General features: G+C 44.2%; 1 protein-coding gene across 1 annotated transcript; it reads right to left on the reverse strand.

The window, feature by feature from the left end:
- Positions 1-19,444: 19,444 nt before the first annotated feature.
- SIAH3 (siah E3 ubiquitin protein ligase family member 3) lies at positions 19,445-60,560 on the reverse strand. The gene is made up of 2 exons (XM_085059647.1): positions 59,550-60,560; positions 19,445-20,254 (listed from the first exon to the last, which is right to left on the reverse strand). Exons 1-2 carry the CDS (start codon positions 59,682-59,684, stop codon positions 19,661-19,663), a joined length of 729 nt encoding a protein of 242 aa, XP_084915773.1. The 5' UTR covers positions 59,685-60,560; the 3' UTR covers positions 19,445-19,660.
- Between the last annotated feature and the right edge of the window lie 11,529 nt (positions 60,561-72,089).

The following is a 72,089-nucleotide window of genomic DNA, read 5'->3' on the forward strand; positions in this document are numbered from 1 at the left end:
GAAGTTTTGAGCTCAGTGTCAGAGTACTGAGTGAAATCAAATGGACCTTAATTTTGTCAAGGAACTCATACTAGGCGATTAGTTCCTTCCTTTCCTAAAAATTTGTTGATTTTAGACCATCAGTGGCTGGTACCAGGAGTTTTAAGCCTTTGTCACAGGGAGTTTCTTTCCTGGCCAATTAGTATGATCCAGCTCTTTATGGGGGACCAGAGACAATATGCCTTATAGAAGAAGTTACCTCTCTGTAATTACTGCAGAACTGGGGAAGGGTGAGTGGATATTCCAGATGTCAGACTCCAGGAATGGCACTAAGTGTCTCTTTGAGGTTATGTCCTTTAAGATGCACACAGATTTAACCATACTACTCACATACATTTTCTCAAACATCCAGGGTTAGTGAGATGTGTTCCAAGCAGAGGATCATGGTGATGCTGTCTCTGTGGCACAAGGGACACATTTTCCTGCCTGATCCTCTGTACCTCCAGGGTGTTATAAGGCAGGCTCAAGCAACCTAACTTGGAACTGTAGGATAGAAACCATCATGATCTGTCCCTAATCTTGCTCTTTCCTTGGGTCCCTGGGCATTTCTGTTGTCATCAGTAGAGAGGACTTGTGTAGGTGTATACACTGGCTTCACCAGGGGAGGCACTTGGGAGGACTGACCAAGTCTGTTTGGATCAAGCAAGAAGTTTGCTGTGGAGGTTTCAAACTCAGATATGATCTGTGCTATCTCCAGTGAAGGCAAATAGGCACCTTCAAGGTGCAAGACCTCTCCTAGCCCAGAGGCCCAGAAACAGTCAGGTGGGACAGATGCTAAATGCACCTGTTTCTCCCTACAGACAGTTAAAGTGGGCTGAGAGAGATGACAGCTCTGTTGGCACCCCAAGCTAGGTGAAACAAATCCCTGGCCCTTCTAGCCCAATTAGCATCATGCAATCCCTCCAGATCGGCTTCACTGATGGACAGCTGTGATGTTAGCTAGCCCCAGAGCAGGGTGAAAGCACTGGTCACTTCCTAGCAAAGAGAAAACCTCTGTAAGGTGGGCACTAGTATGTGTGTGTGTATATAGTAATAAAATCCTGTGTATTACTGGGTTTATACTGAGAGCCTAATTAGGAGCACATGCTCCTGGAGGGCAGGGTGCCCTAGCTATGCCAAGAGCCTCAGCTCCAGAGGAGGAGGAGGAGGGTAGGTGACTCCAAATATTGAAAGGTTTGAGTTGTGATATGATGTCACTAGCAGCCAATGGGTAAAGCATGTCTGAGAGCCCTCCCTCGCCCTTTGATGGAAAGGGGCAGTCAGGCTCTAGCCTTTCATCCAGGCAGACAATCTTTTGTACATCAAACCATGTTTCTTTCCCAGGACAGTGAGAGCTGTAGCCTGTAATGCATCATTCACTGCCTTCATATGCACACCTTGCAAATGCATCCCACCAAAGACAAAGCTATTCAGGCTACTCAAATCAAGGAAATTATCATTACCTGTAAAATTACTGCAAGCTGATTTTCTCATTAAAATTTCATTAATGCCTTTGATTTTTTTCCCTGACTGTGCTAAATCCCATACTTTAAAAAGCATCTCATTCCATTATATTTCCATTAACACTAGCCACCATATTAATAGCCTGAAAATACAGGTTGGTACGTTTGTGCTGCTAATGAGCATTGCCCTCCCCTTCTCAAAACACAGTTATGCTGTGAAAAATAAATATTACTGCTAATGCTTTGTATTCCTCCCATGGACATATTTTAAAGACATCAGCAGGGTTTCCAGTTGATCTCAAAGGTCTCATCTGTGTTTGGTTTGGAAACCAAGCCACAGAGACTTATTATTGTCTCCATTTGAGCACAGTCACAGCTGGGCTAACAAAAAGGAAGTGTCACATCAATGCAGGCTGCTACTTTGTCATCTTCTCCAGGCTTTGTAAAGGGTTTTTCCACAGGCAGAGACTCATTCTGGTGCTCCTCAGCAGGTCTTGCTGACCCTTACAGTGGCAATGAGTCCCCTGCCCTGTGGTGACTGCACTTCTCCAGGGGGAGTTCTCTGCTCCGCCTTATTCTCCAAACCTGGCCTTATCCTGCTGAAAGCTAGGAGCCCCATGTGGGGGCACTGGTGAGCACAGTGGCCTGAAAAACGGGGTGAAGGAGGCATTGACACCAGTGGGAGCTGGAAGAGGCCCCTCTGTCCTGTACAGTCCTTCCCTCTTGGTTGCCTTGCACACCTGCCTCTGTTCTTGCGAAGGTGTCAGCGGGGGAGGCTGCACAGGGCTCTCACTGGACCCAAGGATGGTGGAGGACACCAGAGAGGGGAGTGTTTCACCACATACCAACATTGAACCTCATCTGAATGCTTGCCCCACCAGCTGCCAGCTGTGTTGTGGGGCTGCCTCTGTCCCTGTCCCCACAAGACATTGGCCATTTCAGTCTCTGCCATGGGCTGTGAGCTCCTTATTACAGAACATCCTTTCAGAGTGCTGCTGAGAAAGATGCCTTCACAGCCTGTGCCGCTGACATTAAAGGCAGCTTCTAGGGATGCTAAGATTTGGCTGGATCGGGAGCCTCAGAGACATCAGGATCACCCTGGTGTATGCAGATCATGCAGAATATAATCCCATTAAAAAAATTGCTCCTAATGTCTGCAGAACCAAGAAGGCAGAGGGACTGAAATGCCCTGGCATGCTGGCATTCTCCCTGACAGCATGCCTGCTTGCTGAGGATTCGCACCTGTCTACACGGAAGCAAAAGTCTATGGATTGCTTCAGTGTCTTGCAAAACACCACATAGCCCCCAAGGGCTGGAAAAGGACCCCTGTGGTTGGCCTCCCCTGCAGTGTGGGTAGCCCTAGCGTGCTAATAAAGCAATCAGAGAGCACAGAGCTCTGCTATGCCAGTCACTATGCAAGCAGCACTGTTTACTTTCTTATGGTTTTCTAATTAGGGGGAGAGAAAAAGCAATATCCATGCCCGCCGTCTCCTGAGAGGAGATTGAATTTTAACACGTAAGTTACGGAAAAGATAGAGTTATCTTTTGTCGGGACCCAGACTAATCTCCCCTTTCCACAGGGAAGGATTAGGGTTAGGGTGGTAGGATTTGCAGTTTTAATCAGAAGAGGCTTGACAACTTTCATTGTCTGCTCCAGATTACTCTGGCGTCTCCATATCCTCCCATCCCTTTGAATAATGAGGAGCCGTGGACTGAATCCTATCTTAGTGATACTGCTGGACTTTTATGGCTTTGTGAAAATTGGCAGTAACTTAGGCTGCTGCCTCTTCTTTCAGAGAAAAATGAAGGTTTTGTAGGCATTGAGCTCTTGCCCTGCTCCCTCCAGTGACCCAAACAGTCTGGAGAACTTAATAAACATTTTTCTGCTGGTGGTGAGAACAGCAGGTCCAGTCCTGCCTGACTGGATGGATGATTGATAGATGGAGAGGAGAGGAGAGGAGAGGAGAGGAGAGGAGAGGAGAGGAGAGGAGAGGAGAGGAGAGGAGAGGAGAGGAGCTCTCAGCTGTGGAGTCTGTCTCTCTGACCTCACAATGGGTTTAAACCCTCAATCTCAGGAAGCCCAAAGGAAAAATAATATTAGTATTCTTCGGGACTGGATAGTTCAAGAAATTGATTAATTATTATAAATGATTTATTTTGTTTAATGTGCAATGGTAATGCCATTAGCAAAGGCCAATGTATTTTGGCAAATTGCTATTTATTTACACAAGATGAAAAGGAAATCCCATTGCCCTTAATGAAGCAGAAACAAACGTACTTGGCATTTTCCTGCCCTAGAAATCCATTCTGCTGAGTTCTGTGATCAAACCCAATCTCACCTCTGTCTTTGCATGGCCAGTCTGCCCCTGATCCACTGACTGTATTGCTGCCAGTGCCCTCACAGGGCAAATCCAAGGGATCAGCTCTTGCTTGTGCAATCAGAAAACACAATGACCTGCATTACCCAGCAATGACCAGACCCTGAGATGAAGATAATTGTCTTGGTTGAGAAGCTAATGTAGTGTCCGACTACCTGACAGAAAGAAGCTTAATTTTTCTTTCAGCTGGGATGGCTTGGAAAATAGATTTAGGCTAGTGGCAGAGATGTTTTTGTTTTTAATAAAGAAAAAATATTTTTATTAGCTTCTATTTTTTTTTCTTGAAGAAGATATTTTGTGATCATGTATTGATTTTGACTGTGTTTTCCCATTCTGTTTTAGTGAAGTTTGAAGTGGACTGTCTGGTTAAATCCTTGAGGAAGGGAAACAAAGGGGGAGAAATACAGGAAGACCTGAAAACCCTGACCTTTTCAATCTTCCAAGGGACCTTTTCAACCTGCCTTGACATAATCCTCTGCTGTGAAAACCGTCAGAAGCTATGTGATTTCTTCTAACGGTGAAATTAAAGCAGATTTCAGAACTTCAAAAGTTATCGTGACTCCAAAGTGCATTGCCACCCTCCAGCTGCCCCTTTTGCCTTGCCCAGCCAGGTGCTTTAACCTGACCTACAGCTGCCCTTGAGCCTTAACTCACCTGCTGGCCACCACTTTGCCCCCTCATTCTGATGAGTGCTTCAACTTATGTGTGGCAAGTCTGTCCCAAAGATGCCAAAAAAGCATCCCCAGATTAGGGGTGGAGAGAGGAGGATGTAGAGAATGCTTCTGTGTGGGAAGTAGAGTGTGTGTGGGAAAGAGCCTGGCTTTAGTCTCCTCGGGGCAAGACGTGTGCAGCAGCTGAGCAAACTCATGGCTCCAGTTATCTAGATTGAGGTATCATGAATAAAAGACCCTTTCACTCTGAGCTGGGTGTGAGGGCATCTGATGTACCACATGAAGACTTCCTACTTGTTAGGCAAAATAGCCCTGAAAGATTTCTCAGGAGCAGCAGTGATCCAGAAAGGGAGAAACCACGTGCATAGTAAAAAGGAAATAATTGCTCCCTCAGCATTGGTGTATTTATACGGATTACACACAGATGTGCTTATGTTTGAGGTTGGATACTCTCAGCCTAGGCTGAGAATCTCCATCTGCTGGTGCATGGGGGCTGCTCTGTATTCCCTGAAGTGTCCTCATACAGCCAAAAATGGCCCTGAATCTGGAATTGTACTTGCTGTGAGCAAGCACCAAAATTTGCACAAGAATCTCTTGTAATTGTTTTGAATTAATCTCAGTCATGTCAGTGATCCTGCTGGCATGATAACTGACCTTTTTCCTATTTAATGTCTACTGCTTGATGTAGAACTGATCAGCTTTCAGCCAAAGCTGGTATTTTTATAAATAAATCTGGAAGCAAATTGAGTTTGCATTCAGTCTCTTTGTCTATAATGTAGTTTTCATTGATGCAATAAGTTTGCAGAATTAATTTCTTCTTAGAGTCTTTATTTGTTAACAAGAGCAAGTCTATTCCAGTGAAGCATTTCTACTATAATATTTTAAATACAGAGATGTTTTAATCTCTCAGATACTCTCATTAAACTTAGTGGCTTAAAACACATGACTCTGTCTGGACAGTTGCAGGCATAAAGAATTTATCATTTGTTAAAAACCACTCATATCCTTCCTGAATCCACCCTTGGTTTGCCTGTATCCCTGGGAAAACCAATTTTTTTTTTTTTTTACAGATGTCTGCAGCCTCCTGCATTACCCTGTCACTTCCAGAAAATAGGATTTCTCACCTACAGATGGTGAGGAGAGAGGAGGATAGCCGTGAACATTAGGTTGAAATTACTTGTCAAGTTTGATCAATTCACAGAAAGACAAAAATCCCTTTTGAAAAGGCACAGTTGATTTTTGAAGATTAGTGGCGCTGTCCTCGCAGCTCCTTTGTTTGGGTAAATTATACAAGGGTGCAGTTTATTACCTAAATGAAGGATACATTTGCATGTAGATGGTACATAAATTATTTAATTCTGCACTGGACGGTGCAATATACAACTCCTCTCCTGCACACAGGCACACACAAATACGCACACACATTCACCTGCCCAGGACTTATGGTACAGGGGGTGGTTCTTTACTTTGTGTTTTCTTTTCCCTTTTATTGCCTTGTAAGTATTATTATTTGACAAAGCACTAGGGATGGAGAACATGAATCTATTAAAGATAACAAAGCTCCATTGTGACACGAAACTCATGAAAGCAGACAAATAAATCTTTCATAATGCAGAATAGCTGGTCCCTAGCTCTTCAAGGAAAGAAGAAGCAGTTGATCTTGAAATGAACAATAATCTGAATCCTGCTGTTCTTGGGGTGACTTCTTGTTCCAGCAATTTCTCCTTACAATTTAGTCATGCCATGAAGCATTAATTACCATCTGTGTGCTCTGTTTAATGGGAGCATTAGGAGACAATACCTGTTTTGTTCCCTCCCAGAGTAGCAATTATTCCTATAAATAAGGAAGATGAGTGAATGTGTGAGATGAGTGTGCCTGTGCCAGAAAACACAGAAAACAGTTCCTGGTCTGCTGCATGCTTTTATGGTCCACCAGCATAGACTGCTAACAGGCAGGTAGTTGGCTCTCTCTGACAGGAAAGGAAAAGAAAGATATGTTTCATGAGCACTTAGCTTCCTGCTCTGATCTTCAGCCTGGTTTCCTTCAGAGATGTAGTTTACACAGGCTTGCATCATTCAGTGTCCTTATCATGCCCAAACTATTGGGGAATTTTGCCTGGGTGCACCAGAGATGGGGATGGCTCATCCTCACCACCAGCAGCTGCATCCCAGCCTGGATTTGGGTTCTGCTGTACCCATGTTCCTCACAGATGACAGCAAGTCCTTCCCTCTATCTTGTCTCTCTTCCAGGGTGGTGGGATGTTTCGTCCCCAGGGAAAGTCTGTGTGTGAGCCAAATGGACAGACAAGGAATTGGTGGTGTCTCAGTCTAACCTGGAACTGCCATATGAGTTTTGGGAGTAGAGGTGACCAAGCTGAAGGCTGGGAACTCCCAGTGGTGCAAGCAACAGAGGCAACAAACTGGGGGAAAAAAATCAAAGTCCTTCTGTGTAAAAAATATCCTGAACCCCCATCTTGGGCTGTGTGGAAATCCACCTGATGTGTTATGAAAGCCTGCTCTGACCCACTTTGTTTGCTGATCATGTGTAAGCAGCCTCAAGAAAAAGAAAACAACTCTTATTTCTAGTTGTTTTCTTCTTTGTCCATTACAATTTCATTTTCCTAAGATTAAGGAGAAAAAATTGAAGACCCAAACAGCCTCGTGTTTCTGAACATTTTGCGGCAGCAGAAAGAAACAAAATGAAAAAACCCCTTAAATTATTGCATTTTCAAAAAGAATCATCATCTCATTGTGCAGATGGTGTGCGCCAGGCCCTCATTAGCATCCTGCTCTATTTTTAGCCCCTCTTCTTGCTGCACATGAAATCTGGCTGTATTAAAGACGTTACCACAATACCTTTCCCAAACATCATTTTGGTCCACAAAAGGCACTCTGCTCCTTCCTGCCTCGGGTTTTAAGGCACAACTGCCTTCTCTGCAAACCAGTGACTGCTCTGCAAACACCAGCGTATTTGCTCAAGGGTAAGTGGAGGAAAATCACCTGTCACATCTCCTTCCTCCATCATCAGCAATTTTTTGTGTGTCTGCTGTGAAGAAAGTTGTTAATCCTGAAAGCAGGGAGCTCTCCTCTTTAGACCTTGGTTAAAGAAAGGTTAGGATTGCTCTGTCAGGCCAGAGAAATGAGGACAATGGAAATCAAATTCTCTGTTTGCTGCTGAACTAGAGAGCAGTGCTAACCCAGCTCAGGATGCTCCTCTGGTAACCTTTTTTTATTGCCAGCTGGTAAATGAATGGTCTTCCTTGGCAATTTTAACACATGGAAGAGTGCAATCACAAGGTACCTTTTGCTCCTAGCCTGTGGTGTTTGGGATATGTTTCAGTCTGGTTTTCCTGGAGATTTGAGCCCCCCAAAAAGTGGTAGTTGATGTGTGTAATGTAAGGATTCTTTTCCTTGCCTCCTGAAGCTGATGTCTAAATACCTGAAATGGATCACATCCTCAAAGTGCCCTCCCTCCACCCTCCACAGGAGAAACTCTAGGTGACCTGTGCAAATGCAGGCACTTATCTTCCACATGTCTAAATTCAAAGGGGGTTTACACCCATTCTTCATGTCCAAGGGGAGAGGCTGGTTCTTGCAGTCCCTTCAAGTCCACTTCCATTTGCAGATACGGCACGGAATTTCAGGTGTCTCCATCTGGATCAGATAAAGTTCTTTTTCACTTTTTTCTGAATAATTTAACATGATCTTGATGTCCCTCGCAGCTAAGTTCCAGAGGAGCGAATGGTAATGAGGCAGTAATTTGTATGAGAGACAACAGGTCAGCTGAAGGTATCCTGCTCTGAGAACAGGGTAGAGGTTGCTTCAGTAAACCATGAATATTCATCTTGCACGTCTGGTCAGTTTTGATCACTCAGCTCTTTTCAAGGCAATTCCTATCAAGCTTCATGAGTGCCTGAAACAGGTTTTGGCAATAAGAAAGCCAAGAAAAAACATTGATGCTAAGAGGAATTGACAGGCAAAAAGGTTAGAGATCCTGCCCAAATCTGATCTTCCAAATAACCAACCTGAAATCAAGTAATTAATCTGTGAAGGTCCTTGATAACTTAAGTGGTAATGCTAAACTATATTCCCTGTAAATTGTCCAGAAGAAAAAGCCTAACAGATAAAAATCAATGCCCAAAGCCTGCAAGAAATGAGCAGCAGACTCATGTTGTTTCCATTTAATGAAATGACAAAAATATTAGAAAATAACGAGAGCCCCTTTCTTTGTTTCCCCACAGGACCAGCTTTGCCTAGACACAGGTCTAAAACTCTGATTCTTATGTGGATTTTCAAGCTCCTGCCACAAAGTTCAGACAGTGCTGAATCCAGCTCATGAGGGCATCTGGGGACAGTCCAAAGTGAGATTACTGGGACCTGTGTTTTGCCTTTGGTGATGGTGACACTTCTCTCTTCAAACTGATTGTGGCTGTAGAAGATTAAAGGTAGGCAATAACAAACTGTAAGACAAGTTTTAGCAGGCAGTGCACTTTGCAATTGTTCTTCCTAATATTTCATTTCTACTGTCTCATGGTGCACTACCCTCTTCATAAAAGTAGCCCTCCAATGCAAGCAGGTGATACAAGCTGAGAATGTCAAATAGGATTTGCATGGCACACATTGTGAAATGTTTTACAGATACCAATAGAAAGGTTTATTGCTGCTCTTTCATGTAATATATCATCATAAGGATTTCTAGAAGATTATACACATTGGTTCTGATTAAGAAATTCTCTCTGAAGTACCATTGCATGTTAAATTAGAGCGCTTCATGCAATGTAATATATTAAGTCAAAGTTAAATATTTAGGGGGACAGTGGAATATGAACGAAAACAAATTCAAATATATGTCAAAATATGTGTGGAGAAAAACACTGCTTAGGATTTGTACAGTAAATAACCTGTTCCTATGCTACTTTCTTTACTTCAATTCCAATCTGGCATACCTCACTTGAGTTCAGGCAGGTTATTTGTGCTTGTCTTCAAGCCTGTGCTAGACCAATGGCATCCTGGCCTGTATCAGCAATAGTGTGGCCATCAGGACTAGGGCAGGGGTTGTCCCCTGTACTCAGCACTGGTGAGTACACCTCAAATCCTGTGGTCAGTTTTGGGCCCCTCACTACAAGGACATTGAGGAGCTGGAGTGAGTACAGAGAAGGGCAATGGAGCTGGGAAAGATTTTGAAGCACTAGTCCTGTGAGGAGTGGCTGAGGGAGTTGGGGGTGTTTAGCCTGGAGAAAAGGAGTCCCAGGGGTGAGCTTATCACTCTCTACAACTGCCTGGAAGGAAGTTTAGCCAAGTGGGGGGGTTGCAGTGACAGTGCAGGCAAGCAGTGACAGGATGAAAGGACAAAGCCTCAAGCTGAGCCAGGGGAAGTTCAGGTTGGATATCAGGAATAATTTCTTAATGGAAAGGGTGTTAAAGCATTAGAACAGCCTGCCCATTGGAAGTGATTGATTCCCCATCCCTGCAGGTATTTAAAAGATGTGTAGATGTGGCACTTAGGGACATGGTTTAGTGGTGGCCTTGTCAGTGCTGGGTTAATGGTAGGACTCAATGATCTTAGAGGTCTTTTCCAACCTAAACAATTCTATGGTTCTGTAAGGATCAGCCTTGCACTCTTCATCCAAAAAAGGAATAGTTTCAACTTCTCCAAGGATTCATTTTCTTGACAGAATAGTACAGTGACGCTGATTGAATTTTGAAAGAAGAAATGGGCTTTTGCAATCCTGTCATTGATGCTCACAGATGGACACACCTTAGTGTCTCAGAAGTTAATCTAAACATTTGGATTAAATGACCTGACCTGTCATTAATCATGCAGTAGTCATCTTCCAGAAAACCCTCTTCTCCACAGTCCTCTGCCAAGTTCCAGGGGTGCTCACTTTGCCAGCCCAGCTCCAAGCCCTCATTATTGCACTTCTTGATGCCTCTTTCTAACTCCCTGAAACTGGAAGGATATCTCTCAGTCTCTTGCTGATTTTCTGACTGCTGTGCGATTTGCAATGCCTTGTGCTAGTTTGCCTTAGGGTTAAATGTGTCTATCCTGGGAAATGACATTGTGTTATGACATGTGGAATCTACACAAGAATGAAGAGAAACCCAGGATCCCCTAACCCTCTGGGAATATGAATACTTGTGCAATTATGTTGACATAATACAGAGGTGGTTTGGGTTCACTCTTTCAGCTGGAAAATTTTCATTTTAAAGGAATTAAAAAGAGGGCCTTTAGGCATAGGAAGGGGATGAGATTGCTACCTGTGGAGGAGTAAGGATAGTTTTGTGGGGTGTTTGGGCTGGGGGCAAGGCTGCTTGCCAGGAAAGAAGCATGGGGGTGGGGTAATGAGAGGACAGCCAGCTCTTCTCATGGGTGGTGACCATACCCATGACATCGAGCTGAGCTGCAGCCTCAAGACTGTGGTCCAAGGGACTGAGGACCATGCTCAGGATCATGCATCTCCATGAACACAATCAAAATCTCCCCTAGATGAAGTGATCTGAATGTGGTTATCATCACTGGATGAAAAGAGAGCAGTAAGCCATAGGTATTTTAGTGATAATGAAAATGCTTCCCAGCATCACAGTGTTATTTCTTCCTTTCCCTAGAGGACCTGAGACCAAAAATTTTTGAAGCTCTCCTGGTCACAGCCTCACATGGGAGCTAGGCAAAAGCAGTCTATAACTACACAGACTTCTTCCAGCACACTCCCACTTGAGTACAAATAAGCCCCCAGTCCAGTTCGATTAGTGCTTCTCCGATCAGAGACAATTGCCATCGAGTCTTTTAACATGCAATTATACTTTGAAAGGTCACTCTGGGAAAACTGTGCCATGAGGCTCCATGTTTATTGACTCCCTTCCCTGAGCAATTTGCTCAGTTTACATGTAATGAATAAGTGCTGTTCTTGGCTGCTGCCCAACCTCACTGGTCTAAAAGCCAAGCTGTGTCAGCCTTCTGCCAGAGCATTATCACCAAAATTAAGGTTGATCCAGAAAAACCTATTGACCTAGGAGTGTCTTTTTCCTGTCACTTTTGTATTTGGACACATTACCATAATCCCCATTTACCACAATCAGTATCAGCATTCCCCATTCTTGTTTTCAGCTGCTGCTGAACTCCACTAGTCCTTGTATCCAAATTAAATTTTGGTATCATTTGTCCCACTGTCCATTTTCACCTGCAAAGTAGCTTCTAACTTAACTGTGCTGGTTCAGACCTGTCTCTAGAACTGGGGGTTGTGTCTGCTCAAGGCAAACAGGAGAGAAGAATGGGGTTTGTTTTGTTAGTATATCAGCCTTGTGCAATCTGTAGGGTTAATTTATCTCCAGGATGGGCAGCTGACCCACCATGGCTGAGCAAGTGTCTGAACCTGGCAAAGCGGTGGGACTATTATAGCAGGATGGTTTCTGATGCCTGTGCTGCAATCAGACCACAGACCTCACAGCAAATGCAGTGTGAGCACAGCTGCTTTACAGCTCTGGGGCTGGGCAGGATCATTCTGATCTTGTGGCCAAATGGTGCAGAGGGGTTTCTGCAGCAAGTCCTCACCTGGGGGAGTATCATTAAATTTGGAGAAAAACTTTGCTGTGCCTATAGAGGAAAGCAGCCCAGTCTGTCACTGAGGAACTGAGAGCCCAGAGTGGGGCCCATCTGACCTGACAGACTTCAAGGCTGAATGGAAAGTGCAACCACCACTGCCTACAGAAACTTTCTAAGTCATGGCAGGGCTCTCACTCTGGTTGCACTGTGAGTGAAGATGAGTGTGTTTTGCAGGAATAAATCCACTGATCTGTGGATGTATAGCATTATGGCTCATATACAAAGATTTCTCTGTATTTGAGTCTGTGCTATTTGGTGTTTGTCTCTGTGCACAGCCATGGGCCCTCCAGGATGAACACACCCATGGTGCTTCCTTGCAGACCTCAGTGCCTTGAGACCTCCATGGCTGGTGATTCAGCTCTGCTGCATCCAGGTTTCCAGCAGAGAGAAGAGCAATCAGGAGGCATGGGTGAGGTGTGATCCAGCACAGACAGGATGATTATGTGCTTCAGTACACTAAGGACATATATCATGCAGAAATACTTCTTCAACATGACTTCTCAGTGTATACACAACCACCAACAAATGTCAGTCTTGCATAACAGGCTGTAAGACCAGAGAGTTTGCCATAATCCACAGCCTGGCTGTCAGCCTCAGCCAGTGCATACACTGCTGGAGGGCCCAGGTTTAATCTTCACTGGTTTTCACCGTGGGAGTTTGTCACACAGAGTCACTGTACAATTGCAACAACAATTTACAGTCTGCCAGGAACCCAGCCCATCCTCCTCAGACCTGGGGCTGTCCCTGTCTTCTGCCAATTGAGCAGAGGAGTTGCATGGAGGCTTATCCAGAGGAAGCTGGATAAATCTCGTTGGCAGCTCTCACACTGGACACACCATCCAGTGGATATTTATACTCTTTTTTTTTTTTTTTTTTTTTTCAGTCCTGATTAAGTATTTCTTCATGAAAACTCTGGAAGTGACAGAAAAGTAGCTGTGACATGCTGAAGTTCAAGCCTCTCTGCCTACCGGAATTCCTTTTCCAAGGACACATGCCAAAAGAAACTGCTTCCCAGGGGCAACAGCATTATATTTCTGTGTCACTCAGGACTCTTGTAGCTGATTCTTCTTTTGTTCAGTATTTCTTTGAGTAATCAGGGTAGTTCTGAGACTGACATTCTTCTGCATATCTTCCTCTGCATCTCAATTAGGCAAAACCACAGGCCTTCCCTGAAGCTCACTTTAAGTAATGACCCCTTTCAGTATCAGCTGCTGCTTTTAAAGATGTTATCATACCTCAACATGTTATTATTTTATGTTAGTATATTATGTGATTATTCATTTATGTTACTGTAGATCCCAGAGATCTCTCTCTGGATCAGAACCATACTGTGGAAGTTGCAGTAGTACCTAGCCATGTCTTGTAGTCTACTGTCATTGTCAGAAGCCAGAGAGGAACCTATATCCTGAAATAGGAAACATCTGATGGAGATAAGAATGGGCCTAATGTTTCTGATGTGCCAGATCCTGTTTTAATTCTCAAAACTAAGGGAGGAACTCACATTGATTTTGGCTGCTGTTAAACTGAGCCACTCTAGAATGGTAGCATACAGTTTTGAGGCCTAGCCATTTATCACATTTTGTTAGGAAAGACCCAGACCGATCCCTGTGGGTGTATCTACTGGTCCTTCTGTGAAAGGCAGAGGCAAAGACGTAAGGCTTGCCTGCAACCCTTCCATGAACTCATGCTGAGGAGCCTTGCAGAGCCTCTGTGGAGCCTTACTGTCTCATGCCCTGAAACCATCTCAGTCTAGAAGTCAATATTAGCAGATATTTAGAGAACAGCTTCAGAGACATCAAGGGCTTCAAGCCAGATGCTTGGCAGCTGCTGCCTTCAGTGGCTGAAACGGAGATTTCAACACAAAGAAAATCTCTACGTAGATTGTGTTTGCCACTCTGGACTCACCTTGAACAGGTGGGACACGCAGTGCTCTCCCCACAGTCTGCTTACCAGGCAGTCTGGTCTGAAAACAAAGATCCTTTCCAGATTTATTTTGCACATGACAGTGTTTGCTTTACTTTTTTAAGTGGTCTTGCTTAGCAGAGAAACAAAGAATATCTGAGTTTTTCTTGAACTCAAGCCAATAGAACCTGGCTGGCAGTGAAATATCTCTTGCTATGCAGACATCCAGTCTCAGCAATAAGAACAGTTCTTTTAAGATCACCTGGAAACTCTGTCTTAAATCTCACATTTGCATTTGAATAAGTTTATTTCTTTGTCTAAAAGCTCTGATTTTTCAGTCTGTACTGCATGAATGCTGAAGTACTTCATCACTGTTGCTATGAAAGTTCAAAGCCATTTATCTTCAATAAGGTTACTTGATGCAATTTCTAACAGCAAGAACCTCTCTGTCCTGGAGCTTTCTACAAGATTAAGTGATGTATTCAGATAGGCAGTGTCTCAGGAGGATTTTTCCTACCTGGAAGACATAAAGCTCATTGTGGTTGAAGGACAGCAGGCTTTGCATTTGGTCTTTCCTATTTGCCTTCCACTACAGTTTGTTAGTCTCTTTCTTGAAGCCTGGCATCCTTTTGTGCAAGTACTGTGAGAAGAGCCATCTTTGCAGTGAAAGTTAGTCCTCATCCTTCCCTTGAAGATGCTCATTGCCTGCTAATCCTTCACATGCATTTTCTGGAGTGCCAGAGCCCAAAGGGAGATAAGAAAGCTATGCTTTAGTCTTCTCCCTTTGTGGAAAAAGAAAGAATGAGTGCTTGTAGTCCTAGCCAGGGGTACAAGGTAGAGGTTTAATGTGATGTTCTGTCAAAGATTTTTTGTGTGGTTTTCAGCATGCACTTTTCTGTCTTGGTGGGAGCTATGCAGATGAAAGACAGCAAAACTGTTGGGTGTCAGGACTTGGAGGAATCATTAGCAGCTGCAGGTAGCTGGGTACCCACCAAACCCAAAGGAGCTGTCAGGCAGGACTGGGGTTGGGTGTTTGCACTCACTGTGCGGCATCATTGTGCAGGACCATTCACATGCTGATCCCATCACCTGCACTGCTCCAGAGACAAGGTTCCCAGGAGAGGAGAGATCCTGCAGCTGGGTGGAAGGTGCTGATGTGAAGAGAAACATCTCTACACAGAGCCTGAACTCCTGCTGTTTGCTACTCCCAGGAGGTCAAATCACTTTCCTGGCAGTCCCTGCTGTGACCCCGCTCTGACGGGTTCCCGTTGAGTAGTTTCTGTCCGGAGGATGAGCTCTGCCCTCTGCTCTCTGTGCACATCTCTGGAGCCTGCAGATGCTGCCCTGTGCTACCCTGCTGGGAAACAGCCTCGGTTTCTGCAGGCTCATCTCTGCACAAGATGAATCATATTTCTGAGTGAAGCATTCTGGTGATGACACATGGCAATCTTTGTTTTCCGCCCTTCACTCTGATGGCGTAAGCAGGCAGAGTTTATTGGACTAAAAAAACCCTGAAGACCAAAAAACCTTACGCCTGTGTCTGAGCAGCTCAAAATCTGCAGCTCTTCCATGTGAGAAGGTGTTTCTGATCCAATTGCAGAAGAGGTGCATCTGAGTCTGTTATGACAGACTATTCTCCAATCAAAGTGTTTTGCCGGTGTGTTTTGGGCTAGAAAAACAGATAAATTACCTATGCTACAGTACTGTAAATTGGATTTAGTTCCTCTGATGCACAAGAGAGAGAGCCATGCAGTAGCATCCAGCAATTTATTGTATATGACTTGTTTTGCTATAAGCCTAACTTGTCCAGAATTTACTGTCTCTTGTTTCTTCAGTAGTTTACTGGCCTGTATCCATAAGGGATGGTATGAAACAGAGGATGTGAAATCAAGTCCAGGGAGAAGAGGACTACTGCCCTACTTCTCAACAAGCCCTACAGCTGGCACTGGCACAGCAAGATCCTTTGTTATCTTCAAGATGATGAGACTCAGGATGCTTCAGCTGATTTATAAGGAGTCATAGATATATGATGTGAGCTTAATTCATAATGGGATTGAGCTGAAAGCACTAATGCTGTTTTACTGCAGGTCTGACATTAACATTCACAGGGTGTCTGATGTATAGAGCAGAAGAACCAAAGTAGGTTTTCTAGTGGGTCTGGTAGCAATCCATCTGTCTCAGCCTGATGAAATTATTGTTGCAATTTACTAAACTAAGCACAAGAAAATCCATCTGTGAACAGAGATATATAAAAATCCTAAAAATAAAACCCAAAACCCAAATCCAATATTTTGTCTATGTGAAAGACCAAAAAACAACTAAAACCCTATAAAAACAAAGAGGGAACACCACTCTCAGGTAGGTAGGAAAACAGAATTTTGTAACAGCTGCATAGCAATTTTGCAAGACCTCATTTTCTCCCGTGAAGAGAGATGTCCTCTCTCCTCATTTCTCACATGAAGGGTACTTCCTTACTTCAAAGAGATGTAAGGCTGTGTTCTTCACAGAAAGGCAGGAATTCTGATTTAATACATTATAAAGATGCAAAATATTAGAGAAAAAAATTAATTTAAAAAGCCCTGATTTCAGCTCAAATTTAGGAAACCAAGCTACAACTGCCTTTCAGCTGAAAGCAGAGCTGTAAAATGTGTTATACTGTGAGCGATGAAAGGATGCATGCAAACTGAATTTCATTGTTGATCCTACTTGCCAGTATTTTAGGATTTATGTCCTACCATGCAGAATATTTGCTTCACCTTTGCTTTATGGCAGTATAAGGTTGCTCATAGGCTTTGAATTATGACAGAATTAGAATGTCTTCTCTGGTAGAAAGTCCTTAAATATACCTTAAAACATTTGCACTTCATGTTGAGACGCTTATGAAAGCTGGATTTAGGCAACATCTCATTTCTCCCCAAAATATGTCCTCTTTTTCTTTTCTGGGAGTCTTACTGGACAGATTTTCATCAGTATTCCAATGTATCTAGATCTCTGAAATCCCTGCCAGAGCCACGTCTTTGCAGATGTGGAGAAAGCTGATAAAGGAGGTTACTGGGTTGGCTTCAGAAAGCAGTGAGAACAATTTAAACAACAACATCCAACAGGCACAAATGTGAGAAGGCAAGAAGTGCCATGGGCTCTGCAAGTCAAAGGGTGAAACCACAGTTAAGGGCTTGAGAATGGGCTGAGAAAGGCAGCTATCAGATGAGGGGAGAAGACTGGAAAGGAAATGGAAAAACTGAACTGTTGGCGTGGTCACAAGAAAGCTCTGGGAGAAGAACACCTGGGATGTGAGGAAGGTCGTGCCAAGGATGTCACAATTCTCCTATGCCTCCTTCAAAACTAGAATACTGGCAGAGAGCTGGTAGTGTCACACTCATCCTGCCAGAAATACACTGGCCCTTTGGCAAGGACCATGCCCCAAAATACCTACATTTCAGTAGATATTTCAAGAACAAAAATTGCCAACTAACAAGAAGTAAGTAGACTGAAAAAATGAATAACTAAGGAATATAACTTCTCATAGAACTTGTGGTCAGGCAACAAATGCATCATTACATTTGGTCTCTACCCCAGGGTATGAAAAGCTCAGGAAGTTTCAGCTAGAAGAACTGATTTTATTAAGGTTTTATTGCTTTTGCTTTGTTTTAATTCAGCAGCAGAGTAATTGTTAGAGGAGCTGGAGAAGTCAGTTTCAGTCCACAAAACCACCAATGATTTATTTATTGCTATCATTTAGGGAAAGGGCAGCATTTGCTGGTTCTGAATATTTAACATTGCAGAGAAAAAGCCAGGCACTCCAATGCCTGTATGTTCCAGTGAGGCACTGCAAATCAGTATGCCACCCTCGGCCCCCTAAATTCAGAGGTGGGAGAGCTGGGAAGCAATGCTCCAGTGCATTCATACAGGGACTGAGACTTCCTCAGACCTCAGCTTGTGTGGCCATGAGCAGCCTGTCAAAGAGACCCTCGCCCTTCTCTGACCTGCTGTGAGAGTCCAGGTAAGGAGGCGAGGTGCATCAATGCCTCAAAAGACATTTACCTGCATGGCATTCATCTCAGGAAAACTACAATTCATTTTACTTCATGCATAATTTATAATAATTCTCAGGAGAGCAACGGGTGGGAGAGATCAGCATCAGTGTTTTTGCCTACCCAATGCTAGATAGAGTGAGATGCATTTTGAAATACTGAAGGACTGTTCTTAGCTTGTTTCCCCCACTCCCATGGTTTTCAAAGCGACTCAAATTATGATCCTCAGTCTCTCTAGCTACTGACTGGCCCAACCCACCAGATGTTTCTTGAAAAAGCATTCAGGAGCAGCCAGACCACAGCCACACACAGGCAGAAGGGAAAACAGGAAAAGACAGTTTCCCATGCTTCTCATGTGTCACACTATCTGTGGAGCCCTCTCCTCCAACACGTCACCTACTGCAGTGGGATTTCACTGCTGCTGTTGGCTCTGGAGGAAGCAGGCCTGACTGCAGATGGGAATGAGTGACAGGAGATGGCCAGCACCTGCCTCCAACTCTCCACCAAGGAACCATCCAAGGGAGAAGCTCTTAGAGAAGCCTGTGTATTTTTGTGGCCATCACTGTTCGTGAAACACCCTCAGGAGAAGAAAGTGACAATCACTCCTCACTGCCTTCCCACAAAATGTATGGAAGGGAAAAAATATTGAGGGTTTTTTTTTTTTTTTTTAGTTCATTTCAAATCTCATAGCCAATTTGCAAACACACATTCTGTCTATATTGCTTTAAATCAATATTTAGCAGCACAAACTGAGGGTCTAACTGACACAATAGCAACATCAGTACCCAGCTTAGGACCCTTCTTATACTTTATTTTCTAAAAATCTCTTTTTGAATGCTTAAAGAAATAGCAGCCAAAATTATGAATGCCCCAATGTCTGGCTATGGTTATATCCATCCTCTAGCCAGACCATCTAGCAACCTCTCCCTGCTGTTTATGACACAAGAGTGATATTTAATCATGCTCACAGTGACCACCCACTAGCTGTCATTCCTAATTTAATGCATGATGAGGCTTCCCAGCCCTCTGTTCAGCAGACAGAGTGACTTTTTCTTCTAACCTTCCACTGTTAGGGTGGTGAAGTTGTTTCCTCAGAAGCTGAAGGGAGCTCTGAAACTGCCAGCTCCTGCAGGGCTTGGTTATGACCACAGTATAAGAGTTAAATAGCTACTGCTAGTGTGGAAACCTGGGTGCTCTTGTCCCTCAGTGGAGTTCTTGAACTTTCATCAGGGGCCTCTGGTCAATTAGGCAGGCAATGAAGGAAATGTATTGGCATGGTATGGTCAGACCAAAGGTTTTGGTGAGCCACCCTGGGTGCAGTTTTCATTAACAAGTGTTGTTTCCACTGCTGCTGGAGGGCGACAATAAATTGATTAGCCTCTTTAAAATTTCTCATAAAATTGTATTAGCAAAACGGTAAATACATGACACAGGGACCGTAACCACGGGATGTTTACATAATGCCCACTGTGGACGAGTACTAAATACCATAAAAGACCTGAGACCCCCCCCAAAAAGTCCGTGAGTTCTGGTTCTCACAAGGCAGCTAGAGCACCATTGTTGTTGTTGTTGTTCCTCCTCCTCGTCCTCCTCCCCCTCACATTTCAGCTTCGGAGTTGTGAACTTTGCTGGTGGTTATTGCAATTCCTATCGCTAGGCTCCCGTTGTCAGAAAAAAGTTGAGCCAGGGAAGTGTTCAGCACAAGGCAATCCCCGTCTGAAATGACAGAGTCAACACACTCCAGTATGGACCTGGGGGTCGCCTCCCACTTGAGGCGCCTCTGGTTCCTGTTGAGCTCCAGCCGGTAGGTGAAGTTGTCGGCTTGGCTGGGAGTGCCAATCAGCATCATCGTGGCAAAGAACTGCGGGTGGCCCTCGTACTTCTCCTGCTTCCTGAGGACCAGCAAAAACTGGTGGCCAAGGCAAGAGTGCATGATGATCCAGTCCGTGGGTGCAGGCAGGTGCATGTCCGTGGCCAGGAAGACAATCTCTGCGCCCTGAAGAATGTTGATGCGGTGTGTCTGCCTCAGGTGGGACACCACCACCTCCAGGTGCCCTTCCCACGGGCAGGAGAAGAGCGGGCAGGTGCAGGGAACCAGCTGGGGGTCGTGCACCACTTCGTGGTGATGGCAGGGAGGAAGGATGCCTTGCTCCGTGGATGCCTGCACAGCGGCGCAGCGTGTTGGTGCATACTGCGGGAAGAGAGAAATTACATGTGAGAGCAAGTGGACCAGAAACCAGGGCAGACATGCAAGGTGCAGACCCCACAGACATCAGTCACCCATACTCCACCTAAAGCAGCACTGGTGGGAATGCAGGGAACTCAGCACTCTGGGGATCAGAGTGACCTGGATCTGCACAGCAAAAGGTGATGGCAGTTGCCTTGTTCTCCAGAAGAGACAAACTGTTTCAGTCATGATAAGTCACTTCAAATGAAAATGATGTATGTGTTTAAAGAGTGATTTCATTAGTTCAGGGGGAAAAATCTGATTAAAAGGAGAAAAACAACCCAACAAAGCAAGGACAGCATGGAGCATTTTATATAGTTAAGAACTCTTGCTGCTCAGAACAAGGGAATGAAATATGTATGGCATTATTATTCTTTAATGAAACATACGGGCAAATACAGGCATTTTTCCTGAAACAATAGCTTTATTGCATCCATAATTTGTGAAATAACTGTCAGTTTTTATTGTATATGATACCTTCACTATTTTTTTGGTCAATGTATTTTTACCTAATTGATGCCCTTACCACCATAAATCTTAAATTACTCTCAAAGGTGATTGGATGGCAAATTTAGCCATTTTTTTACAAGAGTAAATTTGAATTAAGGTAGGGCAGCTCACTAAAAAGGCAGCAGCTCTTGCAGAAAAATTCCACGTGAGAAATAGAAAGCAAACTGCTCTGCCTCTCTCAAGTGGATGCTGTTGAAGAAAAATAAGTCTTACTCAGCCAAAAGTGTATTCACAGGTAATGTTATTCAGGAAGAGTAATGTCTCTCCACAATAACTTTGTGCATAGACAAACCCTAAGGCACAGGCATGCTGGCCATGATTCATCCTACCCAATTTTAAGCATTTCCTTCAGCCACCCAATGTGGAAATCTGGTTACCTGGGATTGCCTCTGCAGTCTGTAGAGTGAGGCAGCCCTTCCAGTGGAGGATTCAGATCTTAGCTGGAGTAGTTCAGCTTCTAAAGGTGACACCAGCAGATGCCAGAGAAACTGAGATCCAGTCTGCCTGCTTGTGCCTAAGTTTCAGCTGTTCAAACATCTTTTGTCTCTGAACTCCTCTTATAAAAGTATATCTCTTATATCCATTCATGTCCCTTGTAGGAGTGCATACATATGTATGTACATTTTGTTTTAACATATGCACTAGGAAGATCAGTATAATTCCCTAAATACTGCCCCACATCCTCTCGTTTTAATATATTTACCCAAAATGACATGAACGACATTAGCTATAACATTTAACAATTGTTCTCCTCCATGCCACATCCAAGTCATAGCAGATTTGGGATTTTTTCTGATATTTTTTGAGCACAGATTTGCTTTATCCAGGGGTAAGCACAGTTCCATATAATGGGTGCTAGATGTGTTGCAAAGTGTGCATTGTGTCATCTCATTATAGATACCATGAAGCCTTTCATTACAGCCTTGCTGGAAGCAGCTTTTCCCACCAGAACTTGTACATTTTTGTACAGGATGTTTTGGAAGGAAATCTCTTGGGTGAACTGTCCTAACTCTCAGATGACCAGGGCTTCCTTGCCAAACAGGATGACAATTCCATCTATTCTCATTGTGTCAGTAGCTGCCAAAGGATGTGATGGATAGAGCAAGGTCATGATTGCTGTTGCTGCGAAATTCATGGTTCTTCCCAAGGCACTGCATGTCAAAGCGAGCTGTTTTGTCTTCCTCTGGCATTTGATATGAAGAATAATTGACTAGTTAAGCCTTACTATTGAAACTGGCATCTTTTTCTTTTGACAATTATTACTTCAATAGTACAGTTCTACTTTTCCCTTCCTCATATTTTATTTGTTTTGCTGTATAAAATTCAAGAATATAAACTTTCCAAGAAGATAATGAATTGAGGACAGATAAATGACTATCATTGTCTGGGAAATAAAACAGGTCATTATAAACTAATCAAGGTTTGTGGCTTTAGCTGCCTGCTTATCACAGTGGGATTACTGGTTCACACTTAATTCTACATTAATTTTTGGATCCCATTAGGATGAAAGTTATGGTTAATTTAAACTCTTTTTGGTGAAGGAGGCTACTGCAATGGCAGATCGTAAAAGCCTTTAAAAAAAATCCCTGAAATGCTAATTGCCTCATAAAATGAATTCTAATCTCCCAATCTAATACAGTGGGTGTGAGCAATTACTTTCTCTCACCAAACTGTTAATGCAACATTAGTGATGATACTAATTAAAACTAATGAACTCGTACTCACATGCTGATAAACCTCTCAACCACTCGACAAGTTCCAGCCTTCTTTCAGTTTTATTTAACTCCCCTTTTGGAAGATGAATCTTAAATTAACCTCTTGAACAATATTCAAAATTAGGTTTTGAAATGTGAAGCTTTATAGACTGTGTATAATTCTTCTCCAAAGATTACCAGAGTCGGAGAAACCATTTCCACTGAGGATGTAATTGAATTTAGAAATGCATTCTCCTAATTTGAGAAGCATGAAAAGCAGTGGTAGCTCATCCATCTAAACTGCATCCAAGGTAAGAAAATACAAGCATCTTCAAAAATCTCTTTATGACAGACATGTTGCTACAGCTCAGGAACAGGAAAAATAAATTACAATGAGCAGTTTATATGATATGTCTTCCTTCTTTCCTGAATTTGTGATTCTCTTGTGTGTGTGTGTGCAAATAATTGTTAGTTCCCGTTCACAACTCACTATTCTGAAATATTTCCATGAATCACTTCAACAAAGGATTTCTGGTCTAACTTTGTTCATTTCAGGATCATTGAAAATTCTGGAAATCCAGCACAAACCATGTAATCTATTTTTATTCTCTGACTTGCTAAGAACCATCTTCAAAATCTGGTTTTTGAATTGTTCAATATTCCTTTTTCAAAATTCTAAATTTGTCATATTTTGAAAGAAATGTTTAATAATTCCCTGTCAGTAAAAAAAAAAGAAGTCCCTGAGAAAAATATTATTTTATATTTACAATTGAGATATGAGTATAACTATTGGGGTATTTGTGCTCTTTTTGGTCATTCATATGGCTGTGAACAGAAATGCTAAAATTGAAATGCAAAACAGGCATAAAATGGTCACCTTGAGTGTATTTAAATGCTTGAATAAATATTTATCAACATTTTTTCCATGTTTAATCTGCTCCAGTATTTACTTTCTACCATTTATTGCCTGATTACCTAATAAAATTAGGTTTATTATATTGTTGTGTCAGTCCAGTATTATTCTCAATTATCTTTTAGCTTGTTGGCCAATTTCAGTCAAATTGAACTGTGGGATGGAAGTCTCAAATGCTTTAATTTTCAACCGTTTCTGAGAGAAGAGGCATCAGGGTAGAGAAGTATGACCCTTTCATGTCTCCAGGGAGGAACAGCTTGCCACATGAGCAGTATTACATTGACAGAGAAGAGAGAACCTAAACAATGGCAGTTTGATCCCAAATGGATTATAGACACCAGAGAACCCACATGAGACAGTGTCTTTATGAACAGGAGAAAAGGCTTCAGCCAGAGTGCTCCTCATTAGATGCAACATAATCCCACCATGAGGTACCAAACCCCAGGAAACCAGGCTCTGCTGCTCACAGAAAAAATTCTTTTTAATGATGCAGCTTATTACAGAGCAGTTCCTTTTAAGAACAAGTAATTTGGCAAAGAGCAATTTATAAACACATGGTGCTTTTCTTATGGAAAGAAACCCCAACCAAACCATGATTAGATTTGGACCTGGGACTCAGGTTTTCTACTAAAAATGCAATGAACTGCTTTAGATGTGACACATTTGTTCTGCCTTTGATGTCTGAGGAGTAGGTGCCTAACTCTGAAGACTGTCAGCTCCTTTTACAGATCATGCAGAGCCCGGGAGTGTAACTCACTTGATTCCAAGAGGTGCTGAAGGAATACCCCCCTAGACACCCTCTCTACATGCAGCCAGGACCAAACCCATCCTCAGCACAGACCCCCAGAGGTTTTACTGGTTTATGGACAAGAAAGAGAAGGACAATCCTATTTTAGTCAGGAAAGAGCTGTACCACTGTGGTCTTCTCCAGCTCCGCTCGAGACAATGCAGCCCATGGAGAAAGAAATGGATTCCTGTTCACACGAAGGTGTAAAAGCTCCCTACCTTTGTTACACCTCCAGTGACTCGATAGAAAATTCAGGAGAAGGATGGAGGGTAGATCCAAGAGTTAAAAATCTCCAAGAGGTAAAGAATACACAAGCACATCTCTGAGTCTGCAGCTGCAAAGCTGAGGCACTCACCCAGGAAAAAGGGATTTTCCCTTGCTCCTCATGCTCTGAGGGACCTTTTGTATTTGAACTAGTGAAGGCTTTAGATCAGCTATGGTGAAAATAGTGGAAACAGAAGCAGCAGCCCACACTGCAGCTCTGCTGGCTGAGCTCATGGCCCCATGGGGTGCAGACACTGGCTACACCAGCATCCCTCAAGCCCTGCTTCTCTGCTGCACAGCTTCAGCATGGAGAGCAAAGGCTTCTGCTGCCCTTAGCAGCCAACTGCTTTGCCATTAAAGTTCTGACTTAAAAATGGTGAATTTGTTCAAGATAAACACAGCAGAGTGAGGGAGGGTTACAAGCAGTCCTCCCATCCCATGGGAAAGGGCTTGGACACAGATGACCTGGAGTATAAGGAGGGTGAGTAGCACCACCACATTGTGGAAGAATAAACACTGCTCAGGTGTTCAGAGTAAAGGTCAAGTGTCACATTTCAGCACTTTCCAATGTTCTTCAGTATTATACTGGGAACCTGGATGCCTCAGTCATACTTTTCCTTACTGTAATGCACATAATGTGCAAAAATCAGCCTTTCATATTTCTGTGAACAGTGCCAATGCGTGCCTAGAACATCCCAAGGAGGGAGGACAGGCACTGGTTCACTGCCCAGTAAATAAGGGTGTCTGACAGGAAAGCAGGTGCTGTGAATAATAATCCTTTTCCAGACACTTGACACCCATGGAACTGCATTTTCTCCAGTGGTCACACACACTTTGCAAACACTCATTAATTCACCCATGTGCAGGGCTCTTTGCTTGGGGCAGTCAGTGCTGTGGCCTGAAGGCCACCACGGTGGGGATTCTGAGCAGGGTCATGTAGACAACAGCAAAGATGACACTGGACATGCCAGCCAGCTCAAATAAGAAGACAGTGTTCCCTGTCTATCCCAATCCAACCTTAGCATGCCCTGAGACGCTGCAAATTAATCCTCCTCCCAAGAGGAAACTACTCATTCCATGCATCCAAATTCTTTCCTCTTCACCCACAGCTTTTTTGGATGGGCTATGGGAGAGCTGGTGGGAGCTGTACATAGCCATGGCAGCTGTAACGTTTGGTAGGAGCCAGGGATTGAGGGGGGTTGTGCTCAAACCCTTTTAAAATCCCACCAACTGTACCAATGCTGCCTCCTGATACAGCTGACCTCACTATGAGATACCCTGCCCTATCGTGTTCACCTGTGTAAAACTTAGGTTGTTTGGGATAACACCTGATTTAGGCTGACTTTAAAATAGATATTAAATCGCATTTACACTTGTGTAAACACCTATACACATATTTATATACAGACTTGTAATATTTACATGTCTGTTTCAAATATTTCTGAGAATGATGCAGTGGGGAAAACCACAGTTTTGTCCTGGTTAAACCATTATGGTGCTATTTTTATTGAAAAAATGATGGGACCTGGGAAAATGGAAGTCCATGCATTTTGATTATGAGCTTTTCAATAAATTTTATTTTATTATTTACCCTTTTGAAAATAGTCCCAACTATAAGAATGCATAGTTTTTATTAAAACTGCTTCTAAGAAGGGTTCATCTTGACATACATTTTTTTATTCCATGAGGCTCGTTGCTGTGTCTGTCTCTGTGCATCACAGGCATCTGTCAGCTGTTACCTGTTGTGTTGAACTGAAGTTCAATGGCAGTATTATGTCTCACTTTAGAGTCAAGGAGTTTAAGCACAGAGAGATTAAAAATCCAAGTGTACTAACCATATTTTGTTTTCCAGCTTATATCACCCAGCCCTTAATTTTTCATAGTAGAATTGCCTCCTAGAGCTCTTGATATTTTCAAAATCCAGCCTCTATTAACCTCGAATGCAGCTACAAGTGATTAGACTGCCTGCAAATCAGGTCTGAGGCTTTGGCAACATTGGGCTTCCTCACAGCTACAGGATCTCCTCAATAATGTGCCATTATTTACCTCATCTCCACCACCACCCTGCATGCGACAAGGAACAACAAGAGATGCAATCACCCTCTATATAGGCAAGCAACCTGGAAAGGGGACAGGAGAACCCAGTGGATTTTTGACATTGACCTAAAGATTTCCACAGACAAGGAGGGACCTGGGCCTGCAGCTGTGAGATTGATTTGAGTGAGCAACTTCCAGGGTTTTCAGCAACTTTCAGCAACCATGGCAACTTTTAGGGTTTCTGCTGGAACAAATCGGCATTTTCTCTGCCAGTGAAATGTACCATTTATTCCATTTTTTTACTGTCTTCCTCCTATTTTTTGGCTTCTCGGGGACTGATTGCTTCTGCTCATCTGTATGGAAACTGCCTCCAATAATTTTCTAATCCTCAGCTTCTTTCTGGCTCACAAAAGCTTTGCCACCCACTAACATCCACCTCCACGTTACTTACACCCACCTCACAGGGACAGAAGCTCAAAAGAACTATAAAGGTGACATGAAGAAAGTAGTGAGTCTTTTAATCCTGGTCTTCATTTAATTTATCTTCTGCTCTTTTTTTTAACATGCTAATGAGATTTTTTAAATCTTTCAGATGAAAGAAAAGAGAAGAAAAAAAGAAACCCAACCCCCTCAACCTATTTTGTCAAAAGCTGTACTTTCATATCTGAAATTAAGAAATCCAAGCCAGGGCTCATGTTGGGGATTTATTTAAAATTTTAATTACACAAAATCCTGTTCATTATGAATGCATCAGTTGAATTTCTTAAGTACTGAATATTAGTTGCAGCTTTGGCTGTGGAAGGATTTGTTTTCCCAACTATCAAATGGCAGTGAGAGGACAACTTCAAGCTCATTTACTAATCTCACTTTGCAACATAATCAGGCGTGACTTGGTGACACAGCACACAGGATGTGTTAATGGCTGTCTTCATGCTAATTACACACCTCCGAGTATGCAGAGAAAATACAGCTCTAGTATATGTCCACACTTCTTTCTATCAGACTACCCCAAATATTAGATGAAGCCACATATATATGGAGGTATTTTTGAAAAAAAACCCATTGGTTTTGTGGTAGATGTAGCAAATCTATGAGTCAGCATTTTAAATGTATCCCAGATGGAAAGAGAGATGTTATTCTCAAATTAAATCCCCTTGCTTTCTTTTCAAAAATCTTTTTCTTCAGCATTAACAGCCATGCACTCTTGAAGTGCAAGCAAAAAACTTCAAGAAACTCAACTTCTCCAATGTATTGAGAGCAGTGTAATTATGATGAAACACAAACAGGATCCACACCAAAACATGTCAGTCCATAGATGCTTTCTGCGAGAGACCCATCTGGGCACTGGTACGGTGGAGCAAGGTCATGCTCTCCAGCTCTCCTACTTCAAAACTGTTTGATGAACCCTTCCAAGCCCAGATGGACACCAAAACTTACCATGTTTCAAACTGAAGGGAGATGCACCACTTTGGTGACCTGCAGCCAAAGCTGCAGCTGGGTCATGGACACCCAGGAAAATGATCCCAATTTAGCTGCTGTGTTTGATGGATCTCTCCTGAGATCACTTTCTGTGCTCTCTTAGAGAAATAAAATACACTGAGTAGATGAAAGCAAAGCCATGTGCGTGGGCAATTCCTGTGGAGCATCGGGCAGTTATTTTCTAGTGAAAGTAAAAAGCTGGGCTGGAGGGTGGGACATGCCCTTGGGATCTGATTTGCAATGTGTATTCTCTCTGCTGCATTTTAGGACTGGGCACAGCGTGGTGACAACACACCATAGCATAGTGTATCTGTTGCTGCATTGCAACTGCTGATGCACTGGGGCATGCAGATATTTATCATCTTCTCTATGGACTAGAAGATTTTAGGCCTTGATTTAAGCAAGGGTGATGCCTCTAAACACCATCATCCCCTTTGGCCACACAAGGCAAGTATGGGAAGCCAAGGCACACACTATCAGCTCTTTCTCCAGGAGGGCAGGGTGCAACCACTGCTTATCAGCAGCTTGCTCATGAGGCACTGCTGATCCTGGCTCTGGGTGAGGGAGTGCACAGCCCACATATGTACAAAAGAGATAATCAAAAATGCAGAGTTATCTGAAGATTTGCTTCATCCTTTATCCACTTTGTATTTTGGATAAAGCCTGTTCACAAAATGCAAAACCATTATAGGCTTTAATTAAAAGCAAAGTGATAAAGCACTTCCAAGCTGCATCTGCTCTGTCTGATAGGGAAGGCAGAGTTCACAAGAGTCCTGTGTCTGACCTGTTGGTTTTGTGGTTTACAATCACACTGACAAAGAAATTAATATGGAAAAGAATTAAAAAAAAAAAAGAAAGAAGAAATGATTGCCCACTGTGCTCATAAACTTAGCAGTTCAGACAGCCTCTAAATAACTCATCATCTGATATTCATTTACAAGTTACTACAGTAACAGCGTGTCTCCAAGAGAAGCAGATTTGCTGGTGTCATCTGAGATAATTAGACCAAATCCACCCTGAGACAATCGAAATTCTCCCCTTCCATCAGATGATCTCCAGCTATCACAATTACATGACATGTAAATCCATTAACTGCTCTTTCAGAGATGCACCCCAGGAGTGCCAAAGGCTGGCACAAACATTACTGGGCTGCTGGAAGGAGAGAAGGAATGGGGTGGTGGTTGTTGAGCAAGCCCGCAGCCTCTCCTGGTGGGATCAGCCTCTCCAATCCCATCTGTGTATCCCTTCTGGCCAGAGATTTGCTCTGTGGTCTATGTCACATTGCTGTGACAACTCTCACAGGGTAATGTGCAACTCAGCCTGTGCCAGAGAGATCTCAGCAGAGTGCAGGCACTGGGCTGGGGCCAGTTGGTGTAGTGAGGAGGGAGCACAGGGCTCCCAACCCTGCCTCCCTGTCCTGTCCCATAGGCTGTGCCTATGCCTACACCTCTGTAGCAGTCACTGAGCAACATATGAGCCATGAAACACTCCACATTTTCAGTTAAGACTTTCTCTTGAGAGCTGTTTCTGAGGAAATGCAAGGATGTCTTAAAGTCATGCTGTGTCCCTCTTGCTGAGGCATTGCTGGTACCAGCAAGCAAAAGGCACCTCAAACCCACCTGCAGTGGCCTGGTGTGGTGGGGGCCATGCTCAGGTTATAAAAGAGTGGAAAATAAGTTGTTCCCAGCTCAGAGTAACACTGCATTCCCCTACACAACTCTGCCCCTTCTCCACTAGTGACTTTCAGCTTGCCCTTGCTCTGAATTCGCAATGTCTGTGTGGCACTGAAAGAAAAAGTCTCCCTGTTACAAGACAACCCAAAATTCATCATTATTCCACTGTCAGGTGAAAGTTGAGTTTGTGTAGTCAGGCTTAAGAAATGGGAAAAAACCCCACAAAACAACCCAGAAAATCCATGTGAGCTGTTAGCTTTGGGAATGAAAAACAAACAGCAAGTCTGAGTAAATTAATTTAGATTGTGTAATTTATGCAAATGCTTCATTGATGTATTCTTTGCAGTAAGGAAAGGGGCATTTCTCTGGGAACATTTAATTTGTATCTCAAATATTTCTTTTAATTTTGTGCAAATCATAGCCTGTTCCTTCTTCTTCCTCCCCCTCAAATTCTCAAAGAATAGTTCTTCTAGAAGTTTTCTTCCTGTGGGGAGGATGCAGGTGGAAAGAAAGAATAGAAAAGGAGGTTCAGCTTAGCCAGAGAAGACAATGTTCCATCGCTATTAATAGAGTGAAAATTTAAGGAGTTTTGTTAAAAAAAACAAACCCCAAATCCAAAACAATCTTATAAGTTAATATTCCTGCTAACAGAAAGCTATAGTCTATCCTATCCAGGAGAGGCTGAGTCAGTCTCCATACTGTGCCTCCTGCAGCACTGCTGTTTTGGGGGGCAATCCTCTGGCATCCCCTAGCCTGCTGGCACCTGCCTTCTGACCTCGTGTGCCAACAGCAGGAGGGAGTGTAGGACCACAGAATCACAGGTTTGGGGTTAGAAGGGATCTCTGAAGATCATCTAGTCCCAATGCCCTGCCACAGACAGTGACTTGCTGAGGGTGCACCGATCCCACTGCCTACGTCATTGATGAAAATATTAAATAATATTGGTCCCAGTAAGGACCCTTGTGGGACACACCAGTCATTACTGGTTTTCACTTGGATATTGAGCCATTGACTGTATCTTTGGATGCTGCCATCCAGTTGATTCCGTATCCATCTAAGATCCATCCATCAAACCCATACCTCTCTCCAACTTAAAGGTAAGGATATTGTGGGGGATTGTATCAAAAGCCTTACAGAAGTTGGAGTAGATGACACCTGTAGCTCTTCCTTTGCTGATGGAGTCACTCCATAGAAGAAAGCTACTAAAATAGGCATGATTTGTCTTTGGTGAAGCCATGTAAGCAGTCTCTAATCACATTCCTGTCTTCCACATGTTTGACAATCTTCCAGGAGGATCTGCTCCTTGATTTTACCAGGCATTGAGGTGAAGCTGACTGATTTGATTTCACCAGGGAATGACGAGGTTGTTCATGGGGAAAACAGGCAGAATCAGAGGTGAGAGACCCATTACCCAGCAGAGCTGCAGTCCCTCGAGTCCAGTTATTTTTTAAGTCAGAAATCCATTAGTGTAGAGTGTGCAGCTCTGGCTGCAGCACCACAGGCTCTTTCTACCAGCTCTGGACTCTCTGGTTCTTCATTCTAAAATCTCCTATTTCAGTGCAAGTGTAGCACAAGGAAAAGGGGGCAGAGGGCCACATTTCTTATTCAAAACCATTCTCACTCTTTAATGTCCCTCCTCACACCCTCACTTGTCTTGTGGGAAGGTTTTATATTTTAACTTCAGCCAGGTCGTCCCCAGGCAGGCAGCTTAATACATGTTCTTATAAACTTGTCTGGCTGTATGATACTCTGTAACTTGCACATCATAAAAGTGAATAATTTTACAACTATTCTGGTACAGTTATGGGTTTTAAGGATTTGACAGTGGGGTAGATTTTTAAAATTTATTTTCAGCTTTCTATAGAGAGCTTTTTATAGAGCTTTCTGTGTGACATGTTATTGAACAAGCTGACAGACCACTCATTTCATCACATCGAAGGTGTTTCAGCCTTTCTTTCCCAGGACAAACTTCTCTCCTTCCCAAAATGCTGCGTGGAGGAAACTTGGTTTCTCAGGGATGGGACCAAGGGAACATCTGCTCCCCATCTCTTACATTGCAGTGCTACCTAGCCACCCCCGTGTGAGAGAGGGCAACAGCCCTCAGGCCACTGAGATGTCTGCTGCAATCCCTGCTCCCTGATGGGATGTCACCCTGGGATGAACAGTGTGGCTTTGCTGCAAGGATCTGCGTCAGTCAGGGTGAGCATTGTATCCCCTGCTGGTTTCAGATAGGGCTGGGAGAGCTCTGGGCAGCCCTCCAGGATCAGGGTTAACAAGCAGGGATGGCTGTGTGGTGTTTTGTGCAGTCTGTCATGCCAAAAGCATGAATAATGTGTGAAGTGACTGCAAGAGGGACACCCACACTCCCAGGAGGAACCACTCAAGTGTTTCTACAACTTCACCAGCAGCTACTTGCTCAGTGAAGGCTGTTAGGGACCTTCATGCCCCTGTCAATAGAGCTTCCATCTGTTTTTAAACCCCTTCATTTCCCTCCTTTCAATCCTGTAAGTATGCAGTGATGGCTTACCCTGTAATTTCCGAATCCACAGTGAGTCCATACTAATTCAGAATAACATTTTTTAGACCCATAGGTCTTGCAAAGACTTCAAGGATAAAGATAACAATATTCAGCAGAAGAAACACCTGTGACAAATGACTGGCTAAATTTTGGGTGGGATTTGTCTCATCGAAGCGTATATGTCTAAAAGATCAACATGTTCCAATCTGACCTGCTCATCTGGAGCTCCCTTAATAACGGAGATAAGATGTACCTTCACAGAGAAATTCATCATCCCTGTCTTGAACATGTCCATATCCAGGGAAAGATGAAATTACCATGAGCACCTGCAGGAGGTGTTCACTTTTCGTCCTTGGCTAGAAGTGGAACTGGGGTCATTGGCCCAGAAGTGGACATCAGGATTGCAAAGTTTCACCAGGTTCAGTATATCAGGAAAGTCACTGAGACTCTGAGTAACAAGGGTGTCAGGACACAGCCACTGTGACTGTTTAATGGGTGATTATGAGCTGCCTATTTGCCTAATGAAGAAAATCCCTTGAGCTGACACATTTTCTTCCCAGCTAAGGGCTGGTCATCCTAATTTTCAGGCCTCTAGATTTAACAGTGAAATAAAACTAATTTACAGTTCTTGCCATTAGGATGACAAATTTTCATCTCTGTCCTTCAGGTGAGAGGCACTATAACAAATGAATGATTACTGACCCATGATACCTATTAGAGATTGCAGTTGGGTCATCTCATTTGTTGTTTTAACAGAAGAAATTAAGAGCCTAGCAGGGCTATGACAAAAATTGAATTGACAATGAGATGAACACTGCCTTTACCAGAGGCTCTTTCTAGAACTATATGAGGGAAAACTGAGTGATGACAGGACCTTGTGGGCCCAAATTGTGGAGCCTAGTAAGACTTTCCACTGGCACAGGCTTCCTCCCTTTGCTGCCTGGAAGTACAACCTAGCTGCCACAGGCTGGAATTCACAGAGACAAAGGAGCAGTTAGCCATGTACTTGCTTGGCTCTTTTCCCTCTGTCATTGCCTGCAGCGAAATTCCCCACCAAAGATGTTTTGAATCAAAAGGAGGTAAGAGGATAGGAGAGTTTTCTCTCAACAGCATTGACTGTGACAGACTCCTGTGTTCTTAGTCTGATGCTGATTGAAGATCAGGCCCTGCTGCCAAGTAACAAAGCTGGTCTCCTTCAAAAGCATCCTCCATGCAGGGAAACCAATAGCTTCCAAGTTTTAAGGGAAATATTGAAGAATGTCATGGATAACCTGACTTTGAGCTGTGTGAAGGCAAAATTAGACCCTAGGAATTCTGCACAGTCTCAAGTTCAAGACACACATATTTGTCTTCTTCTCAGGCCCTCCTCCCCCTAGACAGATTGTGGGGCCATCACACCTCTGTGGCTCAGCACCAAAGCATCCATCCTGGTCTGAGCCTGTGCCCAGCTGTGCCATGGGTCAACCTTCCCTGATCCAGCAACACTGCTCTCCTTCCTCCATGCAATCTACCCTGACTCTCCAGCCTTTCCCAGCCATGTGACACAGTGCCCTGGCCTTGCCTCATGGACTGAAGGAAAGAAAATTCGAATCATTGCCTGCCACTTAATCAACTAATAGTTAGTCATTAGTTGACTTGTTTTTCTTTTTTGTTTCCAGTCCTAAGATGGAAAACTGTCCCATTGTCTTTCACTCATAGAGATTTGCCCGCACTCTGTCACAGAATAAATCTGCAGACACAGAAAGTACCATCTCTACTTTGCTTTCCACATGAGTTTCTCCCCATTTATTTCTGCTGCCTGCTTTACATGAAGATCTGCTTTAGCTTTTGGGCTTGACTCCAGCACCATTCGCTAAAATTATATCAGGTATTGATTGGTAACAGATATATTATAGGGCAATGCTATTGAGGATACATTAAGTAAATGGAGGAGCAGGTCCATGCTGATTTCTTCCTTTTACCAGAATGGCAATCAGCAGCAGCAGAGTTGTACAGGGTCTGAAACAACTGTGGCTTGAACTGGCTAGAGATCATCCAAATTAATAGTGGAGAAGACTTGGTGCTGTTAAATGCTGAGGGCCTGGTACTGCCCTTGGGTATGGAGTACATATATAGATGGTCTTGTGAAATGAGAATGGTTTAAGAAAAAAAATTTAATTCAAGGTCCTCAGCATTCTGGTGATCTGCCATACTGATCCATGTTTCATTTTCACTTATTACCGCTCAATATTTAATTTCCTTTGTACTTAGAAAGGTGCCAAGCCCAGGTGACAGTGATGGCTGGCTACTATTTTTCAAGCCGTGCAGTTCGGGCAGTGAAGTAGAAAGGGCAGTAAGAGAGCAGCAAAGGGAGGCATAGCCACAACTCCAGGTGGTGGACATTAAGGTGACACTGGTAGAAGATGAAAGAAGAGTAAATGTTTCAGGGTGAGAAACTGAGGTTAAAAAGAGTATTAAGAAGAATTTTTTGAATTAAAATAGGGAGCAAGGTAACCTACAACTCTTTCTTAAGAGTCACATGTGAAAATGAACATCAGTGATAGTGATTGCAACCTAAACTGACTTGCAAATGCCCTTTTGCTGGAGTTCCTTGCTACTGACCTTACACAGGTGACTGCAGTTAAAAGAATGCCGGTGGAAAATTGAGAAAAGACTGTGTGAAATAGCATCAGGATTGAGCTAAACCACCTGAAGCCGTAGAGTGGCAGAGTAATAGCTAAACTTACTTCTCAGTTTGGTCTGGCACTGTCCTGATCCTGGTATCACTTGGCTATTTCTCTCCACTGCCTGTAAGGGGAGTTGAGAGTGGCTAAGTTGAACCCCAATGCAGATACCTGGTTCTTACACTCAGGTGAGATGAGTCCCACCTTGCTCCTCCCTCTGAGCTTCTTGGTAAACTTCAAGAACTTTGAGTCTTTCTCTTCCTGATCCATCTATCTGACGTCACACTGGCTCATCCCTAATTTATCAGCAGAGGCTACCTTTATACAGCAAACAAAACAAGCCTGGTGTCATTTCCCGGCCCTGAGATCAAGTGGGACATCTTTTGTCCATGTAGTTTAATTTGCCCCTCACACAGAGCAGCCTCTGCCTTGTGTGTGGTGGAAACCTGGTCTCTCCTGGTCTCTCTAAGGCAATTAAGGAGAATACTTGCTGGTATGTGGCAAATCCAGGGAGAATGCTGCCCATTACACTTCATGGATAATTGCAAGCTGGTGTTGTGGCCTTGGCCTGCTGTGGTTTGGTGGATACAGCCACATCCGAATTTCCTACACCCAGAGCTGGCTCAGCATGTGCAGGAGAGAGGTAAAAATCCCCATCGGGAGAGTTCATGTCCTGCTTCCCAATCCCTTGAAGGTTAATGGCTGCACAGAGACTGTCAGCCTTCAGGGACTTCTTTTGGCATCTTTCCTAAGCACTCAGTCATTTGAAAGTGAAAATAATAAGCACTTTCCTGTGAAAGGCTTTTTCTTTTGGCATCTTATGTCAAGATGCGGTTACATGTCAGCTACGTGTTTGTTTTCATAAGGTGCAATGTAAAAAACCTCTTCCTTCAAGTGCACATTTTGTCAGCAGCTCTTTTGGACTGATTTCAACTCCTCAGCCATACTGCAGCCCTTCTCTGTCTAGAAGAGGGCATTCAGGTTTTACCTTCCCTGTCAGCTGCAGAGTCACACCACTTTGCAAACCGCCCTTGAAATCAATGCTGTTGCTATATTAGAAATACTTAGCACATAAATTGTAGGACATGAGGCAGTGCGTGTAACAAGGCATGATAACCATGCAGCCAACCTGCTGTACAAGCTCATTTCAAAATCTAGCACAGACTCCTTGCTCTTCCACTTGCTTGGTTCAGAGCTTTAAGGAAGGGCGTGCTTGTGAGTGTGCATTGCTAACCACATCCAGACTCCAGTCAGTCAGAAATGGGGCTGAGCTTTCTCACACATCGTATTTTTGAATGCTGATATGCCCACACTGCAGGATTGATGGTGAAATGAGCTTTCCCACCTAATTTGTTCACTTTCGCCTGAATCTGAGGATGTTACTGGGTGGGCAGTGGTTAAAGAACGATAAAACAGGAATGGAAGTGTCATACCCCCATTTCAGCAGGTGCTTTCACAGGGCTTGATCGTGTGCACAGTGATAAACAATGACAAATGGGCATCTTACGCTGGAGTAGTGAGACAGAGAGGGAAAGAATGGGAACTAATTGTGCAAGTTTACATATACCTGAGCATTGGACCATGGAAAGGATGTATCCAGGAAGGGCTACATCTATGCATGTAATTAAATGTATATCTTCTGTTTCACAAACCTGAGCCTATAAAAAGACAAGATCATTTACCAGGGAAAGACTTTCTATGCAAAAAAACTAAAGTCTCCTTAGACATGCCAAATTGATTTCTTTGTCTTCAAGCACGAATATCAATTAAGCAGAAGTTATGTCCTAGCTTAAAAGCAGAGTGAGATTTATGTGAACAATCAGTCTCAGTTACAGGGAATTAATTTTAAGTGTATACTATAGTCATAGGAGTGCATTATTTCCTTTCATGTCATTTGTTTCCTGATATTGGCACTCTGGAGCAAGGGTATCTCAAGTGAACTTGGCTTCTCATTATCCACCCGAATCCCATCCACACGACTACAGACACCTGGTGAGGGGTCACATTCAGTTGAACATGCTCAGCTGTGTGCAGGTGACATCATGATTCAGTGGAGGCACCTCAAGGTTTTGCAGACATCCGTGGGAGCAGAGCTGCGGCTCCAGGGAGAAGAGCAGACGCTGAGTGGCCAGAATGAGTCTCATTTGCACTGGAGTGGTGCATTTCTCACTTGGCTGCTTTACTGTTGTGCCACCCTCATTATTTCTGCTACTGCTTTTTCTCCACGGCTGAGCACAACAGGTACCTTGAAAAAGCACTGTACAGAAAGGGTGAACCACTGTAAACCCAAATTCTTAGCTGAACAAAGCCAAGACAGCTCCAGTGCAGCCATTCCACAGAGCTGAGCTGCTAGGAGCAGGGAGACATGGGAACAGCAGAGGTTTTCACAGTTTGCTTGCTGACGTGAAGGAAGATAAATTTAGGACTGAGCCCTAGTTTCTGTGAATTGTGTTTTGAGAAGACAGAAGAACCAAGCTGTGGTTCACTGTTTCCATAAGAGACATAGGTATTGAATCATATTTTTTCTATCCCGAGATGCTTGTGTTTTTGCCTGCATGATGACCTTGCTTCAACAGAAAGAGCGAAAAGTGATCCCTACTTCAATCTGTTCCACCACTAGGGCACTCCTGTGGGAAGTAGTAGATGCAGCTCCTTCCTTTTTGGGAGAGACTTCTTACTTGTTAAATTGCTCTGTAAGCCGTGGGTGAAACATAGACTGAAAGATGCTGCTAGGGAGATGTGTCTTCTCCTGTCCTCTAGACTGTCAGTCTGTGTTGGATACACCCACGAATTAAATACAGGATCTAGTCCATGGGGGAGCATGGGACCATCTGATTTTGCACCCAGAGAGGCACAAGTAGGAGATGCAGAGTTGAGCAAGATGGTTTGAGGACATCAGCTCTTTGGGGGCAAGGAAGCACACTGGGTACATTTACACATTTCACTGGCAGCTTTGGTATACAGGGACTCTTATTCTCTCTAAGTGATCAGCTGAGTCTTTGGAGTCAGAGACCAAATAGCATCTAATCAAATTTTAGGAGCTGGATCCTGCCCTGAATCCCCAGCAGGTCATGTTCATGGGCAGATAAAGAAAACAAGGAGTACTGGGTCCAACTTGGTTGGATTTAACTTTCTTCACAGAAGCCCATGTGGCACTGGACTTTGGATTTATGACCAGAACAGTGTTGGTCAAATACAAACATTTTAGTTATTGCTGAGAAGTTCTTGCATAACATCAATGTTTCTGTTTATCACTCTGGTTCCCCCCAACAAGTTTATTGGGGTTGGTTGAGAACTTTGGAAGTGACACAGCCAGGACAGATGACCCCAACTGTTCAAATGTATATTCCAGAATGTCATATTCCTCAATAAATTGGGGAGAGGGTATTCTTTTCAAACTAGTCTTTGCTTAGAGACCTGCTGGACACCAGTCTGCTGGTGGGAAGTGGCAACTGACTGCATTTGCATTGCCTGTTCTTTGTTTTCTCTATTTTTTTATTAGACTGTCTTTATATGAAGATCTGAGTTTTTCTCACTCTGATTCTTGCTCCTCTGATTCTTTCCCCCATCCTGCTAGCGAGGAGTAAGCAAGCAGATTGCAGGTGCTTAGTTGCTGGACAGAGTTAACCCACCATAAACAGCAAAAAAGTCAGAAGTGGAGCAACTGCAGTAGGAATAGAGTAACACCATCCTTTGTAAATTAATTTGTTTATGACATCTGATGGGTAATTACAGAGAAGTGGTAATTTATACCCCAGGGCCAGATGAGAGTGCCCATATGAAAGCTTAGCAGTGTTTCTCTCCACCCAGGCCTGCTGTAGGTGAATGCAGCAGGAGAGAAGTGATCTTCTCTTTAATCTTTCCATATACATTCTTGGTGTGAAGCTGTCCCAAAACACAAAGCAGATGTGGCCTGACCACAGGCATGTTCAGCATCACTTATTTCATGTATATCTCTTCTGATGGGCTTCATCCTACAGCTCTGCCCTTCCGTCCCTGCTGCTCCCTCCCCACTCTGTGGCACATAGCTCTGAAACCATCATGACCCCACAGCCCACACTGACCCTCCAGCCTGCAACTTGCTGCCCATGATGTTCTGTGTACTTGCAGCCAAATCTTGGCCCATTTGCCATCACTGCAGCAACATATCTTTAGAACTTTCTCCCTGTTTCAGTTACTATTATCATTTCACACCATCTCCTCATGGTGTGGGAGCACCCTGGTGTTTTCTGACCTTAAGCTAAACTTCCTTATGACTGCTTTAACTTCTTGTCTGGTTCTGTGTGACATGAAATGCTTAGGAGCTCTGGCAACCAAACCTGTTGTGCCAACACTTCTGCAGCTTGCCCTCGGTGCACTGGGTTGCTTATGGTCCTCCACGGCACTGAGGTGAAGCTGTGATAAATCAGATGTGATGGGTGCAACCTCAGTGACCAGGTTTGGGAGCCTCTTTTTGTATAAAGTGCACTTGTGGAAATGTGGCAGCCCATTGCTTCCAGATAAATGCAGATAAATAAGGAAAGACTGAAGTGGGTTGCCCTCCCCTGCCTTAGGATGTGATGAAGGACATGGCATTAACAAGTCTGCTCGCCGCCACGATAACATTTCTGAGCACGGAGCCAGCACTGGCACCCTTAATGTCTCCTTTCCCTACCTCCTTGGAGACAAATTGACCCTGCCTAAGTAAGAAAGGACTTTCCTAATCACATTAGGATCAGTTTAGATGGCAGAGAGGGTAACAAAATTAGAGCTTTTAAACCATTATCTGTTCTTAATGAACATCTGCGTTGATACAAGCCCACAGAGAGTTAAGGAAAGCTGAGCTATGTCTGATCTCATTATAGCTTTAAAAAACAAAATATGTGATGGAGAGCTGGTCCACGGCTGTAAGAAAACCATCAGTCTTTTTATAAGTGACAAGAAAGGGCTCAGCTCAAGCCCAGAGTGGCTATATTTTGATTCTTAATTTAAAAAATAAAACTATCTTTGATGACACAAGGAATTTCCTAGGTCCCACATGCAAACTAATATATACACACATACCTAGTCAGGTAATGTGTCTATAATTTCATATTATATGTGTCATGCCACAGTGCTTTAATCCTGTTGTCTGCATCTTGTTTGATGCAATAATTGTTGTAATATTTTACATAATCAGAATTAATATATTGTATGGAGATGCCAGGGAGCGTGTCTGATCTGCTTGCTACAACAGCAATAACAGAAGTGATATTGTTATTGTACTCAGAGGGAAACAGAAACTCTGCAGAAAAACTGGACTGGATGAAACAGAGCATAGGACTGGATTTTGGCTAACATTGACACTTGCATGGGAGGTCAAACAATGGTCAGGACTTTTACTGTGCAACATCTTTTTCTTAAAAACAGTAGATGGGAACTGTTTGCATATTTCTTAGAATCATAGGATTGTTTAAACTGGGAAAGCCTTTTAAGATCATTGAGTCCAACTGTTAACCCAGCACTGCCAAGACCACTACAAAAGCACATCCCTAAACACATCTACATCTCTATTAAATACCTCCAGAGATGGTGACCCAACCACTTCCCTGGGCAGCCTATTCCAATGCTTAACAACCCTTTTACAGCAGAAATTTTTCCTGCTATCCAATCTAAACCTGCCCTGGCACAACCTGAAGCCATGTCCTCTTGTTCCATCTCTTGTTATTTGAGAGAAGAGGCCAGCTCCCACCTGGTTACACCCTCCTGTCAGGCAGTTGTAGAGAGTGATAAGGTCCCACCCTAAGCTTCCTTTTCTCCAGGCTGAGCACCCCCAGCTCCCTCAGCTGTTCCTCATAGGTCTTGTGTTCCAGACCCTTCCCCATTGTCCTTCTGCTTCTTCTCTGGACACACTCCAGCACCTCAATGTCTTTCCTGTAGTGAGGGGCCCAGAAGTCATCACAGGATTTGAGGTGCAGCCTCCCTAGTGCTGAGTACAGGGGTATGATCATAGCTTAAGACAAATTAGAAAGAAAATAGGATTTCCTGTTGACTTATCAAAGTGTAATTTACTGTTAAAAAACACCCTCCTTTTACGCATATATTTACATATAAAAATAAAACTCCTGATCATCCAAATACCTGAACAATCAGCTCACTCCCTGGTTCTCTTTGTATCACCCTAGCTACATCTCTCCAAGGTGAAATTGCTGTGGCGAGAGCTAATCCTAACCAACTGAAGAAGTCACTTGTATTTAGCTTCAGGAAAGATGTTACTTTCCATCCCTCTTTAATTTGCACACAACCCACCAGCCTTACATGTTGATATTGCATTTCCTCTGTGTTGACATCACTTCTGCAACACATTTAGGTTGATGTGTTTAAGGGCACATGTGCTGCATGCACACACACACACACATCTCCTTCTTTCCTGCAATTTGGCAGAAACCTGAGTCTAATTGTAAAATGTCACACCTCAGGTATAATCCCCCCAAAGAGTTGGCAATGCAGATCCCTTCAGCAATCTGGTTCACAGCACATCCCCAAAGCCAGTAATATTGGTAACAGCCCGAGATGGGAGAGCAAAATCTTTTTAAGCCAGCCTCACCACTGAAGTCTTTTATGAAACTACTCTCTCCATCTACAGACATTTAATTGCTACCTAGCTTTTGGCCTCATTAAATTCCAGATAATTAATCCCCAAGTACTAGATTTTCACTCTGCCCCAAGACACTTCAACAGGTTTTCTTAGCAGTGGCCCTGAAATTATTATTTCCTGCTCTCAGTGCTGAACATGCTGTCTCAAGCAGTTTGATGCATGTCCATTAACAGCAGACCACTTGGCTATACTAAGAGCAAGAAAAAGACAGGAGAAAAGTACAAGCCTTGCACTATCACCAGTTTTTCTGTGAATTCAGGTGATGAGAAAAATGCAGATTTGTCTCCTTCCAGGACAATTACCCTGTCGCTCTCCAGGGAGCTCAGTTTCCAGAATGGCCAGGAAGCCAGGCTGAGCTCCAGAGCTGCTGCCAGCAGTGTGCTTTCCTGCACCTCTCATGTCTCAGGGTTGTTACCTGCCCATTTATAGGAAAGAGACCAAAACCCAGTCCTTACGTTTTGGCATTGAAACCATCTCCCACTTTGACTCTCCATTCTCCAGTTCTGATTCAAAGGTGGATAAAAAGGAAATGAGCACAATGTGCTCCCAGTTGCTCAACAGGGACATAAAACTTAGCTGCAATTAAATCCTAAGTAAATTCTGCCACAGACTTAATTCAATCAAAACTTCTCTCTTAAATAATCAGCAGGAGGCATTTGCTGTAGGTCTCCCCTGCATGACCAGCACCAGCACAGGCACAGCTGGAAGGCAGCATCCCACAGGCACTGCCCAAGCTCTTGGGGACAAACAGAGGCATCTTGCATGAAATTTACACTTTTGCCCTCGGGCACTCAACAGTGTCTTCATTTTTTTCTATTTTGTATAACAAGTTCAGTACAATCTTCAGGTGATGCAGCACAGAGTTGAAAGTAATTTTCTTCATTTATTTTCTAGACTGTGGGCTAGAAAAACAGCCCTGCCAGGAGCTGGGATGTTCTCACAAAGCTCATGGAATTGGAGACATAAGGAATGAGGTTTGTACTTCAACGGAAACCTTTTCCTAACTATAAATGCTATCAGCTTACATTTACTTTTCTTCTTGTTTTTTTTTTAGCACTGTATTGCTGTTTGTTGTATGTAACAGGGGTCTGGACTGATTACCTCCAAAACCAGCATAATTAATAGCTTTCTGCAACTTCAACATCAAATATATTTTGATCAGCTTAAAAAAAAATCCCCTTCTTCCAGCTAATTGGAGGTGTGAACCTCTAAGTGCTGAGCCCGTGAGACATTCCCTGACTTCAGAAGTGGTCTCATCTCTCATTCCACAAAATTACTGAGAACATCTTAATGAAAAGAGAAGAGACTGCAGGTTTCTCTTTACTGTGTTGCAGATCTGGCTTTAACCTCAGAAAGGCCTTGGTTTTTCCACCTCTAAAACGCGGGTGATAGTATTTGTAAGCAGACTGGGAGTTTCTACTTGAGGGACATTTTATGGAAGCCTGGCTATTGCCAAAGACAAGCATGATATTTTCCAGACCAATGAGCCGTGGACTCTATAATGCAGGTGAAAAAAAAAAAAAATAGCACAGAGTATCTAGTCCCAGTCCCCTGAAACAGGAGCTTCAACACTTAATCAGAACAGAAGTAGCATTAAAGCATTTTAATTCTGCCAGGCTGGTAGGGCCAGGGTGAAGGGAGCAGACAGCCCACAGCTGGTCCCCATGATATGGGGTGACCAGGGCTGCTTCAGGAACCTGCAGGAGCAGATGCTCTGCAGGGAGAATGGTCTCTGCCCTCTCCTGGATGGGGAAACTGGCTGGATGGGCCAGGAGGTGACTGGGGGAAAAGTAAAAGAGCAATCTGGCAAAATGGGGCAGGGGCAGAATGCTGCAGCTGACTGCAGGGAAGCAGTGGGGAGAGCAGGGAATCTGCTGTGGGGTAAGTGGTGTGTGCAGACATCACTGGCTTTTACAGAGTGCTGAGGCATCAGTCAGGGGTTTGCAAGCTGGGGTGACTTTCACAAAGCCTCAGAGGGCAGAACGTGCTGATCCAGCAGTCAAGATGTGCTGTAGCTGCACCTGCAAAAGCTGGTAGGGAGAAGAGCACGGGGAAGAGGGGCTGTGGAGGGAGCAGGCTGATGGAAACACCGAGGGAATGTAAGCCTATTGCAAAACTGTCCTGGGGAGGGAATCTCACCAAATTGATGCAAGCGTTGCTTCTATTTTGTTAACATCCCGGAAAAATAAAACACTGAACAATGTCTTCCCAGCTTTCCCAAAGCCTTCCAAGGTAATCAAATGTAGCCTTTTTTTTCTGCTGACAGTACCATTTCTAAAAATATCATATTTTGCCCATAGACATGTGATCTTTATTGACTTAAGTCATTATGTACAAACTAGAGGTCTTTCTAAAAGACATCTGGGAGCTGAAGTTATGGCCTTAAGCTCCTGACGAAAGATCTTGGTTTTGGATTTGTGCAGCTAGCCTGGTTAGGTTGCCATAAGAGCCTCTTCTAGCTTTAAAGGATGTGAATTTATGTCTGTGAGGCAAGAAAATGTCACTGTACCCTCACCAAAGCTTCACCCTGTGTTCTGTCAGTGAAATTTCCAGCAAAAATGGAAGACCTTCTGCAATTTCCATCTTGTCTGGGTAGTTACTAGAAGGAAAACTAGAAGGACCTCACTGTTGCTAGGTCCTGACAGGTGCAGATTCCCTCCCTAATTAATATTTGTAAGTGTATGTATTACTTAACCCAGGTCTGATACACGGAAAAGTGCTGTTTATGGCAACCTTTTCTTCTCCTTTGAGCATGACGGGCCAGGAGCTTTATGAAAGCTTTTGGTACCTGCTCTGTCTACAGAAGAGTTGATTTATGGTTCGCTTAATGAACGTTGTTCTATTACATATTGATTTTCTGTATGTTTAATAGTTTAACTTTAAAATGATGTGAAGGCCATAACTACATTAAGCCCATACAAACAGGGAAACACCCCAACATAATAAAGCAAAAAAATTGTTGCTGACCTGCAGCTGGTGCATTCTCCCTCTAGAGCCTGCCTAAGCATCATAGCCAACATGTTCTCTAAAATAATATTTCTCATAGGTGAGCTCATAAGCAAGTTAATTAAATACCAAATTGGTTATTGTGAATACATTTACTAGGCATGAAAAAATAATGCATCTCTGGCATTTCCCTTTGTAAATATGTTTTAAATCATTGCTTGATAGTTAATTACCCTATTGCAAAATTAAGGCAAATAGATATATTTTGGATGCTATAAGGCAGTTGCTTTATTAAATAAATAATTAAATAACATCAATAGATTATGCTTAAATAAAAATTCTGAAAAATCAGGAGCATCTGTGTAGTACATATACATCTACTACTGCCTGGCATTGCCTCCATTCTCGTTTGGCCCTGCCCTGAGGCAATGCACAGTACACCCTTGAATTTTCTGCCAGCTAAGAACCTCTTGAAGATCACTGAGCTGACAAGTTTTTTTTATTTTCCATTTGATATTTGTATATATTTTATGAGAATCAACTTCCCTTCCTAGAATTAAAGCCTAGAGACTGGGTGGCTGCACTGCAGACACAGACTTCTGCATCTTCTTCAGGTCTGGGAACTCACGATACTTAGGACTGAACAAGACACAGTCTTATCACTGTTGTGCACAGGGAACTACCAAGAAAACCCCAAGTGACAAAGATAATTTTTGTTTATGGGTGAAGATAAGGCTGGTGAATACTTCTGCACATTTATTATTTTATAAGGTCATTGGTGTGGTGAAGCCTAGACAACTTATGACTGACCTTCCAAGAGTGTTGCCTTTGCCAAGGAAAAACAAAGAGGTTGCTACACTGACATACACTTTTCCAGACCACTATCTTCAGCTTCGAACTAAGTGACTTTACTTTACTCAGGTTGGAAGCTGAAAGAAAAAAGTGCCAACTTTGCTGTCTTTGTTAGGGAAAAAGCTGAGACACTGGCACAGATTCTGCCCCCAAACTTCAATGCACGATGGCAGGGGAGGTTAGGGGGCTGTGCATGCCTAGTGGTGTCTACTTCAGTCAATAATTTTCTGTCCACCTCTGCCTCCTCATGCAGTGCCAGGCTGAGGGAGCATCCTCTGCCTCCCTCCTGAAGCCAGGCAGTGATGGCACACTGTGCAGTGCTGAGGCAGCGTGATTGCTTCATTCCTTCTCAGTGGTGGCTGCATATTAACCGTGGATTAATGAGCCCTCTAAGTATTACTTGATGCTCCTAAAATGCTTTATATTTTCTACTTACATTGTAATCATCATTGAGGGATTAAGGTAAAAAAAATTATGAATTTAGATGGCTACAGTTAAGCTTCAGCATCCTCGTTTTGTTTCTTACCTATTTACAGCAGTGGGATTAGTAGAGTGAATGCTTGGGCCATATTGGCACCAGAAAGAGTGGCAGCTTCACAGTATTTATGGCAACAGCACCAGTGTTGTAGATGAGTTCTTCACACACACACACACACAGAAGATAAACCTACACCAGGAGATTTAACTATTTTGGCCTCCACCCCAAACTGCTTAACTGATGTCAGGGAATATTGTCCCTCACCTCATTTACAGAGAGACAAACTAAAGACATGGACTCCTGCAGAGCATGCCAGCTAGATGATGGCTCCTGCAGCTCCAGCAGCATGATGGAGTGCTGCAGCACATGGATATGCCCATTGAGTTTGGAGGCAGATAAACCACAAGGCCTTGGCAGGATGCTGTGTCAAACAGATCCTCTCTCCTGAGGGGCTTATTTGTTCAGGCACAGCACCCTCCCGATGCAGCTCTTTATCCCCTAGGCTCAGCCTGGCTCATATCCAGCCTCTGCTGCATCTCTGCTCCATCCATTCTTGCACCCCAGCTCCACAACTTAAAAGGGCAGCAGACAGACAGCCTGCCAGGGCTGTTGGCATGCCCAAAGACTCTGTACAGGGAGGGTAAAGGCAGGTTTTGGGTACAGAGGAAAGCACAGCAAACTCTCTGTCCCTGTTCCCTGTAACCTGGATGCAGAGCACTGGGTCAGTCATCACTGACTCTCCAGGGAGCTCAGGCTTATTTTGCCCATGAACTGAGGAACAGATGGATGGGTCTTGGGGAAATCTTGGTGATGCCCACCAAGATGTAGGGCTGTTCCCCACTAGGGAAACAAATTATCCACAAAAACCAAGACTTCTTGGCTGCAGAGGGCTGGGCTAGATTCTTGCTCAACTTTTAACACTCAGCTATGTGCAAGTCCCAGGTGGCACAGGTCTTCCTGGAGCACCTGAGCTGCAATTATGGGTCATCCAGGACTGGAGGAAGCTACAACCTACTGCGTGACTTGCTTTAGAAAGCCTCAAGGTCCTCTCCCACAAAAAATCACTCAAACTACCTGATCTGCAAGTTTCTTCTAAAAGTCAAGAAGCAAAAGTTACTGTTACAAAAAATGCTGAAAGGCTGCTTTTGGCAGATTTTCTTTATGAGTGAGTAATGAAAAGCTTTTCCCATTCCCAACATCTGCTTCATCAGACTGAGTTCTCTTGCTACAGGCTGTTCATTGGCCTCTGGCAAATTCAAGTTTCTTTAGTTAAAGCAGCAAATAAGCAAAATACACAGACACAGCCTGGATTTATCTGTGAACTGGGATGTTCTTTTCTATCACTGGTTTATTATTACAAAATCATTAAAAACTTAAAAATTATTAAGAGATGCGTCACCAGTACGTTCATGTTTAGCTGCAAGTGTAAATTATCTCCAGTTGCCTTGTGAAGCTTCTGGAGATTAAGCTACTTTCAGATCTCTTTTTGGATAGTGCCTTCATCTTTTACCAACAGCCTGAAACAAAATTCAGTCTTTATAATCAGTTATTTACAAACCAGTGGTTATGTTTGTGCAACCTTTCATGACCTTAACTTTTTTGAGTCTCTTTTAAAAAATATTTCCAATGGCAGAAGAAATCCAGTAAAAGTTTTGCTTTCTTTTTAAGCTGTATGATTTCCCATATGATTTAGACCCTTGAGATTTCAGGCAGGAATTGTAATTGGACTAAGGGTTCCAGATTGGCTGTATGGGGGGAACCAGAAGTTATTACTGCAAGCATTTGCATCTGTTTTCCTGACACAGTTTAAATCTTGACCTGGGCATAGCCATGAATTGTCTGCAGGTAGACATGTGCCAATTTGTAAGGAATGTGCTCCTGCTGCATTGCTGCCTTCTTTGAGTGTACACTCTGCTGAGGTTGGTGTGTGGCTGTGGAAAACTTGTCTTTTCAGCCACTCCCTGAAGCACAAATAATGAGAAGTTTAAACCTGGGTTGATGTCTTGAAGGAAATATTTATATGGCACACTGCCTGACTCAATGGGAGTAAAGACATCCCCAAATAACATTTGCCAGAAAGATGGCAGAAAGGAAACTGAATGAGCCAGACAACATTTGCCGGCCAGACCCTGACCACATCACAACTATTTTGTAGGAATGTGAGGAAAGAAAATAAGATTTGAACATATCTCCCAAGCCAACAAACCTGAAACACATTTTTGAAGGACCAGTGTCTTGGGCTCCTGTCAGGTACCTTATGGTGAAGCTTGCTATGGTGACTCAGGACATTCCTGATTCCAGGGCCACTGCCAGGGCAGCAAAGGAGAACACTTGCCTGCATTTCAGCTGTCTCTCTGGTCTGATATACGGATGCAAACTATCCTAATAAACCCACAAAAGCCTCTGAAATGGGTTGGGGGTGGTGTGAGGACCAAGTTTTGTTTCCCCCTCTGCTGCCACTGCACCAGGGCTATGACAGCTTTTAAAGCACCAACAAAGTCAAGAGGAATGGCAATGTTTTACTCTAACAAAGCCCCCCAGCAAAACACAGGTCACCCACAGACTTCCACACTGCAAAACATGAGCTGCCCTAGACAGGCTGGGCAAGTCAGCCTTTCCTCACCTCTAGTGATGCTATCTCATCCTAAGTCACCAAAATCTGTGCTACACCTCTGCCTTTCAGTGATCAAAGACAAACAGAAACAGACTCCACTGAGCCTGTGAGCAGAGCCAGAATCCAGGCAGGGAACAGAAATGACACTGTCTAAGTAACATTTCTGCTTTGTGCCTCTTTGCACAGCTAATTAACACAGCTTGCACATCCAAAAGTGAGTCTGAAGCATCAGGGATCCTGCCATAGGGGGAAAGTAATCATGAAGCAGTTAATTGAATAAGCCCAGGAATATTTTGTTCTGCTGGAAGCCATCCCATAAGGAGAATAAGAGGAAGATTTGTCCAAGCAGATTATTTCCTCCATGTGACTTTCTCCATATTATTTTCTCCACTCAGGACTCTTTAGGAACACGTTTACACTTGTGCCATGGTGCAAAGTCTTTTCTGGTAGATGTTGAAATAATCTGTATTCTCACCTTCACCTTATTTAGTATTGCTTGTAATTACCAATAAGGGTGCTTACCCCAAAGCATATTTTGGCTGTGTCTTGCTCTTTTTTGCTATCCCTCATCTGCCACAGTGACCTCCTTTCCAATCCAGATTGATTTAATTAGCTGCTGATGTCCCTGGGCTTTGGACCACTATGAGGATTTGCATTTCTGATGAGTTTAAATTACCAGATACTTGTGTAACTGATATAGCTCCATACTATTTCACTGGTATCAGTCTCCTGTGCCGATCCTTGGATTCCTGAGTGTGTCCCACATGACCTTCTGTCTGCCCTCTTCTTTCTTTTCAGGTACATTTTTCTGAAATGACCTTGATTTGGTCACTGTTGAGGCAAACATTCAAAGATTGCTCTTGACACCCCTACACTGCTGCACCTCCCTGTTCACACCAAGTTCTGTTTCTATAGAGTATGGCACAGTCAGAACAATTCAGGTGGGAAAGGAGCTCTGATCATTGTGTTGTCCAGCTTCTGCTCAAAGGACAGTCAACTGCAAACATAGGTCAGGTTGCTCAAGGTCCCATCAAGGTCCCATCTCCAAAACCAAAGATGGCAGAGCCTCTCTGGGCAGTACTAGTGCCTCACCACTCCCATGAAAAGGACTTGTGGCCTGGTAACTAGTCAAAATATCCCTTGTTTTGGTTTATGTCTGGTCCTTGTTGTCCTCATAGTGTGCATCAGTGGGAAGAGTCTGGCTCTGTTTTCTCTATCAAGTCCCATTGGGGGACAGCAATTACCTTCCCAGGCTGAGCCAGTGCAGCCCTCAGCCTCTCTTTGTCCATCCTGTGCTCCAGCCTCCTGAGCAGCTTGGCACCTCTCTCTGGTCTCACTCCTCTGTAACAGCACCTCTTTTGGGGTAGAAAAGCCCAGAGGGACTCAGCAGTCTGGATGTGATCTCACAAGTTGCACTGCAGCTGGTTTACAGTCCTGCTAACACAGCCCAGGATGAGGCTGGTCTTTGCCCCAGGGGTACATTTCTGTCTCCCTTTCAGCTTATCCACCAGGTGCCCTTTGTTTCTCTGTCTTACCTGGAAATGGTAACAAAATCCATGCTTTATTCATTCACTTTGCCTGAAATTCTCTTTTGTCAATTGGTCCAGAAAGTTATTCCCTACTTCTTTTTCCTGGTGATAAGTTCCTTCTAATAGAAATAAATTGAAAGCTCTCAGCCTGCAGTTATGTTGCCAGACCTTTTTTTTGCTATATCTGAAATCTCCCTAAAATCTTCCTTTTCTGAAGTGGTAAGAAAATTGTCTTACCTGAACCTGTGTTAAATAGTGAATATAACATTTGGTGTTACTGTGCCCAGACTTTCTGGCTTTGTCTTAAGGAGACAACTTATCCTGCTTGATTTTTCTTTTGCACGAGTCAAAGGAACTGTAGGGTTAATTTAAATTAACTTCAGCTAGACAAAAATGACATATCCATCCCAAGCTGGTCTTCTGTCTCCCTTGATTGTTGGTGGCAAGAAAAACAGTCTTTCTTTGAGAAAAAAGAATCTTACTGATCCTAGACTCATAAGGATGTTGCACCACAGAGAGATCCTCATCTCTCAGCCAAAAAAGCAGGAAAATCACAGCAATGCCCCACAAGGAAAGCCTGGCTCCCTTGGCCTGGGATGTGTCTTTCCATACCCGGGGAGTCCAACCAGCATGGGGAGAACATCCCTGTGTGCAACCAGGTGTCCTCAGCTGAGCAGATGCTGCAATGCAGCACTCAGACATCCCTGCTGAACAGGAGGATGTCTCTTCACCCTTCAAAAGAGGTGGGTAAATTTGCTGAACTCCAGCAGGTTTTTCATACGGTCTTTTGCTGGATCAAGTTTGATAATTTTCAGAATAAGTATGTCTGAGTAAGTGTCTGGTCCTGCAGATAATCCATATTTTTCTCTCTGTGCATGTGCTTGACCCTGAGCCCCTGGGTGCTCCTGCTGAGGCTGGGGTGCTGCCATGATTACCCTACTTGTGACCATCCTGCTGTTCCCATTTCATCCTCTCATTTTCACAGAGCCTGAAGGTGACTGTAACCATCCCCTTACCCCAGCTGCCCTATGTAATCCCTGTGTGGTGGTCATTTACTCCCTTTTTACGCTTATTACTTTGCTTATTTTCCACATGGCGGTCCCTAAGACTGGAAGAACATTTTCATCCTCTGCTGATGTGGTTTTCTGCACTGTAGCATCTGCCTCCTTGCTCATCTACAGTGTTTGTTTTCTGCACAAGGAGATGTTACCAATTTAATATTTTTCTGTCTTCTTTATGCTCCATTTCTCTGTTTCTCTTTTTACATTTCAGCTGGCATTTGATGTGAAAGAGTGTGTGATCTTGTGTTTAAAATATTCACAAGGACCGTGTCTCTTCTCAGCTATGCATTTACTAGGAGCTGATGGGCACTTCATCATCTACTCTGAACCCTAATATTTCCGTGTGTGAAATACTAAAGCTGTTCAAATGATTTATCTTTTACTGGGGAGGCCAATCTGGAAGAGAAAAAGAGTTTCAGTTTGGCTCAGTTCAGAATGAAATTGCTCTGGAAGAAAAGACTAGAACTGAAAGCACTGCAGCTGGCATGGAAATAGGTGGTTAATTTCTTCCCAAAGTTGTGTCAAACATTTCTGTCTTTTAAAAAAAGAACATCAAAATAAACACACAGAGTACTCAGAGATCTCTGCTGTTCTTCTCTAGTGACGCTTTCATGGTATTGCTGAATCTAAAGGGGAGAGCTAAAGATAAATCCATTAATGTTATATAAGATGCTCAGAAATGCTTCTAAATAAATAAAAGTACTTCAAGTTGTACACTGCACATGTGTCAGGAAATTTATTGGCAGTGCCAAGATGCTCTTTCCTTCTTTGGAGAATGCTGTGGGGGAGCTGAGCAGGAGTCTTGCAGGTTGTTATTAGCAGCAGGTCACCCAGAGCAATTTTCAGGAAGTCTCCATGCTCAAGTGAAATTTTTCCATTCAGCACAGTCCTCAATAATCCCAGGGGGTAGGAGCTTTGTGTGAGGTTCTGAAAAACAGCTGAGCCACTGCCCTGCCCAGCTGCTTGCTCTTGCAGCGTGGAAGCAGGAGGGATGTGTGCCTACTTTGGCAATGCACACACAAAACTGCCAGCATAAATCCCCGCTGGAAGTGGATTTGCTTTGCCATACCAGAGCAGAGGGAAGATATTCCCTTTTGGCAGCTGGTGGGATCATGTTCATGGCTCACTGTGCTGGGTGGACAACAAGTGCATTGGCTGCTTCAGTTGGACCTGCTTGTTTGAGCCCCAGTCCAGTGCATGATGAAAATTAAGGTTTGCAGGCATGAAAGCACTTGGTTTCCTTGCCAGCTGCATCCATGGGTGGTGACACAATATTTCAGTGCTTTTTCTAGCTCTCCTCATCTTGCCCATGGTCCTTTAAAGTGAGACTTCATCTGCCAATAGGGAAATGGTGACATCAAGGGTTGAATGATTGTGGTTTCTTCTGAAAGAACTCAGAGGAAAATAAGACACCCGAATTTGCATTGAAGTTAGTGATGCTTTTCCTTTCAGCAGGAGCAAGAAAAGCCCCAAATTAGGTTACTGAACAACAGATGAGGAGAATCTTTTGCTTTAACACTTTGTTACAGCAGGGAATGGGCAGCATGAAAAGCAGAAATAGCAGAGAAGAAAAGACACTTAACAAAAAGAGGCAAGCTATGGAAAGAAAGAAAGAAAAATAATGCAGCCTGATAAGGTGTTTAACGTCTGAACAGCCATTCTTTTTATTTCCACATATATCACATGCATAGGGAGGTGGGCTGGGAAGTTGCTGTCATGTTCATCTAGACCCAAGTGGCTTCCCCCAGTTCCACCAGAAGTTGAAGGGGCTCAGCTCTGCTCACTTCTGTTGCAAAAATCACAGCAAAAGCACGCCTAGGGTATAACCTAAACCTTGTTAGCTCTCCAAAGGAATTCCCTCCTTTTTGGTGGCTCTTGTGCTGTATCCACCTCCAGAGGCTCCAAAGAGAACCATGGCTCTGTACCATGCTGTGTGTGCCAGTGCCAGGGGACAAGAGGTGCCAAGGTCATCATGGCATCAAGGTCATCATAGCCCATCATGGTCATTGCTCCCATGGCCACTGCTCCTGTGGTCATTGCTCCCACCATGCCAGGGGAACAGCAGACCTCGACTTCTGCATCCAGAAGGGCATGGCTGTGTCCTCCCTTGCTCCTCAATTCCTCTCTCCATTTCCCAGCAAAGCTGCAAAAGACTGTCCTCCCCTCACTGCCACCCTGTGAAATTATTGCAGGATTTGGTTTTTCTCTCTTGCATACTCAGCTGAGAGCTCAAGCTCTCTCAATTGGTCTCTCTCAAGCCAGTTTCCTGTTGTGAGGCGAAGACTCTGGGAGTGCCAAAAGAGACACAAAGTCTCACCTCTGAGCCAGGCAGAACAAGCATTATGGGCTTTCCAGCAGCACAGGAAGCACCAAAGTCCCAGGAAGGCAGGGTACAGACACAGAAGCTCCTCTCCCTCATTTTACCAGAGTTTTTGGGATCTGATGTGATTCCTTTAAATTCAATTTCTTGGATTACTTCAGAACCTCAGATTGTTTCTGAGAAAAAACGAAGCTGCTAAGTGTCACCCAGCTAAGTGTGCTGTGAGTTCTTTGATACCAGGTGAGAATATTAATGGTTAAATAAAAAAATTATACTCTCTGTAAATTCTTACTGTGAGGCAAAATTCATGATGTCTGGGAACCTGACCTAGGACATTTTAGCACCTGAGGCTTGCAGGACCAAATTCAGTGTGACTTCCATCTGCTGGGAGGCAGACTGAGACCTTGCCACTGATTTAATGTGATAAAGGTTTATATTGAAACACCCCTTTTTCCTCTGCAGCCTCCGTGTTAGTCACAACAATCCTTTTGAGACAGCATTTCTCCTGAGAGAGTTACCTGGGCCATTATGTCTAACCCAAAGGGCTGCACTGAGCAATTCCTGATATACTGAGCCATATCAGTGGGTGGATTACAAAGCAATATACAGCAGTGTCTGATGGCTACTCCTCACCCTGCTGTCAGAACACCCTGTCAAGGGGAGAGACATTTCCCTAATATTAAAATAACAGCACTGTCTTCCACTGATAACATCTGACTTCAAATGTCCTACAACCAGGTCAGATTTATCATAGAATATGAGAATCCTAGAATAGTTTGAATTGGAAGGGACCTTTTAAAGGTCATCTAGTTCAACCTCACTGCAATGAGTAGGGACATCTTCAACTAGACCAGGCAGCTCAGAGCCCTGTCCAACCTGACCTTGAATGTTTCCAGGTACAGGGCATTCACCACCTCTCTGGGAAAACTGCCAGTGTTTCACCACCCTTATAATAAAAAACCTTCTTTGTTTTATCTAATCTAAATCGATCCTCCTTCAGCTTAAAACCGTTACCCCTTGTGCTATTGCCTCAAATTCACTCTCAAAATCAAATGTGGGTAGGAAAGGACTCAGCACTTGCCCACCCTATCCCACCTCCAGGGCTGTGGCATAGCAGGCAGGGTCAGTCAACAGTGGTAATTAATTTTCCACAGGGGGATTGGGCTGGGCGGTGAAGAGAAGGAAGCCAGAGCCTATTGACACAGAAACTTCTGAGGTGGGGGCTCTTCCCCTCCTTCTTGCAAGGAGACACCATAATTGTTATTCTGAGACCACGCTGGAGCTCAGAGCTGTCCTGCTTTGCAGAGCACTTGGAGTGAAGCCCGTGCTGCCCTTTGCTGTAGCCCCTGGGTCATGCAGGTGAATGGATCTGCAGGCTTAAGGTTAATGGCTTCCTGCAGAGAGGGATTCCTGGTTCCAGGAAGCAGCAGTGAATGGAGAGCCCCCAGGGAGAGCTGCTGGAGCGTGCTGTGCCTCACCTCTGCAGGGCACGCCGGGGCTCCTGGGATGCTTGTGGTCAACTGGAATCCCTTCAAACAGAGGCAGGGCCGAAGGAGAGGTGACAAAGCACTGTCTGCTGCTCTCCACATCCCTACAAAAGGATTTAAAACCTCAGGTGTCCAGTGCTCACACAGCCTTGGCCCACAGCTGGGATGGAAGGCAGGCACCTTGCCAGCTTGGGTTTGCAGGCAGCAAAGCATTTCACAGATCCTCTTACTGCAGCTGTCACAATCCTGCTGGACACGGGTGGCAAATGCCACTTTGTCCCCAAATCACAGCCCTGCATGGGAGATTTGAGGGTGTCTGGGCTGAGACAGTGGCACAGGACATCTGGGGGTTGTTAGCAGCAGGTTTCAGAGTTGCTCTCCTCTCTTGCACCAAATAAACAGATCCCATGGGGGTGTAATGCACCATAGCACTTTAATCCTCCTGGGGATAAAGTAGATTACAATGCTGTTTGGCTGACCACCGTGTGCAGAGCCAAACTGTTATAACAGGATTCAAATCCTTTCCTTAAGTCAGAGCAGATTTGCTTGTTGCTTTAAAAAAATAGCTAAAAGACAGCTTGGACAATAAACCATGTTATGACACTTTGATAATATAAGATTGAACTATTTTATGCCCTTGTTTGGATAGACATTTTTTGTAATTCAACAAGATCTTTGAAGTCCTATAGAGATGGAGATTGATGTTTTTTACAAGAATATTGTAAACACACTTTTTTGTTATTTACAAGAACAGTTTTCACACTCCCCAAAGAGTTAAAAGTTGTGTGTAAAAAGCTGGTAACTCCTTGAATGAAGAAGATCTGTTTTACCCAGCCATATGCAGCATCCTGTGAAGGATCAGCACCTGGCTGGGCTGGGATTACACTGCAGTCCCCTGCCGTGTGTGGCTGGCTTTTGGGACAGGGACTGATGCCAAGGAGTGAGAACAACCCCACCTCCCACCTTTGCCTTCTTCCCAGGGTGCAATTTTAGGGAGAATTGCTCTTAACAAGAGGAAAATGTACAGGAATTCACTGAGCCTCATCTCTGCAGGATCAGAGGACACTGCTCGTTTTTTCCATGCACACTGAGCACCTTCAAACTTTCCCTGCATGCTGGGACCTGCAGCATAAGCATTGCTCCTTTAATTGATGTGGCCTTGGAGGGAGCAGTCACTTGGCTGGGGAGTTGCTGCCTGGCTGTTGCCTCTCCAAGGGAAGATCTCATGTTGACCACGTGCTTGAAGGAAGACAGGTTACAAGGTAATGCATATTATATGGCTGAGGATGAAGGTGACCTATAGAAGTGTGGTAAATAAGTGGTTTTCTCTGCTTGGCAAGTGAATTTTGATCACAGTGTGTAGCACTGTGCTGTAAGATGCTGCTGCTATGCCTGGGAAAGCTTTGTGGGAGGACAAAGAGCAGAAAGCAGCAAGAAGGACAAAGGCTCTGAAACAAATTCAGAGCCTTCCCATTTGTTCTCCTGCCAAACCAACGAAACAGAGGGGAACAGTTGCAAAATTGTCTTTCCTTCTTTAGAGCAGCCCATGTCAGCCTGTGGTGCGCAGGGAAAATAGCAGCAGATCAATAGAGGTGTCTGTGCTGACACTTTTACCATCTTGCCCTTTAAGAAACATAGAAATGTTCATCAGCCTTCCCAGTTAATGAGCCTTTCAGTGGGAAGAAATACATAGATTTCTTTCTAAGTGTGTGTTTCTCTACCAGCCTCTGGACCTCTTCTAAAAGAACAAGCAAGTGATGGGCTCTGGCCACTGTCAGAGGTCCTGGCTGTCGTTATGATGACAGCATTCTGGCACAACTTTACAGGAGAGCCCCCTTGGTCTGGCTGCAGGTCTGTGACAGCAGAAGTGGCTGAACCTTCCCTGGATGGTATCAGGTCTCCCCTGTCCTCTGCTGGTCAGTGAGTGCTTTCGGTGTTGCCACATCTCTGACACACGCACATGATCATCAACCACAGATCCTCCTGTGTGGGCTGAATCCCCCTACCATCCCTGAGCACTCCCTTGGGTGGAAGGAGTGAGAATGGAGGTCCTGCAGCAATTTGACTTTAATGAAGTTATGTGCGTTGGCACTGATTGAAGACCTGACCTGTGTGAAGGATGTCAATGTGCATAATCACACCAGAGCGTGATGCCTGTCATTTATCATTTGCACCTATCAGCCAGGAGCCCCCTTGCACCAGTGCTGGGGAGATACAGGATCAAGCAATCCCTTTGCAAAGCGCTTGCAATTTTGGAGTAAGCACAAACATTTAAGCCTTGAAGAAAAGGGAGAGAAATGACATTGCTCCCAGCGCTTGTTTCCTAGCAGGTTTGTATTCATCGACCGCGAGCCTTAATACAGTTTTCACTCCACTTGTCAATTGTTAAGATAGATTTGGAGGCTGTCAACAAAATGTTACAGTTGAAAAGACCCAGTTAGAAATAAAAGACTAAGAAACGTCAAAATAGTCACAATATTGCAAAGCACCCCAGAGGACTCAGTTTGGCCCTTTCACACTTCATGGTCCCTTAGATGTGTTTTGAGAGCAGCCACAGCCTCCCTGTGCATCGCTGGGGGAGAAATGGGCACCCCGAGGAGCAGGTTCACCTGGCTTGTCTCTGACACCAGTTTTTGGACAAGGTGCCTTGCTTGCCTCGAGCCAGCTGGCTCCAGTTGGCCCCAGGCTGCTGTGGGTGGACAACTGTTAGTGTCATGCTGGGCACAAAGGGATCCCCACGCCTCCTCTGAATGCTGCTACAAAGTGGTGATGAATTCCTTACACAGCTAGAGGGAAGCTGAGCACCTGGGGGGCACAGCAGAGCTAAAACCCAGCATATTTATGTGTCTGGATGTGAGCTGGGTAACTTGGGAGGACTTGCACAGCACGTTTCACTATACAGTCAGGGGAGGTTTTCAGAGCAGAGGAGTTTCTTGTCAGCCTGTTTATCTGAATGGTGTCTCAACAGGCTCCTGTGGGGACACCTGTGCCATCAGGTTCCCAATGCAACCTTACCAGGGAGCAATTTGACCCAGATGAAGACAGTTCTTACTGGGGCTTCACTGATGCATCAGATCTTTTTCTAGAGGGTCCTGTTTGTTTCCAAGAGAGTTTTGCTTCCAATGTCTACATACAGATGCTGCCAAGGCAGTACTGAGATTATTTGTCTCTCTGCCGGGCTTTGGGTCTGAGCAGTGAAGAACTTGGCCATGGGGGATTTTAATAAACTGAAATGCCCTATGTGTTTTACACAGCTGCAGCTCCTACAGTAGCAAATTTGCAACTCAGGAGGACCTGAAATGACTTACTCAGGTCTAGTCTCAGATAAGAGTGGAGCAGTAGTCACCCCTCTGTGTACTCATGGGACCGTATCAGATAGTTCCACTGGCACTGAAATTGTGTTGGGACTGTTGTACATTGATAACCTTTTTTCTGCTCACTTTTTAAATAATTAAAGTAATAGATGAAAGTAGTAGGAGACAGTCACATAAAAGGGGTTAAGCACAGAAGAATTCACTTACAAAATCTCACTGTACACTTAGGAATGCAGCTATTTCTTTTACCCTTTCAGATAATGACAGGGCTGTGTGTTTTTAGCTTATCTTGTGAGGAGCGTGGTGCCGGGAGAAGCGAGCCTGCACCCGAGTGGTTCCTCCCCGGGGAGTGCCTGCCCCAGCCGGCAGTGCCCAGAGCGCAGCCTTGCGGGAAAATCCTCCCGGAGCCGGCACCCTGCTGGAAACCACCTCCTCCTGCCTGAGCACCGCCTGAGATGGGAAAAATTACTGTGGGAAACATGCCCTTTCTTCTGGGAGGTGATGCTGTTCTAAAGAGGGATTTACCCCATCAATGGACGTCCCAGAGAACTAGGAGCTTGGGAAAGATGCTTTCTGCAACCCCTCCAACCTGACAGGGAGAGACTCTTGCAGAGACAAAAATAAGTTGTCCTGAATTAAATTAATTTCTGAGCTTGCACCACGATAGCGGAGCTACCTCACAAGTCAGGTCAGCAAGGACTTTTCACAAAACAGAAGTCACTTCATTAAAGTTGATCATTCACTAGTGTGATAAAGTAATTAAAGCCTCCTGATTGCTTTCTCCCCCTGCTGCTCCTTCTTTACTACAAACATGAAGGCTCTGGTATAGATGGAGCTGTTGACACTTTGTCAGTGAAAATCCAGAACTGTGCAAGTAAAAGAAATGTTTTTATGGGGACTATAAATAGTTTTGCATTAAAGCAAATGTATTCTCCCTCCTAAAATAGATTCACCTTGCAAACAGCTTAAGGACAGTTTCAGCGCCAGAGGAATGCCTTCAGAACTCCCCTCAGGAGGCAGAAACAGCCGGTTTTTTCCCTGAAAGAGCAAACGACAGCAGTGGAGATCCCTCTGCTGCCACCCCCCCTTCCTGTTCCCCGGTGCCCGGCAGCATCCCTCTGTGCTGGGGTGTCAGCCTGGGAGACCACACAGCATCCTTCTACCAAAATGGGATGTTAATTCATCCAACTAACTTTTCCAATCATTTTTACTAAATGCTTGCAACATGCATGCTCGTTATGTGGGTGAAATGGATGAGGAAACTTTGGGGAGGAGAAGCTGTGACTTCCCACGACTGCTCGGAGCAGTGGGTTGCTTCTCCTTTGCTCCAAAGGGAATCATGCATTCAAACAATGCAAACATCCTCTCTGCCAGGGCTGCAATGTGTTAACAGCACTCTCCCCCTTGCTGCCAGAGCATAATTTCATTCCCTGTGGAGAATCTCGGGTGGCGGTGGTGGGAAAGATGAGGAGATGTTAGAAGAGAAAATATATTTTTAACTCACCTTGAGGCTGTGTGTTGGGTTGACGACGCAGACAAGTTGCCCGGCAGCTGAGAAAACCCTCTTTGCCTTGTAGTGCTGAAACCGCAGGTGAATAAGATCTAACACAGCCCCAAAGCACTGGGTGAAGAAAAGCATCACAACTTTTGGCGTCGTGCTGCTGCTGCTGCTTCTGCTGCTTCTGCTGCTTCTGCTGCTGCTGCTGCTGCTGCTGCTGTTGCTGCTGCTGCTGCTGCTGGCAGTGGGCAGGGGAGGCAGCCAGGGAGCTCTGGAGTCCTTGAGCCCGGGGTGGGAATGTAGTCTGCGAGAGCTACTCTCCGGCACAGCTTAGCATGCCTTCATATTCATCATCAAAATAAGACGGGAAGAGGCTTGCAGCACGGGGCGGCCAATGGAAAGGACAGGAATGTTATCCTTGAGGTCCGGAGACAGCCAATAACAAATGCCTCCCTCCAGAAACTCCCTGATGAATTGAGCCTGGTGGAGAATGTATTATTGAACATTACCATACATCAGCACATTGCATTTATCTTGTGATTACAGCCAGTCATACGTAAGGCTGTGGAGATATGCAGGCAAAATTGATTGCTTAACATCCCCATTTATTAATTGCCTTAATTTAACAAAGGAGCGCTCGGATAGCAAAGCTACATGTAAGGCGTAGGGAAGAACCCCTCCAGTGAAACTGTTAGAAAATCGAAAAAATAGGTTAAGCAGACTGTGTTTTACTGAGGGAGAAAAATCAAACATGCAAAGAGAGTTACAGCTCCTTGCAGGGGTTAAGCTGAAATAGAGCTCGCTACATAAATAGATTCTCGTCTGTGCATTCACAGGCTTCAATTTGGATTTTCATTGCTCTGAAGTTTTCTGAATTTTATATTCTGCTACTTCATAAGGGTCCCAGCACACAAATAACATTTTCCCCATCATTGAAAATAGGAGAGGTCAGGTCTCAGGTCTGGTGTAACTTGGAATAACTCCAGTTAGAGACAGAGATGTTTTCCTGATTTACACTTGCTGGTGGATCAGGTCTGTTGGACACAAAACATGGTAATTACTGGATGCTGGAACTAGGGGAGCATAAAAAGGCACAGAGCATGCTTCTAAAAATAATGAAATATGTGATGCATGAGAGCACACACAAAGAGAAACTTGCACTGAGGGAAAAGTGGCTTCTAAATCAACAGAATAATTAAACATGCAGAAGGCTTTTGCTTGTCATTCATCTGCATATCAGTGAGCAGGAAATTACGAATTAGCCATTAGATAGTCCTAGGCATTAAAAAGGAATTAGGGAAGTGCAACGAAAATAAACATGCTTTTAGGTATTATTACCAGTGCCTATCTCTGTTGGTGGGCAGGGATCCTTCTCGAGCCATTGAGTCTCATTAAACTTGATTCCCCGTAACTGGGTTTTCTGGGAGGTGACTGTGCTGAAGCAGCTGAGGGAATCAGAAAGCACATTCATTTCATGGGACAATCCCGTGTGATAGGTTGCTCTGCTTGTTAATAAATCAAAGAGAGTTAATTTAATTAGCTCTCTGCCAGAACTTCCTATCAGGGTGCTATTTAGGCTTGCTAGCTAAGTACTCAGATGGCTTATTTAGCCTTGGTAATCCTTTTTCCCTTCAAAGCAGAACAGAGAAAAGTAGCTTTTCTTTCATTTTTCCCCTTCTTTTTAAATGTGAGCCCCACACTGGGGGTGAGGCTGCTGCTGCGGACAGAGCAGCCCCCGTACAGCGCGGGAATTAGCCTGGGACTGGATTGTCACAACTGCCTCTTCCTAAATCAATACTGCAATCCTGGCTCTGCCAGACTGCAGAGAGGCTGTGCATTAAAGGAAAAAAAAAAAAAAAAAAACCAAAAAAAACCCCAACCCAAAAAAACAAAGAAAAAAAAATGAGGCCTGGGTATATAAATAAGTGAAAATTGTAAATACTGGAACAGCTGATCACACAACCCCCCAAAAAAACATTAAAGATGGGAGTAACATGTATCTCTTAGTTCTTAATATTTGGTTGTAAATGAGAACAGGAGATAATTTTTGCAGTGCCGAGTGACACTTTGAGAATATTTTCAGACAGACTTGGGGACAAGTGAGTGAATCGATTTGCTTAAATATATTCTTTCTCTCTCTGTTCCCAAAGTAACTGTGAGCATCCAGCTATTTATTATTTGTTTTTTTCCTGATTTGTAGTTGGTACCTGCACAAATCCTTGATACCAGGAAATTTCAGTCTGCAAGATACCAGAGCAAGTATTCTGCCATCAAAGCCTTAAATGAGCTAAAGGTCCTTGCTATTTACACTGCTTATTGCCATCTGAATCCCCAGAGATCATTTCTGTTTGACTGATTGGCTCAACTGGATGCGTAGACTTGTGGAGTACCCCCTTATGCATGGGCAGCAGAGATGTAACCTCCCATCTCTGCAGTCCTTCTAACCTCAGGGCTCTGGCAGTTGGGTGATCAAGCCCCTTGGAGACCCAGCTGTCTTCCAGGGTCAGCAAGAGAGGTATCCCTGATCCCACAGGCATATAGGAGCATCTTCAACCTCAAAATGCATCCATGCCTCTGGTCTGGTATACAAAAAGGGTTGTTCTCCAAAGGAAAGACCTCCTTCAAGGATGGGTGAGGGACCTTTGTGGTGCCCAAATCCCTGTGTGCATCTGTGCCCATCATACTTGCTACATGTGACCTTCTGAGGAGCATCTGTCTGCCACCAATATTTGTGGGAAAGGATGAAAATGAGCATTCAGTGCATCTGAAGGTAACTCATGCTCAGTCTGTGAGCTCACATCCATGGTGGCACTTCTGGAAAATATTTTACTGCCCCTATTTTGTCCAGACACCCCCACACAGCACCTGCTTGCTGCATTTCCACACAGAACTTCTAGCATCTGCTTGACAAGGGACTACACACCCACCAAGACACAGCAGCTGGCTGTGCACGCAGCTTCGCTTGGAAACAAAGGATCAGCAGTGTAGTCTGGCATGCAGGTGTGGATTCTTCTTCTTTCACACACAGAGGCTCTTGACCAGCATAACTCCATTAATTTGAGTTCATGGTGGTCTCATCCAGGCTTGGGGATGCAAGATCTGCTGCTCTACCTGGCCTCAAACCATGGAGCAGGTCCTTATGGCATTATTTAGCTGTAAGGATGCAGCAGAGAGAGGAGAAACCAGTTCACCTGCAAGGAGTGCTTGGTGAGTCCCATTTCACTGCTGCCTGCAAATTTGTGGTGACTGCAGCTGTTATTTCCAAGATTGTTGTTTCTGCAACAGACAAGTGGGAAGTGGTAGAAGTCCATGAGTTAAACCTCCATTAGGATCCAAATTTTGCCAAATTAGCAGCTCAAGTGGCATCACAGTAATACACATGGGATTATAATGCTCTAACAGCTGAGCTGCTGCTGCGGCTGCGTCAGGTTTGCACAGTAATAGGATCAGCCGGACACAAAAACCAACCACAGCAGCAATAGCTCTCCAGGTTTTCAGTCTGAGCTGCCAAGGTGAAAGGAGAACACTCATGGGAAACCTCAGGTGTCCAGGCACTGTGTGATTTGGCAGGATCATAACCTGGTAGATGCATTTCTCAGTCCAAACCCAGCATGAAATTTTGGGTTTCAACCAGATGTGTTTGTATTTCTGACTGGGAACTTTTGGGGGCCACCTTTCTACATGCTGGTCTCTCTCTCCAACAGCCATGGGGGAAACCTAACCTGCCCTGGACAACATCAGCACTTGTCTTTATCCCAAGAACAGGAGACAAAGATACTGCTCAGGGTACCACAAGTGTCCATTCAGGCACCTTCCCAGCCTGCTTGATCTCTCATGCTTCTGAGTGCTGGCAGGATTTCTGGCAAGGCTGGCTGATGCAGGACACACTCTGGCTCCACTATTTGTAGTTCCCTGAGAAAGGAGCCCTCCCATCCTCACCTGCCACTGCCCTCTAGCTCCCTGAGAAAGGAGCCCTCCCATCCTCACCTGCCACTGCCCTCTAGCTCCCTGAGAAAGGAGCCCTCCCATCCTCACCTGCCACTGCCCTCTAGCAGGGACAGCCAGCACGGGTGCCTTGGGGCAGGGAAGGGCCCCTCTTGCATTCTAAGCCTTGCCTAGCATCCAGGGATGCTAACTAGCTCTTCAACCATGTCACTGCCCCCATCTAGCCAAGGCTCATTTTCTGCCTGGCCAGTGGCTGAAGGAGCAGGATCCATGAAAATCAGGCACCTCTCTCTTGAGTGTCTACAACTGAGTGCATCGCGACAGATTTGACACCGGTGCAGCTACAAGGAAGCCAGAGCTGCCTGCAGACATGGAGAAGAATCACAGATCTCCCTGAAAAATGCATGGAGGTACTCCCTCCTCTTATTTCCTTGAGTGACTACAGTGATGGGAGGTGAGAACATAAGCAGATTTTTTTTCTTTCTCTTTTTAAAAAATCATGGTTTTTTTCAAAAGCAAAATGTTATCAAAAGTTTTTGACTTTACCAAAGTTCTTTATCTGTGGTGAATTATTTTGCCATGTAGATTTTCAGAAATCCATTTTGACTTCATTCATTGATATAAGCAATAGCTGCATTGGAGCTATATACATGCTTTAAGCAGAAACTGATCTTAAATGTCACAACAGTTTTTATTTTCTCTGAAGAACAACTTTCATCGGGCAAGAACTATCAAAAGCAGCCTTTTAAGCAGCTAAATAACACGCCAATTAAGATATCAGCGATAAATGCCACAGACAATCTTACAAAACTTGGAAGAACACAGAATTTGCTGAACTGGAACCAATTTTGCAATTCTGAGGTTCTTCCCAGCATTTTCTGCGAGCTGCTTTTCTGCTCCCTCTGGACAGCTCACCTTCATCCATCTGTGTGTGCTCATTGCCCTCAGAGCTGCTTTTCCACACTGCAATCCAACACCATCACTGGAACAACTGGGGATGCATGCTGCCATTTTTTTACACACTTGGGCCACATCTCCCCCATCTGTCACAGAGTAAAAGTAATTTCTGCACCCCCTGGCCACCTGCAGAGCATTGTCACTGCACAGCTGCTGAGCTGGTCTCTTTCCCTGATAATCTCCCTTCGGCAGACACTTAAATTTCTTGCTGGTATTGGAGGACGCTGATGTGGCAAGAGGAGCTTTCCTTTTATTCCTTTCAAAGCCATCCTTCCTATATTAATATTAGCAGTACATGAGTTTTCTAGTTGCTGGGTCAAGAGGGGAATTCTTCATTTCCCCTTGGGGTAAATCTGCTGCCGAGGGAAAAATGTTGTTGCATCTCCCTTCTTAATTTTGTCCCTTCACACAGCTGCATTAGGTATTCTCTACCTTCCTCTGCTCGCTTATTAACGGAGGAGTTTATGGCAATATCTCATGCTACTTCTCTGCAAATGTTATACCCGAGAGAGCATCTCCTTTAACTCTCACCAGCAAGCCAGCAGCTCAATAAAGACACTTTACATTTTCATGCTGTTACTAGATAAAGTAACTGCCATCATTTCCTATTCACAGTGGTTGCCTGGTGCCCAAATTACCATAAAAACCTATTGCTTTCAATTGGCAGCCTAACAGTGCCCACCAGAGACTTCTGCTGCCCCAGGCCATACCGGCTGGGTGGATGGACTGTATCTGCCTCTGTCCCTTCGTGTTGGAGAGAACAACTCCTGGAGCCACAAGTGATGGATGGAGGAGGCTCCTTTTCCTGCCGACAGTGCGAGCAGCAGCTTGTTCAGAGGCAGCCTTTGATTCTGAGTAGGTTTTAAGGGATGAGGAACTTTTCCATGGCTGGGAAGCCTGCCTGAGAGGCTGTCTCTAGCCCCTCTCTTTGCTCCCAGGACTGTGCTCAGCCAGTGGAAGTGGCAGTCGGCAACACAAGCTGGTGGCAGCACAGCTGACGCCCTTTAATCTCCTCAGTGCTCTCAGCTCCAGTGCTGATTTGTAATCAGGATGCTGGGGGCCCCCCTAGGAGCCTGCCAGTGGGCTTTTTTTTTTCAGTCCAATTGCTTTAAAACAGACACAGAGACACATGCATGGGGATGTGCAAAGAACATACAGGTAGAAGGAAAGAGACAGACTGTGCTCATGTCAAAGGGTGGGAATGTTTTTAGGGCTGCAGGGATACCCTGATGAACCAGGTACTTCTGCTCCCCACTCCCCCACCCAGGAGGAGGGCATGGAGAAAGAAGAGGTGGGGGGCTCTATCCAAATGGCTGAGCAAGGCAGAATGAAGTCCCTGCTCTTCTGGGTCACAAGCATGATAATTTATTCAGGCTGGGAATGGTTGGACAAGTGTCTAAATTTCACACCCCGTTTTCTAAATTTCAAACCCCTTTTCATGAGAGACTCTGATGAGGGACAGATTACAGCAGTATGTTCCCTTGTGGTCCTGGTGAGACCAGGGGTCACCATCACTATCTGAGGGTCTCACCAGCTCCTGCCATCTAAAGGCTAACAATTCCCCCTGATGACCACTGGCCAAGTGGCGCATGCAGCCTTTCCAAATGTGTATTTAGTCATTTGAAAAATGTGCCTGCCAAAGCCAGTATTTCCAAGGCACTGCTGCAAAGCTCAATTAGCTAATGGCACAGGCTGGGGAGCGATGAGGATGAGAGGCAGAATTCAGTGCCAAGTGCTGTTAAGATGATTACCATGTCCCAGCCTATCACCATGGGCGCCCATCCCACATGAGCTGCACCCAGGAACAGCTTGCTTGGAACATGTCCTTCAACATCTGCACAAGTACCAAAGGCATCCTGGCAGCTGGTGGCATTTTTTTAGCATACAGATGTCTTAGGTTGAGCCCACAGAGGTCAGGGATGGTGCAGGGACTCATCTGCCCAGAAGCTGCACACAAAAAAGGATGCTGAAGAAGAAGGGCCTCACCTGGAGGACCAGATCTTCTTTCTGTGCTCACATGTGTGCTCCCACAACACCAATGGCATTGGTAGACAGGCATCTGATGGCAAAATTTCACTCTTAGACTATTTATTTCACTCTCACGATAGTCTCAGGAGAAAAAAACAGAGGTGGTTTCCCTCTGTTTCAATCCTTGCTGAAACAAATTCTGGGACTGTCCTTCAGCTCCATAACCCTTGTGCTTATGCTGATGTCAGCACAGATGAAGCAGAGCAATGTTTGCCATCTCCAGGCGCCCAGCGCAGTGAAAGCCACCCAGCTCCCTCTGGGCTACATTTTACAGGGACTGTTTCTCCCCCTGCACTTGGATCAGTGTCTTGCAAGCCAGACACAGGCTGAGGTGTCCAGAATCCACATCACAGCCCATCTGGCCTTGGATAATGTGGCAAATACCATGGCAAGAAATGCTGGGGAGGCTTGTTCAAATATGACCTTTTTTTACCTCTACTTTACATCCCAGGTGCAAGAGCAACACTGTGCCACACTTCACACATGGCTGGAGTCATGGACAGGGCAGAGGATGTTGGTAAAACAGTGGAGAGGGGCAGAAGGTGAGAGTTAGGGGGGGCAGGAGATGTGCCTATAAATAATTCACTTCCTTTGTGTGGTAGAAGGAGATATATCTGGAGTTATTAACCTTGGTTATAAACCCTTAATTCACTATTTCCTTGGAGCAAGACAGCACAACTTCCCTTCATGCTGGTGGGCATGTCACCCCAGAGTCCCTCTGGGCAGGTAGTTTCTCACCATTATAGGCTTTCAACAGTGGTTGAAGTAAATTTAAAATATGTAGCACTGGAAATGACAACAACCAAATGGATACTTGGACCTACATCACATTCTTGGTTTCCCTGGGGAGAGCAGTTTCAATACTGACAGTGTTGCCTGTTTTGGGGCACAGACACAAGACAGACCTTATTGCTTTTCTTCCTGTGTTTGTAAATTTAACTAAATTAATTTGATTTATATAGCCAATAAACAGGTGCTTCTGTCCCCTGCTCTCAGACACAATTATCAAGTGGACTGCTCCTGCAGCCACCTCTCCACCAATAATAACAATTTCTTCTAGTGGAAAATAATAATTTAAAGGGGTTATGGTCCTAATTGCATAATGTCTTGATGGTGGCTCTGTTTTCCAGAGACTAATGTTTTTCACAACAAGATCAGTTATCATCTCTGGGGATACAGCCACCTCCTTCCTGGAATGCTTTTCATGCTGGAGGACACGCATAGAAACCAAGAGCAATATTGTCAGCGCAAATCCCAGCTGGCACCACGCGTTCCTGGCTGTGATACAGCAGCTCCCGAGGGGCGAGCAGAGCCTGACCTTGGGCAGCCAGCAGAGACCAAGGCTGAAAGCTTCTGGCCTGGGATAAAACTCTGCTGCTTTACGCTGGAGGGAAAATTCCTGGAGCTTGCTCTCCAAGATTTTTCCAGCAAAGCGACTACTCTGAGTTAAACGTCTTGATGTGAAAGCATCCTCTGCTGGCAGGAATGGCTGAGGGAGCCTTCCCAGTGTGATTTGTATGCAGGAGCACTGGGACTAAAACTGCGTGCGCTGCTCCCCATGGCACATCACACTCAGGCAGTAATTCAAAGCCTGATTTCCTTTCTTTGAGGGCTCAGCGTTTCAGTTGCTTTTTAACATTTCTTACCACGAGTCTGAGCCCTCAGTAAAACTGAGTATCCAGATGGCTCAACACAAAACCCAAAAGCAAGTTATCAAGACCATCCTGAGTATGTCTTGACCTATTACTAGAAAATAAACAGCTCCTGCAGATCTCTTGCCAGCAATTATCCAGTGGACAACAAACTGCTCCTCCTCAAGCCCCTCCAGCACTGCCACTTTCCCACCGAGCTGTCTCTCTCAATCAAGGAAAGCCCCAGTGAGCAGATGAGCCCTGACCTCTGGCCCCGAGGCCACCATGCTCTGGCTCAGGAGGTCCCAGGAGGCTTCCTTCCAGAATGCACACTGGTTTACATTTTAAATGGCAATTTAAAAACCATGATGCCACTAACACTGAAAACACAACTTGTTTGAAAGCAATCCGTGTCACACAGCATAACAATGCCATGCCTCAGGGTTTGCCTTGGTTTGTTTTTTTTTTAATGTAAAGGTATCAAATGTTCAGCTGACTCTCCTGGTGTCATTTCACCTCTCCATATGAAGCAAGGCCATCAGACAAAATTTTCTTAATTACTTAGCAATCCCACTGAGATTAATTTATCTCTAGTGTTAAAACCTGCCAGGGGTTCAAACTACAAACCAAATGATTGTATTAAAAGTTTGCCAGAAGGAGTATCAGCCTTTTACAGGTGTAAACTTCCCTGTTTGAATGATTCAGAAAGGCTGTGATATATTCAGTTTAATTATTTCTTTCAATGGCTTTATAAATGTCTTCTCTACTATCTACAAGCAGTGTGCATCTCGATTATATATGACATGTTTGTTTTTAACCAAAAGCAAATCAATAAAGGGACTCCAGTTTTTATTTAATGTTACTGTTGGATGGCTGCACACAACCAAAACCCCGTCGAATATAAGCTGAATTATAAAAATCCAAACAGCTACTTAACAAAGCATGAAAAATAGATGCCACGCCTTTGTTTTTTTAAATTAGGTTATAAACCATGCATCTGAAATGCAACGTAGCAGAGCTGGAGGATAAGGCATGAAGCAGCACCTACACCCCTCTGTCTCCTGGTATGATGGCTTTGAATCAAAGTCCAAGAAGAGTCATCCTGCCTCAGAGAAGGCACAAGTCTGAGTGCTCCAGGGTGAGACAGATGTGGAAGCACTCATGGCACCCTAATCTCAGCTTCTGAGGCACTCAGAGCACACATGGTTGTCCTCAAGGCCCCTGGGAAATCCAACTTTTCCCAGTCTGTGCATTTTTCACTATCACAGTACCATTAATCTCCTACTGCCAGTCTTGGAGTGGTGATTTCTTGGCTCCTGTGGCTTGTCTGGGTGTGGATGTCTCACATCTGTGGGTGAGAGGGAGTTCACCTCAAAAGCTAAGGCAAGGAATAGGGTGGGGAGGAACTCAGTACTCAGATTAATTCACACTTAGCAGCTATTGCAAATATTACTGGTTTCTATCATGAGAAAGGTGAGCAAAGAAAATAATTTAAATGGATTTTGCTTCTTGCACATCTGATTTTTCCACTGTTTGCAGATCCCATCAATTAGTTTCTCCTGGAGAAGAAAAAGTCCTTCTAGATGATTTTCCAAGGCTTTGTGATTAATGTAATCGGAGCCCTGATGGGTGTTGATTTGTGTTGGAATGTTAGTCTCGTGGTCTCATTTGCAGGTAACCTGGGACAGATCCACTCCACTTCACTTTGCTGGGCTGTAGCACAGTCAGATCTGTTCGAGATGCACTTTGTTACCGGCAGAGGTGCCCTCAGGGCCATACCTACATCAATTTACAAATACTTAGTTGCTGCTGCTTCTTAACCCTCTGACCACCAGGATATTTGCATTTTGTAAGTTAAATAAACTGTATTTGGTGGCGGATGGGGGTAAATGGTAATTTCTTTAGCTAGTGAATCCTAATTAACCAGGTCTGAGCAAGGCAGATGCACATATCCTAGTAGTGTTGTCATTGCACATTGATATTTCAATGTGATCTTTGTGTGGCAGTGCAGGGGACAGGTTGACAGTGAGTATGAGAGTGTCCCTCTGCAGATGGACACAGGGATAGAGTGACCCATTGCTGCCTACAGCAGAAGTTTGGGCAGGGCCTGGAAGTTTCCCCAGTTCCAGTGCTCTCCTCCTGTTTCCAGCTCCAGCCTTCTCCTGCTTTTTAGAACCAGAAGTAAATCTGTTTGCTTGTTTTCCCCTGACACCAGAGCACCACAAAACCCCACAATGTCTCTGGGACATCTAAATGATGCTGTGAGCTTTCTGCAGAGCCTGAGCCAGGGAGCACCAACCCTTTGCCCATCACTGACCCTTTGACCACAGCACCATCCCTGCTGCTGGCAGAGAGGGAGAGGGGCATGTGGGGGAAAGGAGGCAAAACAAATGGAAGAAAAACAGGGTAAGAAAGGAGCTCAGGCTTATGTGTGACTAGATCTGCTAGACTGGAGAAGAAAATTGTCCCTGATGTTTTCCAATGAAAAACAGCTTTTGCACTCAATATATGTTTTCAAGAACATGATTATTTTAATGATTTTTCATGATCTGAAAAGTTTTCATTGCCAAGAAACTCCCAAATGTTTCCGTTTTGTAACCTATGGGTTTCTCATGGAGAAACTTTAAAAAACATCAGCACAGAAAACAAAAATCCCTAATTCCATGGGGGAAAAGCCCCCCCATCAGCTCTGGCTGCAGCCTGGAATCAGCCCTGTGGATAGGGCCCAGGATCAATTTCCCATCCTATTTGCTCAATTCAGTGGCAAGGAGAACTTTTCCCTTGTTTAGGGCTGCAGAGCAGGCGTCCTCCTGAGTCCTCACAAGAGGGAGTAGCTGTTACACCTTGTAGCAAAGGGAAGAGGCAATGACACCACGTCCAGTGTATGCCAAGGTCAGTCTTCTAGACTCTTACAGAACATATTGAGAGAGGAGAGAAGTGGAGCCCCCTTGTAGCAGCTTTCATCCCGTTTTTCTGCTTGAATCACATTTCGATGGAAGTTGGGTCAGGAAAAGCCTAGAAGAGAGGGGCAGTAAAACTGGGATGTGTAGCAAATGCTAACAAGAGCATGTTAAGAGGGTTTAAATGGGCAGCTTACACACAAAGCATTTTAAATCCTATATAAATGACAACTATGTTCCTTTGTGCTTTATTATTAAATCTGTTGGATTAATCCAACGTTAAGAGGTATTTCTGTCTCTCTCCTTTGCCACACAGATGCATTATTCCTGTGGAACACTGTGTTTCACTTGTGCCTCAACCAGCAGCATGGGTCCAGCTTCTGTTTGCAGAGGTAACAAGTGGTTCCCTCTTCCCTACTGCTCTCATAGACTGTTTTGCTAGATATTATACAGAAAAAAAAAGAAGACTGCAAAATATTGACTGTTCAGATTCAGCTTGGCTGCGTCTGTCCTTCCTAATCAAAATTTTAATAGCTTGGAGAACTTTTCTCCTTGTGAAGACTGCAGTTTTCTGTTACCAGACCTTGTGATGTTCCACCTTGGAGAAGAGAGCAGTTAAGAGATGACCCTTCAAAACACATTTTCTCAGGTGCTCTGGGATGTCTTGGTATATAAGGAATGATGGGGGTCAGCTGCACACAGAAACAAGCAGATCCTTTAAGAAAGGATCCCTTTTTCACTTTTATTACAGCCACCCTGAAATGTGAAAGGAACAGCCCTGAGAGCCATGTTGCTCCTTTGAAAGTGGCCCCAGGACAGTAAACCAAAAGTCATGGGTTCTCTGCAAGATTTTCTACTGATCTCTCAGTCATTTGGACAACTTTCGATTATTCTGTTCTGGACCTCAAAGCTGGCCTAAAAATAATAACAAAAACAGAAAGTTAAAATAGCAGCAGTTCCTGGAAATTCTCCTGAGCTTTCTGGTACAGTCCTAGTAACATGTATCAGGAAACAGAGAATGACTGCATAAAGCATTTGACATTGATTGAATATATAGATTGCTGGTGTCTCAACCCCTGTTTTAA

This window comes from Lichenostomus cassidix, chromosome 1 (assembly GCF_008360975.1).
Source record: "Lichenostomus cassidix isolate B80296 chromosome 1, HeHo_3.0, whole genome shotgun sequence".
Classification (NCBI taxonomy): Eukaryota; Metazoa; Chordata; class Aves; order Passeriformes; family Meliphagidae; genus Lichenostomus; species Lichenostomus cassidix.

Excerpts from the sequence above, each read along its gene's own strand:
- SIAH3 (XM_085059647.1), bottom strand. The coding sequence starts at position 59,684 with ATGCTTTTCTTCACCCAGTGCTTTGGGGCTGTGTTAGATCTTATTCAC. Across the intron at positions 20,255-59,549 it reads ACCCAACACACAGCCTCAAG|TATGCACCAACACGCTGCGC; the intron begins GTGAGTTAAAAA and ends CTCTTCCCGCAG.